This window comes from Xenopus laevis, chromosome 5L (genome assembly GCF_017654675.1).
Source record: "Xenopus laevis strain J_2021 chromosome 5L, Xenopus_laevis_v10.1, whole genome shotgun sequence".
NCBI classification, from domain to species: domain Eukaryota; kingdom Metazoa; phylum Chordata; class Amphibia; order Anura; family Pipidae; genus Xenopus; species Xenopus laevis.
The window spans coordinates 30,712,112-30,762,788 of NC_054379.1; the positions used below are offsets into that span (position 1 = coordinate 30,712,112).

The following is a 50,677-nucleotide window of genomic DNA, read 5'->3' on the forward strand; positions in this document are numbered from 1 at the left end:
GACATTTTTTTTCCGGCGAACATCGGTCGTTTGGACAGGTTAAAAGATTTCTGTCGGCTGCGGGTAATATCTCTGCATGTATCGCCGACCGTATGATTTTCAGACGGAGACTGTCACTAGCTTTTGTCAGACATAACTTTTGTACGATTGCTGTCAGGGGCAGAACATCGGCTGATCTGTTCTTTTACTACTTTATTTGATCGGAATGGTTAGTGGCAGGTCGGGAGATGGGGAAGTTACTTGCATCTATGGCCAGCTTTACACCCATGCAAATCATTAATCCCCAGTGCACATTGCATGCATAGACTAACAACACGGACAGTCATTTTCAGCCTGGAAATTGTTAAACCTTTAACTTTTTACGCATCTGTACCACTCATAAACCATTAACAATAGTAAATCAACTCCAGTAAATTTTCCTTGCAGGGCTGAAATATTAACCATAAAAATGATAAAGCAATATTACATTTTGGGGGTCTCTAGTAAAAACATATCAGTATTAATTTAAGCTTCCTGCCTTTGGTATTTGTCCACTATCCACTAAGGTAAAATGTACATTCCCAAAGCAATTCCTGCTTATACTTACTGCTTACTGATAGGATCAGTGCCAGCCAAAGGGTAGTCTGTTTTTAATCATCTGAATGGCAAGCAGTTTCAAGTAGTGAAGGGATTTGAACACTGTGTGTATAATCACTGAGCGGTGCCAAAATATTAGGTACCCCACAGTGAATCTTACCTTATACCCCAGACCAGGTCTGGACAGAGAATTAAAATAGGCCCTGGCATTTCGGGTGCACAGAGGCCCAATCAGCCCACACAGAGGCCCAAGCAGCCCCCACCAGCCCACTAAATACTGACTTTCTATGGGACCTTATAGCAACCCCTCTGAGTGACCGCCTTTGGCCTCGGGAGGAGCCCTCGGCTTACTCAGATGCCACCTGGACTTAACGAGAGGTGCAAGGCGTAAGTTCTGGCAGGCAATGGGGCACGACTGTTTACAAGGATGCTGGAAGATAGGAAGCCACCAGGAACAGACAGGCCGGGCCAGCACAAGCAGTAGGAATCGTCAGGCAGGCAAGGGTCTAAACCAGGTTATCAATCAGAAGGATTCAGCAAGAGAGTAGTAGAGATTCAGGCAAAGGTCAGGATTGGAGAGATCAGCGTAGCAAGCAAACAGGTATTGTTCAAACATGAAGGATCAGTCAGGGTTCACAACAATAAGCTCCCAGGAACAAGCTAATTGAACCTACAACGGTCAATGAGCTAATACTAAAAATCCCCTTTTATACATTTGAATTTCCGCGCCAATGCACGCTGGCGCAATTGCGCCTTTAAGAAACGCACACGCGCGCGTGCCCTAGAGGACCGGAACCAGCATGGAGCAGGGAGCAACGCGGCGGACGTCCACGCCGAGGACGCGGCGTGTACCCCGCTGCCGCTAGACCACCAGGGTAAGTTCCTTACAGTTTGTCTATAGAAGCTCACTGTCACCACCTTAGAGAAATATTATAGGCTGGTGCAAACAGGACCATCAGCTCAGGGTATAAGGTAAGCAATTATAATCACTGGGGTGTGCCTAACATTTTGGTGATTATACCTTTATAATACACAAGAGCCATGAATACCCTGTAAATTATATCCTTATAAACGGTGCTTAGTGATGTCATCGGTTATAATCTGAGTTTAGTGATTTCTGTCACATGACTCACTGAAACGTGTATTATAATAAATAACATACCCCCTGTTGCAATATATGAGGATATAACAAGTCACCCCGGAGTTCCATGACCTGTATAGAAACACTCAGCCTTCGGCCTTGTGTTTTTAAATGGTCATGGAACTCCTTGGTAACTTATAATATCCTTATATAATACACAAAAGCCTTGAATATCTTGTAAATTATATCCTTATAAACGGTGAGTTCTGATGTCATCAGTTATAAATGGTGAGTTCTGATGTAATTTCTGTCACATGACTCACTGAAACTTGTGTATTATAATAAATAAAGTACCCCCAGTTGCAAAATATGAGGATATTAGAAGTTACCTCGGAGTTCCATGACCTGTATAAAAACACTTGGCCTTCGGCCTCGTGTTTTTATATGGTCATGAAACTCCTCAGTAACTTATAATATCCTTATATTTTACAAGAGGGGGTACTTTATTCACTATATTATATGCTGGCTGCCAGCGGTCATACCTTTAAAATGGTTGTTCGCCTTCCAACTCTTATTCCAGATAGTTCACCATAAAGACTTTTTGATTTTACTTTATATTTTCTATTTGTGACATGTTTTCTAATACTGAAGCGTAAAATTTGATTTTTCATCTTCTTAATTCTTTCTGAAGCAGCTCTGGGAGGGGGGATCGCTGACTCTCTAAACTGTTTCAAATTGATACATTAGTTGATACATTTCTTATCTTTGTCCCTGCTGAGCAGAATCCCTGAGTTTCATTGAAGGCAGTTAGAATTGATACAATAGTTACTAATATTGCACTGATGCTGCTGAGAAATGTATCGACTAATGTAGCAAAATTGGAACAGTTCAGAATCTGCACCTGAATTACTGAGCTGTCAGTCTCAAAAAACAGAGACAGGGACATTCAACTTTAAACTTCAATTCTTAGAATGGTCACAAATAGAAAGTAATTGTAAACAAACATCTTTTTTTTTTCTGGTGAACAATCTGAACAACTGAAAAAGTGTTTGGAAGGTGAACACCCCCCTTAAACACAGAGAATCAGTCATAGTAAAACCTTCTGCTTTATTTAAAACACATTAAAACAGCAACACAGTAATACAGGTAACAACAGACAGGCTGATGCATTTAAAGGGGTTGTAAATTTCAAAATTGCATTTGGACAATTGAATCAAATAATAATTAATAATAGCAGGGAGGTCATTAATTGCTACATACATATTTAGCTACAATTAAATGTAGGGGTAGATGAGCAAATAATAAAGTGGAATTAAAGGGGGTGTATTCCAAAGTACATTAGAGATTTCCAAGTTATCTTTGCATGTAATTGCTATTGAAAGGAGTATCTGTCCTTAGCTTTCCCCTGCACTGCTGGTTTTGACTATTGAAACAATGTAGCAAACATCAACTGATTAAAACACCTGTGAAAGAGCATGGAAGGCATTGTGGGTGTGTGCTGATTTCTGTTACATTGTACAAAGAGTCAAGACCAGCAGTACAGATATATTTTTACAAATTACTTTGGAACCTAGTATTAAGAAATTATTCTAAGTGGGTTTCTCTGTTGTTATTATTATTATTGCTACAATATCTACCCCCAACAAAGGAGCTTATTTGATTAAATACCCCCATTTTAAAAGTGACGGGCAACAATGCATTATATTTAACCATATAGTGGGGAGTTATTGCTTTTACAAATGACCGAAGATTTCTCCTTTATATCAGGTGACTGAGGCATAAAGATATTAAATTGAAATTCACCACTTGGGGGCAGCACAGGACAACAGAAGATGCTTCCTGGGAAGGAGAGAAAATAAATACAATGTATACATTTGCAGCAAAGATTAACTGCCATGTGTTGAGACACTGGAGGAAGGCGGTCCTTTCCCTGTGAAGCTTACAATCTATGTGGGTGGAAAAGTTAAAGGTGCTGTTCACCTTTAGGTTCACTTTTAGATTGATGTAGAGAGTGATATTCTGAAACAATTTGCTATTGGATTTCATTTTTTATTATTTATGGTTTTTGAGTTATTTAGCTTTTTATTCAGCAGCTCTCTAGTTTGCATGTTCAGCAATCTGGTTGCTAGTGTCCAAATTACCCTCGCAACCAGGAATTTATTTGAATAAGAGACTGGAATATGAATAGATGAGGGCCTGAAAAGAAAGATGAGTAATAAAATGTATTCAATCTGGTAGTAAAACGATCTATTTACTGGTATATAGAGTAGATTGATTAAAAAAGGGATCTGACTATAGTCAGTGTGTTGAAAATTAATAATAAGAAAAATATATCCCTTCTTTATCAATTATAACAAATTCACAAAGGGCTACAGTAACTAAAAAAACGGCTTCTATATAAGGAATTCAATCTGGTAGGAAAACAATATATTTACTGGTATATAGAGTAGATTGATTAAAAAGGGATCTGACTATAGTCAGTGGGGCTGATTCACTATGGGTCGAATATCGAGGGTTAATTAACCCTCGATATTCGACTAGGAATTGAAATCCTTCGACTTCGAAATCGAAGTCAAAGGATTTAGCGCAAATGCTACGATCGTACGATCGAAGGATTATTCCTTCGATCGAACGATTAAATCCTTCGAAACGAACGATTCGAAGGATTTAAATCCAACGATCGAAGGAATATCCTTCGATCAAAAAAACTTAGGCAAGCCTATGGGGACCTTCCCCATAGGCTAACATTGACTTCGGTAGCTTTTAGCTGCCGAAGTAGGGGGTCGAAGTTTTTTTTAAAGAGACAGTACTTCGACTATCGAATGGTCGAATAGTCGAACGATTTTGACTTCAAATCCTTCGATTCGTAGTCGTAGTCGATGGTCGAAGTAGCCCAAAAAATACTTCGAAATTCGAAGTTTTTTTACTTTGAATCCTTCTCTCGAATTTAGTGAATCGGCCCCAGTGTGTTGAAAATTAATAATAAGAAAAAGATATCCCTTCTTTATCAATTATAACATATTCCCTTCTTTATGTATACAGAAGTCGTTTTTTAGTTACTGTAGCCCTTTGTGAATATGTTATAATTGATAAAGAAGGGATATCTTTTTCTTATTATTAATGAGTAATACAATGTAACAATAACAAAAAATATGTAGTCTTATAGAGGATTTGTTTATAGATGGGGTCAGTGACCCTCATTTAAAAGATGGGAAGAGTCAGTAGAAAAAGGCAAATTATTAAAAAAAAACTATAACAAATAAAGACCAACTGAAAAGTTGCTAAGAATTAGACAATATAAAATGGGCTAAAAGTTGACTCAAGGGTGAATCACTTAAGAAAGTAAAAGAGTTCACAGAATGGAACTTATGTATATGGAAGCACCTATATAGATACAGCACACAAAGGGGCCCATTCACTAAGCTCGAGTGAAGGAATAGAGGAAAAATAGTTTGATTTTCGAATGTTTTTTTTGGCTACTTCGACCATTGAATTGGCTACTTTGACCTTCGACTTCGAATCGAACGATTCGAACTAAAAATCGTTCGACTATTCGATAATCGAAGTACTGTCTCTTTAAGAGTTTCTAAAACCTACCGAGGCCAATGTTAGCCTATGGGGAAGGTCCCCGTAGGCTTTCCAAGTTTTTTCTGATCGAAGGATAATCCTTCGATCGATGGATTAAAATCCTTCGATCGTTCGATCGAACGAATTGCGCAAAATCCTTCGACTTCAATATTCGAAGTTGAAGGATTTTAATTCGCCAGTCGAATATCGAGGGTTAATTAACCCTCGATATTTGACCCGTGATACATCTGCCCCAAAGAGTGCAGTCCGTGGAAGGCAGATGTAAGAGTACCCTACACCAAAAGAGCAGCACCCGCTAAAACAGTTTTTGCTTTCTTGTTTTGTGACAAAAGTCACATGATTTTAAGGATTTGGATTTAGTTCGGCAGGCACAAGGATTCGGCCGGATTCCAAATCCTGCTGGAAAAGGCTGAATACCGTACCTAACCCTGGATGCGTGCATCCCTACTCTGAATTACTCCATTTTATCCAAATAATCCAAATTTTTAAAAATGATTTCCTTTTTCTCTGTAATAATAAAACAGTCCCTTGTACTTGATCCCAACTAAGATATAATTAATTCTTATTGGAAGCAAAACCAGCTTATTGGGTTTATTTAATGTTTGAATGATTTTCTATTAGACCATTAGGGTTGCCACCTTTTCTGGAAAAAAATATCGCCCTTCCTATATATTTATCTTTTTTCCCTATTAATAACATTGGAATCAACCATCATTTTTACCGGCCAGGCTCGTAAAATACCGGCTAGGTGGCAACCCTATAGACCATAGGTATAAAAATACAAATTATGGAAAGATCTGTTATCCGGGGGGGAAAAAACAGGTTCCATACCTGTAATGGCAAAGGGTATATTTATACTGGGTTTTTCACCTTTCTGTGTGTTTATGAATTGCTCCTCCTATGCCAAACCACAGAAATAGGCAGATTTTTTTTATTTTTTTTTATTAAGGAATCTTCTCACATTCCTGTCTCACAGACTTATACATGTATTTGGGTGTGTTTTAGTCTAGATAATGAATCATGTCAGTTGCCTTCAGCTACTGGATGATTCAAGGAGCAGCGGCAATGTTTCACTTTTCAGCTTTGGTTCTAATGAGGCTTCTGCCCCAGCCCTAGAGTTTGGAAACTGCTACTCCATGTTGTAGTCAAGAGATGTAGCACAGGGAATGGCCTGATATTTCTCTATTACTTAATCTTTCTACATCATTCATTTACTCTCCTCTGTAGTGAAGCCTCACACTTCCTTTCAGGAAGCAAATAAATGTCGGTTAGACATTTCCTGCCAGGAAATAAATGCGATGGCAAAATACGCCCCATTGTACTATCTGCAATGAGAATTGAAAAACATTGTAGTCATATATATTTGTCTTTAATGAAAAAGATTGCATTAGCCCTTTATATGAGAAATCATCTGATAGATTTTCAAACATAGTCAGATATATCATCTGAGAGAGAGAAAGAGAGACAAACAGTGTCTTCAATCACACCTTTTATCCACCAAACCGCCCGTATTTAGCAATAGATTTGTCTGACATCCTTATAATACCCAGATAAGTCTTTACCACCATCTGGTGCAGTTTCATCACTATTTAGACATTGTTCTATAAATCCTTGGCCACAACCTTTTTTATTTCATTTCTTAGCTCACCGGCAGTGTTGTCAGGGACAGATTTCACGTCAGGGCGCCCAGAGGTCTGCACAGACAAGATCAAATGAAGGTAGGGTTGCCATCTTTTCTGGAAAAAAATACCAGCCTTCCTATATATTTATCTTTTTTTCCTATTAATAACATTGGGATCAACCATCTTTTTTACTGGCCATGTGGCAACCCTACATGGAGGAGTCAGGAAGCTCATATATATGTGCGCTTAGACCCCAGAGTGCCCCGCTGGGGCTGGGCAGCATTCTGCCACTTTATTTGTGCCGCCTTGGGCCCTGGCCTTTGTGGCCTTGACCACAAATCCAGGCCTGAGTGTTGTAATTACCGTATGTATTGAGAAGGGCTCTTATTCAGTCTGTAGAGTGATTAAACTGACACGCACAAACATAAGAGATTTATTGATACTTAGCACAGTCGCTGAGGGACTCCTCCATAAAATGGCTCAGCAGTAATTCCAACATATAGACACTTCAGTGTGCGGGATCTCCGATTGGCTCTGGACGTCACGTGTCAGAAAATCCGGGTTCCTGGCCATGGAATCACTTCATACTCGATATTACGGATTTCTCAAACACGATTTCCAAAGTTTAAAATATTGTACTTTATTCATTCATTACATATTATCAGCTAAGGTACAGTGCATATGTATCAACACTGACGCGTTTCGTGCCCTTAAAGAGTTACTGACACCTGAAATTAAACTTTTTTTACATCTATTATAATATTGGCTTTGCAAGCTACTTCTAACTTTGCCATAAAGTATTTGCATGATGCTTTTACATTACCTGTTTGATCCCCCATGTTCCTGTATGAGGGGGCTGTCATATTTGTGCAGCAGGAGTCCGTTAGCATTAGAAACTGTAACTAACAGGCTGAGATGGGACAGTCAGGTTGGCAAAGTCAGAGTGTCAGAGAGTCAGGCTTAGGAACTTCAACTAAAAATTATATACAAAAACAAACCTCTCAGCAAAAAATGATCAACATGACCTATAGGTAACATTTAATGTACATTCATATGCTAAAATTCATTTTTTAGTGTCAGTATCACTTTAAGGCACTTCCTCAGAGTGTTGTCCACTCTGAGGAAGTGCCTTAAGGGCACGAAACGCGTCAGTGTTGATACATATGCACTGTACCTTAGCTGATAATATGTAATGAACGAATAAAGTACAATATTTAAACTTTGGAAATCGTGTTTGAGAAATCCATAATATCGATTAATTACAACATAACAGGCACTCTGAAGTCCAGGCAGAAGTCAAAGAGCCTCCCCCCAAATGAAGCTTTATATATGATTCCCCCACACTAGCAGCTAGCATACTATATATGGTAAAAATACATCATTACTGCATAATATGTTATCACTTAGCATACTATATATGGTTAATATACATCATTATTGAGTACATCTTATCAGTTAGCACACTATGGTGAAAATCAAGCATTAAACAGTGTCACATTCCTTGAATTGCTAAAAGCTCTAAATGCCATATTTAAAGGAGAAGGAAACTTTTTTGCAAAAAACTCGTACCCCCCACCCCAGGTAGACCCCCCTCCCTCCAGGCTATCTACCCCCCCCCTGGAAAATTCCCCATACTCCATATTTACCCCTCAGAGCAGATTCTTCCAGCGGAGTTCCATGCATCCATCTTCCACGGCCTCTGTAAACTGGGAGATCGGCAATTTCCGTGTAATTCGGTGCAGTTGTTGCAAACCGGTAAACTGCTCCAACTGCGCATGCGCAGAAATACCGATCCCACAGTCAGCTTACAGAGGACGCGGAAGATGGATGCGTCAAATGTGGGCCGAGGAGTAAGTATGGAGTATGGGGCATTTCCCCGGGGGGGGGGTAGTTAGCCTGGGGGGAGGAGGGAGGGGGGGTCTACCTGGGGTGGGGGGTACAGGGTTTTTTGCAAAAGGGTTTCCTTCTCCTTTAAGGTGTTGCTCTATTCTCTCTATCTTCTGCTCTGTAAATTACTCATTTTCCTTACACCGTACATGGGGTTTTGCCTTATCTAAGAAAAAGAGTCAGCGCCATAGGCACAGGAACAGACAAACAGATATATAAGGTAATATTTCTTTACAAATAGCATCACTTTTTGTGCTCAAAAAGATTGATTAACTCCCCTGCTCAAGTGTTAATCCCTTACTGCTCTCACCACCTCCACCACAGGCAATGTAAAGGAAGAAACTTTCTAACTTTCCTTATATGAACTTTTTAGGTGGGTACTCACAGAGTTTTTCAACATGCATGTATAAATCGCATTGCATATTGCAGCGCCCCTTCTGATATGAGCTTTGCAAAAGGTAATGCCTTTCAGATATGCCAAAGTGCTGATCCAAATGTTCTCCATTATGTCCTGCTCATTGGGCAAATTCCTTGGGTAAATGGAGGACCTGCAGCTAGAATGTGATAGGACAGAGGTGCAATGAAATAACGGTATATGCAGGAATTCCCAGCTCATTTAATGACAAGTAATAGAGAGTAATACGATTTCCCATTTTCTTTAATAATGGATAAAAATATCTAAAAAGCCAGAATGTCTGTGTATTGTTGGGAATGCAATAAGGTTGCCGGACACATACAAAATCACCTTGTGTGGACAGCATGGATAAGGATTGTGAAAACAATTGGATATTGGGACTCTATACATTTTGGGGTATGGCCTAGCAGTACACACTTATGAAGATAGGTGCATGATATCTCTAAGGTCCAGCCTGAGATTCATTGTAGGTCCTGGCATTTTAAATACACATAGGCTCGACCAGCCCAAAAAATAGTGAACGCCTTTGGCATCTTACAGCAGCCCCTATGACATTTGCATACCTCCCAACGGTCACTTTTTTCGAGGGACATTCCCAATTTTGACAGCATAGACCACAGTCCCGGTTTCGTTACAAAAAAAGTTATACATAGATACATACATAATGTCAGATTACACAGAATATCTACTTTTACTTTCCTTATTACACACCCTCACTATCATTTTCATAGTTACTCAGCTCCTTCTCTGACATGCACCGTTAAAGGAACAGTAATACCAAAAAAAAAGTGTTTTAAAGTAATGAAAATATTATGTACTGTTGCCCTGCACTGGTAAGACTGATCTGTTTGCTTCAGAAACACTACTATATAGTAGTTCATATTAACTGCTCAACAGGGACAAAGATAAGAAATGTATCAACTAAGGGGCAGATTTATCAAGAATTTTGAATTTGAAATTCGAATTTGCAAGTTTTTTATGGTCAAAACTGTCAAATTCGACTAGGGAGTAATTCGAATTTGATTCAAGTTTTTAAAAAAAATTCTAATTTTTTTGGCCCTTTAAGAACTCAAATTCTATTTGCCACCTAAAACCTGCCTGAATTGCTGTTTAAATCAGTGGGAGAGGTCCAGGAATCAATTTTGAGTTGCCTGCAGCCTTCCTAACATTCAAGTTTTTTTCGGAGATACAACTCGAATCGAGTTTTTAAAGGGAAACTGTCACCTTACGAAATAATGCCAAATTCATTGTGTTTGTCAGGCAAAATAAACTAAACAATATATAAATGATTTAAATCTTGATTCTTTCAGTCTTGTAATTACAAAATCAGGGCATCCGCCATTTTATGAACACAGGTATTAAGGCAAGTTGGCATCATGACAAAATCTTTTTTTTGCCAGAATAGGGGACTAAATGGATATTTCCATGCACTGGATACACAACTATTTGGTGAGGAGTGAGGGGGAATGTGGGGACAGCAGGGACATTCTAATGCAGAATGGAAAGTGAAAGTAATTACCTGCCCCGCCTTTATGCCATAAGGCAAGGTGGGACAGACAATATATGATTGACAGCTTAGATTGTTAATTACCTTTTATAACAGGTATGAATGTTTTAATTAAAAACGAGGTTTCATGTTTAATTTGAAAAGGGCTTTTATTATACAGCTTTTTATGTCTGGATGACAGGTCCACTTTAAAAGTTTTCAGGTTGATTGCATTCATCCGAGTTAGAAAAATGCAATTTTTTAAAATAGATTTCGAATTTATGGGAGTTTTTAAAAACTCACATGAATTTGAAATTCGACCTTTGATAAATGTGCCCCCCCCATGTATCAATTTAGAACAGTCGGGGGGGGGAGGGGGTCTCCCAGAGCTGCTTCAGAAAGATACAAGGTAAAAAATGAAACTTTAAGCTTCAATATTATAACAGCTAAAAAAAAAATAGAAAGTAATTGAAAAAGAAGTCTTTATTTTTGGTGAACAATTTGAAAACATCTGAACTGGAAAAAAGTGTTAGGAAGGTGAACAACCTCTTTAAGTAAGAATTGTAACCTGTGCTGTGCACTTGCAGATGTATAAAAGACTAATAGTAAGAGGATGGCGAGCCCAGGAGGAAAGCTTTAAAAACAAGAGCGGCTCTGTCTTGGTTTCCACTGTAAAACATGCCCTCACACCAACCAAATTCCTCAACAGCTCAGGAGCTTTATAGAAAAAGACAAGAGGATTTTTGTACTTACTGTTAAATCCTTTTTAATTCAGTCTCCTGGGGGGAGAGGGAAACCTTGGCGTCCGTTTACTGAAGATCTTTAAAATTGTCTATAACTCATTTCTTATTAACACTGCAAATTGTTTTAGCACCAAAATGAATGCAGCTGTCATGTTTTATGAAGTGCAATACACCCAATATGTCTAGCGATAGCTGGTGTTAGTTATGCAAGTGTAAATGTTTACTTGGACCAGCGGTGAGCTTTTTCGCGTAAATTTAGGTCAATTTAGGCCAGCGCTCCGTCGCTGGGTATGTCTGCATGTGCGTCAGTGTGCATGCGCGCGGTGCAACGCTAATGCGCACATGCAAGATTATGATTTTGCCGCGACCCCTGACAAAGAGGGGTCACGCGCCACTGAGAAGCGGACCTGGGCCAACCCAGTCTGACACTGATACAAAGCATTCTGTTGAACAGGTTACCGGATAACGGATCCCATACCTGTACTGCAACAATTAAAGCGGCAATATATCCCCTTTTTCATCATGAGTTCAGTGAATAGAGCTTGTGCTTAAAATAATTTTTGCCTGATAACTCCGGATATGAAATGCAATAAAGGTTTGCATGCATTCATGCAGGTATTTCCTGAAAACTACAATGTTCCTGTCCAGCCTGCTCTAAACCCTGGAAGTGATGCCGAAAAACGACCTCCAGCTGATACTAGCCTTGCCTGTCCCTACCCAAACCCAACCTGGCCTGCCATGCAAGATGAATTATGAACCCGTGCACGTAATGTATGAATTAGAGCACAATGTGAGTTGGACAGTCAATAGAGGGGCTAGGATCAGACCCGGACTGGCAATCTGTGTGTTCTGGCAAATGCCAGAGGGGCTGCAATGAATTACCATAGACAGTCATTATTTATTGGGCTGGTGGAGGGCTGTTTTTGTTTGGGCCTTTGTGTGAACCTATTTGTACCTCAAACTCTAGGCCCTATTTTGATCCTTAGTCCAGACCTGGCTGGAATGGATGAGGCATTGTTGGTGGGGGCTGGGCCAAAGGGAGAACACAGTTTACCACCAAAGACCTAATGGCAGGGGCGGAACTATGGGTAGGCAGAAGAGGCAGCTGCCTAGGGCGCAACAATTGAGGGGCACTGGGCAGCTACATCTTTTGTTTACTCCTAGACCAGCCATCTAGCTTGCGCGCTCCCCAGCTACCTCTTTTGCTTATTCCTAGACTGGCCATCCCCCTTGTGCGATCCCTACCAAGCACTTACGCACACAACTTTGATGCGCACGCGCGTGCATGAAGTCATGACGTGTGTGCGTCGCCATCTCGTGTGCGCACAAGCGACAGGTGAAAGAGGGGGGCGAGCTGGCCTGCTGGGTTGCCTAGGGCGCCCGCCTCTGCCTAATGGAGTCACACTTTACCATCCTGAACCTGCCCAACGCATGGGTTGTGGGTAGGGTTGCCACCTGGCTGGTATTTTACCGGCCTGGGTGGTAAAAATGATGGTTGATCCCAATGTTATTAATAGGGATAAAAGATAAATATATAGGGAGGCCGGTATTTTTTTTACAGAAAAGGTGGCAACCCTTGTTGTGGGGTGGGCAGTGACACTGAAATTACTACTACCCTTGCTGGTGGGGGATAGGCCAAAGGGAAAACAGGGTCCACCACCCACCAAAGACCCAATCGAGGCACAAATTATTGCCCTGAACCTGCCCGACACATGGTTTCGGGTTGGGCAGTGCAACACTGAAATTACTACTACTCTGGCTGTGATTCCAGGGTTTGCATTGTAGGTTGAGATAATCTCTGATTCAAAATTGTGGCCAAAATCGTGAACCTAAGCTTCAGTCTGTCGTTCATTTACCTAAAAATCACACTTCTGCACATCTGACCAGTGATACCCAGACATTTCATAGAGTTGGAGATCTACAACATAACTCGGGGGTTGATGACTTTGGTTATACTGTCTGTTCAGGGTCGGGCTGCCGTCCAGGGCCCCCCTATTGTCTATGCTATTATATTGTCTATGTTACTCACAAAATGTTTTAATCTTGTTTTTTTTCCTTAAGGGCTCTTTCTCATGAGCGTTTTTACCTGCGCTCCCCTGCATTCCATTTTTCGTCGTTCAGCCGCAGGGGAGCGCAGGAATAGACGCATTTAATTTTTTCAAATGGGGCTGTACTCACACAGGCGCATGTAGGCGCCGAACGCAGGTTGAGACGCAACATGCTGCATTTTTCCTGCGTTCGTCGCCTACATGCGCCTGTGTGAGTACAGCCCCATTTGAAAAAATGAAATGCGTCTATTCCTGCGCTCCCCTGCGGCTGAACGCCGAAAAACGGAACGCAGGGCAGCGCAGGTAAAAATGCTCATGAGTAAGAGCCCTTAAGGTTATTAACTGATCTACAATGAATACTGAGTGCTGGTTGCGTAATGTGCACAAAGGTATGAGTCTCAGGATTGGACTGGGTACCCAGTTCAATATAAATCATGACAGCGTCTCAGGTAATATAAGATCAGTATTTATTACTGTTATATTCACTTTTTCTATCACTAGGGGTTAATTGATGGACAAATTTGATTAACCAATGGAATTACTGAAGGGAGGAGAATGGTGTTACTTTCTCTTGAGACTATATATGTCTCAAGAGAAAGTAATCACATTAGGCTTGATAAAGGGTCCGGTCGGGCCCGAAACGTTGCCCTTTGTGTGTTTATATATGGGCTAATAAATCACTGAAGATTTTTGCAACACTACCAGAGTGCTACTGGATTTTTTTCACTGGATGCAAAAAATTGACCCAGCTAGCAGGCAAGGGTCTTTCAGTCTAGCACCTGGACCTGCATAGGTGGATACAAGAGGGTAGAGCACTCCTAACTATTGCTATCCAGGGCCCCCCCCTCCAGTGATGCCCATGAGGGTCGGGGTCCACCAAGTTATACCTGGTGTCCCACCGGGCCAGTCCGACACTGTGGGGCTGATTCACTAAGGGTCGAATATCGAGGGTTAATTAACCCTCGATATTCGACTGGGAATTGAAATCCTTCGACTTCGAATATCGAAGTCGAAGGATTTAGCGCAGATAGTTAGATCGAAGGATCGAAGGATAATTCCTTCGATCGAACGATTAAATCCTTCGAATCGAACGATTCGAAGGATTTAAATCCAACGATCGAAGGAATATCCTTCGATCAAAAAAAGTTAGGCAAGCCTATGGGGACCTTCCCCATAGGCTAACATTTACTTCGGTAGCTTTTAGATGGCGAACTAGGGGGTCAAAGTTTTTTTTAAAGAGACAGTACTTCGACTATCGAATTGTCGAATAGTCGAACGATTTTTACTTCGAATCTTTCGATTCAAAGTCGTAGTTGAAGGTCGTAGTAGCCCATTCTATGGTCGAAGTAGCCCAAAAAAACCTTCGAAATTCGAAGTTTTTTCACTTCGAATCCTTCACTCGAAGTTAGTGGATCGGCCCCTGTGTCTGTTTGCATGGAAATGCTGGGCATAGGCCTGCCTACCTATCTGACCAATAACATTGCAGCATTCCATAGTATCGGAGAGCTACTCAGCAGCACATTTAGGGAAAAAACAAAACATGCACCACAGCTTTGGTGTGTATAGGAAAACATAGCACAGCTTCAGTATCAACAGAATTCTATAGAATTCACTAATAAAAACCTTGTTCTCCATGTTATTGAAGAAACAGGTTCTTTACAGGTTCTGCCACAAATATATTATTGCTCCCATAAGAAACCACTGGGAACATTGTTAAGGCTTACCCTGTTACAGGGCAACCCTTTTGAAATAAAAAAAAATAACAAAAGTGGTATTAAGGCTTCCCCATAAATTCACAGAACATAATGTTTTCTTTCAACTGGACAATTAATCACAGATGCTGGAAATCAAAATCTGATTGTCAAAAGTAAAAGAGCGAAAGCTTCCCAGTGAGAGAAACTTACATCCCAAATATTAGGTACTCAAAGGCAATTCAATTAGGTCTGGCACTCCATTATGGAAAGAAACTCACCATATAATTAACTTATACAACTAGAACTGACCGTGAAAAAATGGACTGCTGCTGTTGTAGCTCTGTAGAATACAATGGCTGTAGTTCTTACACTGGTATTATAACATAAACCTGTCTCATAAAACAGGGCAGTTTTTGCCAAGACTTCGATCAGATACAAACTTAAAGGGGCCAATTTACTAACAGTCGGATTTCATTTCATTAATCTCTAAAAATTCGAGGTTTTTCTGTATTTTAAATTCAAGATTTATTAAGTGTGAAAACCATAAAAACCTCTAATACAAAAATTTGCCAGGTGCAAGCTGTCAAGGTCCTATAGAAGTCAATGGGAGCTTTCGATCAATTAGGGATTTTTCGAAATTTTTTCAATAGTAATTGTGTGAAGAACTAAAACATTTTTAGAGGTTTACGAGGTTTTTGTATTTTTTTTGTCTTGTTCATAATGATGGTTCATAAATTGCCCCATTGCAAAAATACAAAGGTCAATTTCAAAGAAAGTGGAGTGGCCCTATGAAAAATTATTAGATATTTTTATATTAAGGTGGCCATAGACACACAGATCCTATCGTACGAATCGAGGATTCATACGATTTTCGGATCGTGTGTGGCGCGTGCCAACATCTTTCATCCGGCGGAGATCAGTCGTTTGGTCGATTGGTCAGGTTTGATTTTGACCCGACCGATCCGTTGCCAAACGAGCGGATCTTTGCGACTATGGCCACCTTTAGATAAAGTATATTTATTTTTTATATGATTTTATTGTTTCAATATATATGTGGAAAGAATTACCAGCATTTTCCGTGTAGTCTTTCCTTGGATTTCATGCATTTATCCTTGAGTACATGTACACCTGTTGCACGGCCCTAGGGCTCATTCTCATTTGCACTTTATTTTGAAGCTTTGGCTAACATTTTGTCACTGAGCAGGATCTTAGCAGATACCACAGACCCTCAAGCCAGGGTGTAGCTCTGAAAAAAACTCCTAACTAGATGCTTTAATGTTATTCCAATTACACATCAATACCAACCTGTCTAGGGGCTATTTACCTAGATTCTTCCATATAAAAAACCCCTTACCCACCCAGTTTGTACCTTCATTGTATTCATTTCAGTTAATAACCCATATAACTTTATTAAAGGGAAAATAAACTCTGAGTATGTGACTGGGAAGTCTATTTATTAATATGCCTGGGGCCATTGTACTGCTTGCTCAGATGAGATAAAACAAAGTATCCTCCTTGTTTAATCATGGAACAATACAACCCAGAGCTAAATGGGCGCCACTAATTTTGAACATAGGACTGTCCTTGTTTAGTTCAAAATAAAAATATAAAAGCCAGTGGTTTTACAGCTCAATAGGACAAGTGTAATGCTCCTTTCAAGACTGGATGCATGCAATAATTTCATGTATAAATGAAATGTTGTATATAATAACCTCCCTATTCCATGATAAATGATACAGTAGTTATGCAAAGAGGCATTTAGCAACAGCACAGACATGCGACAAAGCACCAATAAAGAATTTCTGGTAATTCTGCGTCACAGTTAGGTGTCCTTCATTTTCTATATTAATACCGAAGCATGCTTAATTTGGAAAAAAAGTTTGTAGTGTGTTTCAATGGTACCTTCATTTTTTTTATTTTTTTTTATAGTTTTTGAATTATTTGCTTTCTTCTGACTCTTTCCAGCTTTCAAATGGGGGTCACTGACCCCATCTAACAAACAAATTTTCTGTAAGGCTACACATATATTGTTATTGTTGCTTTTTATTCAGGCCTCTCCTATTCATATTCCAGTCTCTTATACAAAGCAATGCATGGTTGCTAGGGGAATTTAGACCCTAGCAACCAGACTGCTGAAATTGCAAATCGGAGAGTTGCAGAATAAAAAGCTAAATGACTCAAAAAACACAAATAAAAAAAATGAAAACCAACTGCAAATTGTCTCGGAATATCACTCTCTACATAATACTAAAAGTTCATCTAAATGTGAACAACCCCTTTAATGTGGATTAAAGGCTAACAAAGAATTAGGTCCACATATCATAGGGCAGATTTCCCATGGGCCAAAAAAAAAATCACATAAAAATTATAAAGTCGCTTGAAAACTTTAGAGACGATTCCCATTGGCTTGGCAGACAATTTTTTTTCATAAGAATTTTTTTAGGAAATATACTTCCAAGCAATTTCCCAGTATACATTTATTAAAAAATTGTCACTGGTTTTAATTGTATTTAACGGAATTGCTATTGAAAGTAGAGTCTGTGAGTGCTTTGCTATCTTCTGTTGAAACAATGTAGCAGCAGCCATATAATTAACAGAATGGTGCAAGACATTTTGGGGACGGAGGGGGTGGGGGGAGAGCTGACTTGCAACATTGTTTCAGTTATGACAAGGAGAGTTGAAAGATAAATACTGACTTGTCCAAGTGGCTTCTTCCGTTCAGCCCAGTTGAACGGAAGAAGCCACTTGGCTGGGTGGTGAAACTTTTTCAAGAAAAACTCCTGTTTTTAGAATTATTTCTAATAGATACTGTGTATATCATGACCTGGATGAATAAAAATCTTCATAGGCCTTCAATTTCACATTTTTTACAGTTAATATTTTTAAAATATGAAGAAACCACTGAGAGTTTGTAATGAATCTATCCTAGCAAGATGATTAGAATTACATTTATTTCATTGGGGTAAAATTTTATTTTTCGGGGTTTACCTCCCCTTTAAATGTTTTTATGATTCCATAGCAATCGTAAGACATACAGACGGAGGAAATCTGGGCTTTTATTGAATCAATGATCCCTTCAAGCTAATGGCCAAAGTCACCAATGATTTATTCACTGAGCTGTCGGGTGGGTCTTCCAGGTCCTATAGTTATTAAACTGGGAAAATGAAGTGGTTATTTATCAAAGGTTAAATGTTAGAGTTTTTTTTTATAACTCAAATGAACTCAATACTCTTATTTAAGAAAAAACTCAAATGGAAAAAAACTTGATTCTACGAGTTTGAGTATGCGAAACGGCGAAAAAAAACTTGAATTGCTCAAATCATTCAGGTTTTTGGGCACAATCCTCAAAAATAAAATTCGAACATCATAGACGCTATTAAGATCTTCAAATGGTTCAAGGGACCTCTGTCATTGACTCCTACATGACCTCGACAGGTTTTAGATGGTGCATTTTGGATTCTAGTTATTTCCAGGGTCGGGGTATAATAAATCTCGAAAAAATTCTAGTTTTTTTTTAATCTGAAAATTTGTTTGACCAAAAAAATCAACTCAAAAACTCAAATTTTCATGGAAAATAAGTAGCATCCCCCCACACCTGCCTCATAGCCAACATCCCCCCACCTGTATCATAACTAACACCCCCCACACCTGTATCATAACTAACATCCCCCACACCTGTATCATAACTAACATCCCCCACACCTGTATCATAACTAACATCCCCCACACCTGTATCATAACTAACACCCCCCCACACCTGTATCATAACTAACACCCCCCACACCTGTATCATAACTAACACCCCCCACACCTGTATCATAACTAACATCCCCCACACCTGTATCATAACTAACATCCCCCACACCTGTATCATAACTAACACCCCCCACACCTGTATCATAACTAACATCCCCCACACCTGTATCATAACTAACACCCCCCCACACCTGTATCATAACTAACACCCCCCACACCTGTATCATAACTAACACCCCCCACACCTGTATCATAACTAACATCCCCCACACCTGTATCATAACTAACATCCCCCACACCTGTATCATAACTAACATCCCCCACACCTGTATCATAACTAACATCCCCCACACCTGTATCATAACTAACATCCCCCACACCTGTATCATAACTAACATCCCCCACACCTGTATCATAACTAACACCCCCCACACCTGTATCATAACTAACACCCCCCACACCTGTATCATAACTAACACCCCCCACACCTGTATCATAACTAACATCCCCCCACACCTGCCTCATTCATGATCACACTGACACAAGTGGATGAAGAGTATAAACATTGCCAGCAGTGCATTCGCTTTCCTCGTTGTATAAATGGACAGATACCACCACTACCCCCCGGCGTCTCCTCCCCTTTCCCCGTGACTGGCCCGACTCATCCCGGGACCAGCCCGGCAGCTGCCACGTTTCAGTGGTGACGTCAACGCAACCTCCCAGATCCGCTAGAGGGAGACAGACTCCCCCCAGGACCAAGGAGCGGGGAGAGGCGGGCGGAGTCCAGTGGCAAAGGCGAGGGGCTGGCCTACGGAAATGCGCAAGCGCATCTTTTAATGGGAACCTGGGAGTTGTAGTTTGTGTAACGCTTCCCATTGCTAGTAAGTCTGCGGTTGACGCGGGCGCCGGCGGACTTCATTTCCCAGAACGCACCTGTCGGCCGGCCTCCTGTCGGCAGTACGAAGCCTTCCTGAGTTGGAGGATTCACTATTTCCTGGTTTCGGCCGGCAGCCATTTTGGAGGTTACAGAGAGCTGGGCTTGTGTTGGCTTTGCTGGATACAGGGGTTTAAACCCGGGATATTTGGGGGGAATTAGTACTTATTAATATTTTTTACTTTATTTGTAGATACAATTTGTTTATTTTTTTAAAAAAAGTTGTTTCCCCGGCTCTTGCTCCGGCCCGTTCTTGCTCGTGAAGAGGTGCTGTGTTATTTTTCCCCTGTGTGTGTGTCTTTTCTGCAGAAGCGGCGGGGAGCTCAGTGACATGTCCAGCATGAATCCCGAGTAGTAAGTATCAAGCACCTTCTGTCACTACGGACGGACTGACATATCGGGGGTCGGACTGACACATCGGGGGTCGGGGGGGGATGACAGATCGGGGCCAGGGAAGGTGACATATTGGGCTGCAGTACAGTCAGGTAAGCATCAGAGTAATGTAGGCCCCTGACAGTGTAGAAAGAGCCCATCTGAGGGGTGTCCAACGTGCAGCTCCAGCTGTAGTTCAACTACATATTACAGCATCACAATGGCAGGGTGCTGGGAGTTTCAGTGTAACAACAGCTGGTGGGAGTTACAATTTGGGCATCCCTGATATACCTACTAAATGGCATAATATAATAATATAATTGTGCTTGTTGCTCTGACCCCACTTTTACCCCCTGCGATGCTGGGGCCCAGGGCAAGTGCCCTGCTTGTTAACCCTCTCCCCCCTGGTAGTTCTTACATTAATAAAACTCCTATCAGACCGTGGCCATTTCGAAAATTTAGCCTGACATCATTCCGGTGCCATCGTTATTTTTAATATAGGCATGTTAAAATGATTGCACTGTTGTTGAACTACGTCGCTCAGAGATCTAGCTTACTGCAGGAGATTTGAAGGTGGTCGCCTACCCCAGGGGTCCCCAACCCACTATTGGGCCACGGACATAGTTGAACTGGGCCGCCAAATCCGAATTTGACGCGACCAAATTTGAAGCAGCTGCATGAAATTTGACACTGGCGTACCCGAATTTCACGCGCCGCACACAGTTGTCCCCGCCCCCCAACTCCTTGCAAAAAATGAGGCCTTTAAACCGGTCCCTGGGGCAAAAAAGATTGGGGACCGCTGCCTTACCCCATCTTAAAACTTTCGACTCCACTGTGAATGGCGAGTTACGTTGTCCCAAACTAAAACCCATTTATTATGACTTCATTTCTAAAAATGTATAAAAGAGTAGCAGTCACTTGGCTACTGGGGATATAGGATGTAGGATCCCAAGGGTCAGCCCTTCAAATCCAATATTTTTTATAAAACACTGTATCTTGGGAACCCCCCAAATCTTATACTTAACAGTGCTAGAGTGAAAAGTGGGTTGATGGAGGTGGTTCTGTCCATAGAAAGCTTTGAGATGGCTCTTTAACTCCGCAGGGACAAATTGGAATGGTAGAGTCCTTATCCTAAGAGTTTACACTTATTTTTACAGAATATTCTTTTCTCTTTCCGCTTATTTGTAGTTATGTAATCAGCCCACCTCTTCCTTTAAGGAATATGAATTGCTGTTAAGTCTTGTGTTTCAGCAATAGTTTGAAATCCCCTGACTTGTGTGTTCTCTCTTTCTCTGTCATGTGAAAGAGAAATGGATGAAACCTTTTCCTTTATCCAATATTACACCTCTTAATTGGCCTAGGTGCTAACTCTCGTTGGCAAAGTCTCATCCCCTTCTCCTGCTTCCGTGAGGGTTGTACATTGTCGGATGTGACACTGAACTAAGCAGTAGTTGTACCCCCTAAATCTCACCGTGTATTGTGTAATGATGTCCTGGGCCCTGGTTAGGATGACACAGCTGTTAATGTGCAACGTGGTGGAAGTAGCTGTGTGGGTAAACCTGTTCCTCGCTGGAGCTGCATGTGGCACATTTCTGTAACCCATTGGTTGCTGACAGCATTTAGCCTCAGAAAATAGACCTGAGTCTTGTTGATACGTGGGTTGGAAAAGTCACACAGCTGTAGGACTGTTGAGAGATACAGAGAATTGACATTTTTGTGACCGTGGTTACTTGTCACTGCTTAGGGAAACGTAAGAGGTTTGTAGAGTGACACAGGTGTAGGTGTTGGTGAGTTCATGTTGCGTGTGGGTTTAAGGCAGTCAAATATACATACTTTGCATCCGGTAACGTTCTTGGGTTCTCTGTGTTGTAGCTGTTTAATTAAAGGGGAACTATCGCGAAAATGAAAATTTAATATAACCTAATACCTCATGCTGAAGTAAGAAACTTTCTAAATACAGGTATGGCATTGGTTATCCAGAAAGCTCTGAATTACAGAAAGGCTGCCTCCCATAGACTCCCTTTTATCCAAATAATCCAAATTTTTCAATATGATTTCCTTCAAAACAGTATCTTGTTCTTGAACCCAACGAAGATATAATTTATCCTTATTGTAAGCAAAACACGCCTTTTGGGTTTATTTAATGTTTACATGTTTTTCTAGTAGACTAGGTATGAAGATCCAAATTATTGAAAGATCCCTTATACGGGGGGAAAACCCCAGGTCCTGAGCATTCTTGATAACAGGTCCCATACCTGTACAATCCATTAAAAATTTTCTGAAATAATCAAGTTTATCTTCACTATTCCTCTCTCAGCAACTGTTTCTCTTCCTTCTGTCTTCATGCAGCAGTTGGGTGTCAGATGAATGATCCGATATATTTTATAGGGGGGCTTCATTTTCTTAGCAGATGTATTCGAGCTCACTCAGTTTCTAAAATTCTAACAAAATATCTGCCTTTTGCACAAATCCTGTATGTAGAGAGACATGTAGTGAGCTCATGTACATCTTATAGGTAATAGGAGCCCCTTATAAGATATATTGGATCATTCATCTGACACCCAACTCCTGAATGAAATCCGCTGCTTAGCGAGGAATAGTGAAGGTAAACTTGATTATTTCAGAAACAGAACCGAATTTTTAATTGATTGTATTTAACAAGTTTCTTATTTCAGTATGCTGAATATTACATTTTTATTTTTGCAATAGTTCCCCTTTAACTTGTTTGCATTGATTGGCCAGCTCATTTAGCTCCTGCTACCCACTCTTTGTATATTTCTGCAATGCAGCTGCTGATCTATCCGAGTGCTGTGTTACCCATTTGCAATTATCCTGGTATCGGGGTATAGGCACCTAGAGATAATTGTATCAGGGTATAGTCATATAGAGATAGTCATATAGAGATAATTGTATCAGGGTATAGTCATATAGAGATAATTGTATCAGGGTATAGTCACCTAGAGATAATTGTATCAGGGTATAGTCATATAGAGATAATTGTATCAGGGTATAGTCACCTAGAGATAATTGTATCAGGGTATAGTCATATAGAGATAATTGTATCAGGGTATAGTCATATAGAGATAATTGTATCAGGGTATAGTCATATAGAGATAATTGTATCAGGGTATAGTCATATAGAGATAATTGTATCAGGGTATAGTCATATAGAGATAATTGTATCAGGGTATAGTCATATAGAGATAATTGTATCAGGGTATAGTCATATAGAGATAATTGTATCAGGGTATAGTCACATAGAGATAATTACAGCTAATGAGCTGTCACAGTGGACTCTGCCCCTGCCAACTAGAACTTTTCTGCCAAAAAGGAAGCGACAAAGGAAGCGAGGAAAGGAAACACAGGGCAGATAGTAAAAAAGCCGTTAGGACTGGTATCAGGCGTCGGCTTATTGTTCTGCTGTATATATATTCTTTATTTCACTGAATACCCCAGGTCTTTACTCATTTATAAACCATAGGGCCACAGCTGTGACACAGAAAAGCCGGTCTTTCCCATGAATCTTATTGTGGAATAATAACCTGTGTACTCGCTTGAGTTTCCGGAGAAATCCTGAGCTAGCCTTCATTTTAGCAGCCAGTCATGTGCGAGTCACATGGTTCTTACAAAACTGATATTACGGCAGATTTTGCAATCCTCTGGCCGGGTTTGTTGTTAACTCTTCCACTGCTCATCACGAGTGTCCCCTTCAGCCATGACGGAGGAGCCTCATAGAAATATCCTGCAGTTTAGTATTCTCTCCATTTGTATTTATTAATGTGCTTTTGTAATGGAGCCTTCTTTCACTTTCTGCTTCAGTTTGTCTCCATTTTTTCAGTGCACGTGGGTATAAGGCTTTCTGTATGGTGTTCCTAAGTCTTAAAGGTACAATAGGTAGGATCACACACACGTTAGATGTTCATGCTGTCTGCTGAAATCATTCTGTTGTTCCTGCTTGACACATGATTATAAAAAGCCCTTCATTCCTGTGACTTATATACTGTGATTTTTAGCTTGATTAGATGGAGACTGTTGGTCCAAACTACAATTCAGTCTGACAGTCCAAGTCTAATCACATCATGTGATTCTCAGAAAACAAAGGGTCCTGCTGGACCACAATCTGACCAAGTTATATTAAAGGAAAAGCCCTACATTAAAATGTATGTGTGTGTGTGTTGTAGATGGATGTAATCTTAGTGACTTTACTGTTAGTCTTCATTTTTATGTGATTTTCCTAATCTCCCCCCCCCCCCCAAAGTAACAATTGAAAATGCTGTCTGACCACTGTTATTGAAATGTTATTTTTATGGTGTCATAAAAAAATCAATAGAGCCCATGAATACAGCAGTCGTTATTATATCATTTTGGTTCAAGCACCCCTTTTTGGCCTGGGCAACCCCTTTTCTCATAACAAGGTTGCAGGTACATCACCATTGGTGTGTTAGCCATTCAGCTTTAAAGGAACAGTAACCTCAAACAAAAAAAGTGTTTTAAAGTAGTGATGTGGGGGTTGGGTTTTACCCGCCCTCCCTCCATCCGTGCCCACTCTTTATCTGCATCCACCTTCCCGCTTCCTTTTTTAGACCCACGACAACCCACCCAGCCGATGACGTCACAAAAGGGTCGGGGCGAGCAGGCGCGCGTCTATAAAAGAAGTCGGAAGCTGGCGGTGTAACGTGCCTACCACTCTCAAATAGGGGTGCGAGGTTAGCCCGACTCGCCGATCCGCGGGTAAACTTGTAAAAATTGGGCCGGCCCGCACATCACTATTTTAAAGCAATAAAAATGTCATGCGTTGTTGCACTGCACTGGTAAAACTGGTGTTTGCTTCAGAAGCACTACTATTGTTTATATAAGCTGCTGTGTAGCAATGGGGGCAGCCATTCAAAGGAGAAACGGCTCATCTTACATAGCAGATAAGCTCTGTAGAACATAATGGTGTTATCTGTTATCCACTATTAACCTGTGCCATATAGACTTTTTTCCATTTCTGCCATTGCTACACAGCAGCTTGTTTATATGAACTATAGTAGTGTTTCTGAAGCAAACAGATTAGTTTTACCAGTGCAGGGTAACAATACATGATATTTTCATTACTTTAAAATACTTTTATTTTTTTGGTGTTATTGTACCATTAAAGGGCATGTAAAGGCAAAAATATAAAATCCCATTTTTACTTTCTTTAATGAAAAAGAAATCTATCTCCAATATACTTTAATTAAAAGATGTCTACAGTTTTTATCATAAACCTGACTGTATGCAGTGAAATTCCCCTTCTTTTACTGCTGTTGATAGGAATTGTCAGATGGTCCCCAACTGCTGTGCAGGTAAACGATCATACTTTCAAATGGCAGGGGGAGCCCCCCCACCTTACTTCCCAGAACTCGAGCAGCATTGTTGGATTCCCTGTAGAGATTTGTATCCAGAGACGCAGTGCAGTCTCTATATTATGATTATTAATCAGCCTTGCTGTATTGGCTTCTATGGCAGATATTATTTGACTTGTGCTGTTTTGATAATTTATGACGATCCCTAAACTTAACCTCCCAACTGAAGCCCAGACCACACTGAGCATGTGCGAGTCTTGATATTGCAGAAATGTCTAACAAAGTTACAAGATGACAGCCCCCTGCGCCAACTTTGAAAGCATAAATCATTTGTCTTATTAGGCTGCTGGTGCAGTAATTTCATGTTTATATTTAGTATACATAATACAGCATTTCTAACATTATTCTATTTTAGACTTTAGTTGCCCTTTAAGGTGGCCATACACGTGCAGATTTAAGCTTCTGATTTGGCATGTCTGGGGCCCGCTGATGGGCCTGCCTGACTGATATCTTTCCGACAATCCTAGTTCGGCATGTTGATGTGGCTCCTTTGTAGGCTTCAAAACAACTTATATATGAATTAAACCTGAAATATAGCTGTAGAATAGCTGTTAAATACAATCCAAAATTAACTAAAGTGTTGTTCTTAGAAACAGCATTGCTTCTGCCATATCCTCCTTCACAGAAGCTCTTAAATCGGATTTGATTATTTTCAGTGCTTATATTTAAGGTTATTAGGAGTCAGTAAATTTTTGATGACTCCGACTCCAGGTGCCCAAAATTGCTTCTGACTCCGCAGCTCTCCTTCTAGCTGGCCCTTTAAGGATATCTGTGAAAGCAAATACTCATTATCCTCAAGTCAAATGCTAACAGACTCTCAGACTAGGCCCTTCTAACCAATGTTTGTACCGCACATACAGTTTGTACAAATTGGAGCCATGGGCATTTAAAGAAAATAAAGTGCCAGTCCCAGTATATTGGCTCCTGGACGTGGCAGTGCAGATATGTCCGCTATATCTCAGTATCACTTTAAATGTGAACAGTTCACTGAATAGTATTGCATACTGACTTAGTAGCTCTTAAAGGGGTTGTTCACCTTTGAGAGAACTTTTAGTATGATGTAGAGATTGATATTCTGAGATAATTTACAATTTGTTTTAATTTTTTATTATTAGGGTTATTTAGCTATTTATTCAGCAGTTCTTCAATGTGCATTTTAAGCAATCTGGAAACTAGGGCACAAATTACCCTAGCAACCATGCATTGATTTGAAAAAGAGACTGGAATATCAATAGGAGAGGCCTGAGTAGTAGGATCAGTAATAAAACGTAACTATAACAATACATTTGTAGCCTTACAGAGCATTTGTTTTTTTAGAAGGGGACAGCGACACCCATTTGAAAGCTGCAAAGAATCGGAAGAAAAAGACAAATAACTATAAAACTATAAAAAATAAATAATGAAAACGAATTGAAAAGTTGCTTAGAATTGGTCATAAAGCGGTGTGTTCACCTTTGAGTTGACTATACATATGATGTAGAGAGTGATATTCTGAGACTATTTGCAATTGGTTTCCATTTTTATTATTTGTGGTTTGAGTTATTTAGCTTTTTATTCCTCAGCTCTTTAGCTTGCAGTTTTAGCAATCTGGTTGCTAAGGTCCAAATTACTCTAGCAACCATGCACCTATTTGAATAAGGGACTGGAATATGAATTGGATCGAGCACTTGGTTGACCAAATGGCAAAGATCAGCTTATTTTGGTCTCCGTCCCCAATGAGTAGATCTACAAATGTCTGGACAGTTTAACCCTTCACTAGAGAATACTGTTTGCTTTAGCAGTTCTCATATAAAAGCATTCAATGGTTTCAGCACTTGCATACCTAAACTGGGAAGTATTCATAAAATGTTTTATATTCTCTTGCTATTATGACACAATAAGAAGTCTTTTAGGTTTGGAGTGATTCATTAGCGGAACCCCCGCCCTTTGGGGTTTTTATTTATTTTGAGTGGGGTGTCTGACATGATGATTTGGAACCAATGGCTATTGTGCTTATCCAATCTAGGTGTACCCATGTGAATGCCTGTTGACCCCCCCCCCTTTTTTTGGTTCTTTTTTGGATATATAAGGGTAGGACTACACAGACGTTTTCGGGGGGGTATGCGATAACGCAGGCGACAAATCGCATGCAATGGAAATAAGGTAAGAGATTCACAAAGGATTCGGGGGTTCGGCCGAATCCAAAATAGTGGATTCAGTGCATCCCTTAGATGCCACAATATTTAGTTTAGTTTAATTTACTGAACCATCGAGAATTAGGCACCCACGTGGTTTGTCAAATTGCTGTTTCTAAAACATGAATGAGCAATGGGCTTGCTTAATAACTGCACTGTGCATGTGACCCATTTAGGAAATCACATGATTCAATCTCTGTGTCTTCCTATAGACTACACTAATTGCACAATGGCTGCATTTCCTGAGTGCTTTTTGTCAGTTACCCATTCAGTTTCAACTACTCCTTGTAGAGGATTCTTGCTGTGAAATTGTTGCATAATGGTATGGAGCTTCAGCTGTGCTTCCAGATGTAGGAAAGGTAGTACAGGTAAAGGTATCCAGAATGCTCGGAACCTTGGGTTTTCCGGATAATGGTTCTTTCCATAATTTGGATCTTCATACCTTAAAGGGGTGGTTCACCTTTAAGTTAACCTTTAGTATGTTATAGAATGGTCAGTTCTAAAAAACTTTTCAGTTCAAGTATTTTAGGGATGCACCGAATCTAGGATTCGGTTCAGGATTTGGCCTTTTTCAGCAGGATTTGGATTCGTCAGAATCCTAATTTGCATATGCAAATTAGGAGCGGGGAGGGAAATTGCATCACAAAACAAGGACGTAAAAAAATGTTTTCCCCTTCCCACACCTAATTTGCATACACAAATTCAGATTCGGCCGAATCTTTTGCGAACGATTCTGGGGTTCGGTCGAATCCAAAATAGTGGATTAGGTGCATCCCTAGTCTTTATTATTTATTTTTTAAACTTTTTCAAGCTTTCAAATGGGGCTCACTGACCCCATCTAAAAACAAATGCTCTCTAAGGCTACACATTTATTGCAACTTTTTATGTCTCCTATTTCTATGCATGCTTCTCATATTCATATTTCAGTCTCTTATTCAAATCAATGCATGGTTGCTAGGGGAATTTAGACCTTAGCAACCAAGTGGCTGAAATTGCAAACTGTAGAGCTGCTGAATAAAAAGCTAAATAACACAAAAACCACCAACAATAAATAATGAAAACCAATTGCAAATTGTCTCAGAATATCACTCTCTACAAGTTAATTTAAAGGTGATGTAAACCCCTTTAAGTCTACTAGAAATCATATTAACCCAATAGGCAGGCTTTGCTTCTGATAAGGATTCATGATCACTTAGTTAGGATTAAGTACAAGGTACTGTTTTTATTACGGAGAAAAAGGAAATCATTTTGAGTCTATGGGAGATGGCCATTCTGTAATTAAGGGCTTTCTAGATAATGGGTTTCCTAATAACAGGCCCATAGCTTTATAGAGTCTGCCAATCTACCTGCGGGTTCTGGCCTGACCCGCCCATCACTATTGGACAGGTAAACTTGCCAAAACAGCTAAACTGCTCATGTACTGGCCTGGGTCACAGGGTGAAGGAGCTTCTGTCCTTTTTATTGTTAAGAATCCTGCAGTGATTTGCAAAAGCAATTTTTTTCCTGCATTTTGGCAACAAACGTGTTTGTGTGTTTAATAACAATAGTGTCCATGCTTATGTCACCTCGGGGTTATAGCTTATCTGTTCACTTTATAAAATTTATTGCTTGAATCCTTGCAAATGCTTGCAGCATTTGCATCCGACCGTCACGTCGAATCACCGTTGCAACACCATCCGACTTTATATTACTTACCTTGTTCCTGTCGCATATGACTTGACGCATTTTGTCGCCCAGCGTCAGATCCGACGGAAACGCATTGAAGTCTGCCGTGTAGTCCTACCCTTATAAACAGCAGCCACATTTGCACCTGGGCAGTAACCCATAGCAACCTATCACTGATTAGCTTTTATCAGCCAGCTGCAGGTTGAACAGTGAAAGCAATCATCTGGTTGCCATGGGTTACTGCCCAGGTGCAAATGTGCACACTGTTTATAAATGAGCCCCTGTGAGAATGTTGTTTGAGACTTTTAGGACACTTACACGCAGGCTTTTTTTTGCTGCGTCCCCTGCATTGTGCTTTCTTCCGTTCAGACGCAGAGGAGAGCAGGAGTAGACGCACTCTATTATTGTGAAGGGGGCTGTACTCACACAGACGCTTGTATGCACCAAACGCAGGTGAAACGCAACATGCTGCGTCCCAACCTGCGTTTGGCGCCTACATGCGTCTGTGTGAGTACAGCCCCCTTCACAATAATTGTGCACTTTTAGCCAGAATATGTATGATTGAGTGTTTTCTAGTATAAATCTGCTCGCGTGTGCAGACACAGGGTGGCGTTTAGAGCATCTGCATTTTCTTGCTGTGCTCTTAGTGTGATATTAGCCTAATGCTATTTCTCTTGTGTTAACAGGGATGGGCTTGTATAAGGTGTAGCCTAGCAGCTTGCTCTCTGACTGCACCTGCCATGTAATTCCTCGGGTTACCTTTAGATAAGGGATATATGATATAAGGTACTGTAGCTTATCAGCAAGGGTAAGCTGCTCAGTCAACTAGTTTCCGTGGTGAGTGGGTGACTGGGTGTAGTTCAACCAGGACTTTATGATTGTAGTTGACTGAGCAGTTGCTAGGGGTCTGTCTTTAGAGATGTAACTGACTCCTCAGGGCAGAGACACAAGTTCAGATTCGGGGAGATTAGTCGCCTGGAGACAAATCTCCTTCTTCGGGGCGACTAATCTCCCCAAATTGCCTTCCTGCCAGCTAGAATGTAAATCGACAGCGGGATGGCACTCTGAGCCCTTCGTTTTCCGAAGTTGCCTCACAAGGAAACTTTGGGTGACTTTGGCAATCGAAGCGTTCCGAGTGCCATCCCGCTGGTTGGATGTCGCCCACGAAGAAGAGGAAATTTGTCGCCGGGTGACTAATCTTCCTGAATCTGACTGTGTGTCTCTGCCCTTAGACCTCCGCTAATGATCATCTGCCATCAACTGTGCAACAGCTTTCCCACATTATGTTATTTGGATAATGGTGTTAGATATGATCTCTATGCTACGTTCTCTCTGTGTTTATCCACAGGCCACGTTCCTCTTGGCTTTCTGATGTGCCTGCCCTGCACTCGAAGCCACTGTGTTGGCCCAGGTAAAGCACATGGAACAGATTTTGATGTCAAAGTGCATACTTGAGCATTTCTGCACCAAAATCCCCTCTGTGTGCCTGCACCCGGGCCAATGCAGTGGTTTCATGTGCAGGTACATCAGTAAACTGATAGGAAAGTAGCGGCTGATACTCAGCCTGCAGATAAACACAGACAGACAGTAGCCTATAGATCCTATTCAACATCATCTTCCAAATAACATCAAATTGTATGTGAGTTGTTCGTTTTGGGAAATGATCAGCAGCTGACGTCTAAGGGCTCTGATGTATCACTGACCCCATGCTTAAATCTTAAGGGCTCTTACTGACCAACGGTTGAAGCTGCGATCCCCTGCGTTCCGTTTCTCTGCATTCAGTCGCAGGAATAGACGCATTAAGCTTTTTTCAATGGGGCTGTACTCACACAGGAATGTGTAGGCGCCGAACGCAGGAAAAATGCAGCATGTTGCGTCTCAACCTGCATTTGGTACCTACATGCGTCTGTGTAAGTACAGCCCTTAGAAAAAAGAGTCTATTCCTGCGCTCCCCTGCGGCTGAACGCAGAAAAACGCAACGCAGTGGAGCGCAGCTTCAACCGCTTGTCAGTAAGAGCCCTAAGAGTTAAACATGGGGTCAGTGATACATCTCTAATCCACCTGGTGTGGCAGTGAGCTCAGTCACAAATTAAACATAACATTAAATTAGAAACTCGCCAAACCAGACTTCCAGATATGATGAAAAGCATTCTCTACATTTCTATCACTTCTCATTAATGAACAGGTGAACAATAAAGCATTAAAAACGTCAGTCTTTCTTGTGTAATTAGGTAAATTTCCCAGGATCTGTTGAATAATCGTCAGGTACTAATTATCAGCTGAATGACTCCCGTTGTTTCCCTGTGTAATGCTTCTTCAGGTGCCTGACCCCCGACATGACCCTCTGTGTGAGTGCGTAAGATTCTGCAGTGGGCAACTTCAGGCGACCATGGAAAACGCATTGCCACGTGTGCTTTAGCGCAGGCGACTTTTCATTATAGTCTATGGGAAAACACGCTGAGGCAGTTCGTGGAGATTGTCGCTCAGAACACCAAGCGATTAGTCGCCAGGCGACAAAATCTACCCAATCTCCTGGTGTGAATTTACCCTTAGAATATTCTGATATTTGGACTCGTGATTCCACGGCTTCTTTGTTTCAGCTGTAGCCACATTTACATGGCCCTGAGCGAGAGAAGTTCTGATAGTCGCAAGGTGTGACCTTTATTGTAACAGAAGTGGCAAATAGTGTTCTACATCTCTAGTCACTTATTTCACTTATACTGGCCAAACAGGTTGTATTCTTTAATGAGAACCAGTTGGATTGAGCGACTTTTCCAGTTACACTTGTTTTTTTGTTTTTTTAAACTGTTTATCTCCAACGAATACTAAAGCCTCCCAACAAGAAGCTTTGCAGAAAGTGATGGATACATTGATATGGTAAGGGGGCGGCATATACCTGTAGTAGCTATTCACTGAGATCCTGCCAGTCAGTAGCAAAGGGCACATTCTACTTTCATTAGCAGTTACATTTAGGGTAAGGCCACACGAGGAGATTCGGGGAGATTTTGTCGCCTGGCGACTAATCGCCTCGTCTTCTGAGCGACAATCTCCCTGAACTGCCTCGGCGTGTTTTCCCATAGTCTACAATGAAAAGTCGCCTGCGCTAAAGCACACGCGGCGAATCTCCTCGTGTGGACTAACCCTTACAAAGATCATTGATAATGTGGGATAAGTGTGTACAGGGATGGGATCCGTTATCCAGAAACCTCTGAATTATGAAAAAGGCCATCTCTCATAGACTCCATTTTATCCAAATAAAGTGAAACCTCGATTTTAAGTACCCTGATTTTAAATGTCCTGCATTTTACATTTTTTATTCGAGGTCCCACCAATTTATAATACATTTGAATGGGTGCATTTCTCTGATTTTAAGTAACGTTTTCCCGGATTTTACATCAAAATTTTGTCCTGATTATGCCAAAAATTTCTTTTTTTTCCCCCTATATGAATGTAATGTGAAATAAAGAGGTTTCAAATACTAGCCAGATGTATATTTTGCCATGTCTCTGCCTGTAAATAGTCAATTCCAATTAGTCTGCCCCTTATGCAGTCCTGCACAAAATGTTGACGTTACTGGTCCTTTAAAGGAAAACTATACCCCCCAAACAATGTAGGTCTCTATTAAAAGATACTGAGTAAAACAGCTCATGTGTAAAACTCTGCTTCATGTAAATGAACCATTATCATAATAATATACTTTTTTAGTAGTATGTGCCATTGGGTAATCATAAATAGAAAATTGCCATTTTAAAAAATAAGGGCCGCCCCCAGAGATCGTATGATTCACTGTGCTCACATACAAACCACATGTAAGGTCACATGAGCCAATTAACAGACAGAATTCTGCCTTTTGCTTCCTTACAGTTAGTGTTGTAGTATTTCTGGTCAGGTGATCTCTGAGGCAGCACAGATAGAGTCACGAAATGGTGGTTCAAGGCAAGAGATGTAAAAGGGCAATATTTATGTAAATATATATTCCAGTTTGGTAAGATTCTTTAATATGTCATTCAATTTGATATAAACTATCTGTTGCTTAAGTATTTATTTTGGGGGTATAGTTTTCCTTTAAGGTATGAAGATCCAAATTACAGAAAGATCCATTATCTGGAAAACTCCAGGTCCTGAGCATTCTGGATAGCCAGTCCCATACCTGTACTGGAGAGTTTTAGACAAAATGCTCATTTGGGGTTACATGCCTTTTACTCCTATATTTTGTATTAAAAATGCTAAAAAAAAAAAAGCAATATGTTGGCTTCTAAATGCTTTAGAAACTCAATGTGGCTAATTTATAAACACAGGGCAAATCTGCACCTGGGCAGTAACCTATGGCAACCAATCAAATGTTTGCTTTCGTTGTTCAACCTGCAGCTGCCTGTAAAAAGCCAGTCACTGGTGCTCATTTATCAACACTGGGCAAATTTGCCCATGGGCAGTTACCCATAGCAACCAATCAGTGAATAGCTTTTTAAAGCCAGCTGCAAGCTGAACATTGAATGCAGAAATTTGATTGGTTGCCATGGGTTACTGCCCATGGGCAAATTTGCCCAGTGTTAATAAATGAGCCCCAGTGAGTGGTTGCTATTGGTTACTGCTCAGATGAAATTTTGCCCAGTGTTTATAAATGAGCCACAATATGATTAATTAGGAATGGCTTGAGGGCCACTTATCACTGCATAAGAGGTTGGCAAATTCTTCTGTTTTAGGGATAGACGGATGTTGAACTACAGCTCCCAAATTCAGTTACTGGCCTGTGCACCTTGGTTGGCTTCTTCCTAAACCGGGAAGTGTTTGAAGTGGTGCCAACTAAATTATTAATTGGGGAGAAGGCAGAGCAGGTAGAAAGAGAAGATGCTAATCACCTGCTGATGTCGGCTGCCCTTGTGTTTGATATCTTTTCATCTTACATAGTATGGCTGCTTTCCATCTGTTGTAACGTATCCATCCTCCTCCTCCTCCTCCTCATCATCATCATCATCATCATCATCATCATACAACAGTCTGTTGTTCAGTGGAAGTTTCTAGCAGCTTTGCTTGTGAATGTAGTCTGCTTCTTGTACTCTTCCCCATATAATAATCATATCCATAGAGCACCGTCTATAAGAATTCTCATAGATGCCTAATGCATAATGTGTATATGGTTTACACTTGTCATTGTGTTTTTTGTTCCCCTTTCAGCTGCTAATTGTCATTTGTATATTTGGGGATGTATCAGCGTTAGAAGTCTAAAAGGCATGCAAAATCTGTTATGAAATATTAATACTTTATAACGGGTAAGCTCTGTGCCCAAAATATATATAGTTGGTGAAAATTCATATGGAAAAACTCCGGATCCATTATCCAGAAAGCTCTAAATTATGGGAAGACCATCTCCCTTTCTAATCAAATAATTCTAATTTTTAAAAATGATTTCCTTTTTCTCTGTAATAATAAAACAGTACAGGTAGGGGACCTGTTATCCAGAATGGTCGGGACCTGGGTTTTTCTACATAACAAATCCTTCCGTAATTTGGATCTTCATACCTTATGTCTACTAGAAATCGTGTGTAAACATTAAATAAACCCAAAAGGCTGGTTTTGCTTCCAATAAGAATTAACTATATCTTAGTTAGGATTAAGTAGAAGGTACTGTTTTATTATTACAGTTATGGGATCTGATATCCGGAAACCCATTATCCAGAAAGCTCCGAATTACAGAAAGGCAGACTTTTATATCCAAATTTTTAAAAATGATTTCTTGTTCCTTTGTAATAATAAAACAGTACCTTGAACTTGATCCCAACTAAGATATAATTATTGGAAGGAAAACCAGCCTATTGGGTATCATAGGGAATCACATTTTTAAAAATGTAGAGAAAATGGAGTCTATGGGAGCTAATTCTGAGCTTTCTGGATAACGGGTTTCTGGATAACAGATCCCATACCTGTACCTTGTATTTGATCTGAACTAAGATATAATTAATTCCTATTGGAGGCAGAACAATGCTAATGGATTTATTTAATGTTTAAATGATTTTGTACTAGCCTTAAAGTATGTAAATCCAAATTATGGAAAGACCCCCTTATCCAGAAAGCCCAAGAGCAGATAACAGGTTCTCTATGGGCCTCCTTCATTATCCCCACTCTCCTGTACAGCCGGCTGAATCCTCTTAACAAACCTGCTTTGATTGATATCAATTCACCGTCTATAATGCCGCATTCTTAAAATTCCAGCTTTCTTACGCACACAGATGGTATAAAGCAGTAGCGCTATGCAGAAATATACCTTGTACAAAGGGATTCCCAAGACGCTCAGCAGCTACTGGGGCTCATTTATCAACACTGGGCAAATTTGCCCATGGGCAGTTACCTATAGCAACCAATCAGTGATTAGCTTTTTGAAGCCAGCTGCAAGTAGAACAATGAATGCAGCAATTTGGTTGCCATGGGTTACTGCCCATGGGCAAATTTGCCCACTGTTGATAAATTACCCCCACTGACTTGGCTATTACTTTGTTCAATGACTTTGTCCTTTCTGCCCTAGTACTTTGTATCTGCTGTAGGGATGCACCGAATCCGCTATTTTGGATTCGGACAAACCCCTGAATCCTTTGTGAATGATTCGGCCGAATACCGAACTGAATCCGAATCCTAACTTGCATATGCAAATTAGGGGTGGGAAGGGGAAAACATTTTTTACTTGTTTTCTGACAAAAAGTCACTTGATTTCCCTCCCGCCCCTAATTTGCATATGCAAATTAGGATTCGGATCGGCCGGGCAGAAGGATTCGGCCGAATACAAATCCTGCTGAAAAAGGCCGAATCCTGAACCGAATCGTGGATTGGGTGCATCCCTAATCTGCTCAGGCTGAGAAGTGACTGGTAAAACATTTGCTGAGCAAGAACCATTCCCTTCATTCCCTCTTAATGCCCCTCTGCAGTTTAAGCTCAATGGTGAGTTATTTAGCTTTTTATTCAGCAGCTCTTCAATTTGCATTATAAACAATCTGGTAGCTAGGGTCCCAATTCCCCTAGCAACCATGCACTGATTTGAATAAGAGACTGGAATATGAATAGGAGAGGCCCTTACTAGAAAGATGAGCAATAAAAAGTAGCAGTAGTAATAAGTGTGTTGCCTTACAGAGCATTTGCTTTTTAGATGGGGTCAGCGATGGCCATCTGAAAGCTGGAAAGAGTCAGAAGAAAAAGGCAAATAATTATAAAACTATCAAAATTAAATAATGAAGACCAATGGAAAAGTTGCTTATAATTGGCCATTCTATGACATACTAAAAGTTTACTTAAAGGTGAATGTTTAGAAATGAGCTCTACAATTGTTTATAGCATGGCCTATTATCTAAGGGTATTTTGAGAAGCAACAAGGAATAGAAATCTGTGCCTGAAGTCATTTTTAGTTGGTTTAGGCAAAACTATGCAAAATAAGCAGAGAAAGCTGGTATGCAGAACATGTCAGCACCTCATATACAAACGGCAATTCCCAGAAATGCTGGGGACAGAATTGCAACAAAACACAGAGGTTTTGCGTTTTATGTACAGTATGGGATCTGTTATCCAGAAACCTGTTATCCAGAGAACTCCAAATTATGCGAAGGCCGTCTTCCCATAGATTACATTTATTGAAATCATTAAAAAAATTTTAAAAAAGTATTTCCTTTTTCTCTGTAATAATAAACCGGTACCTTGTACAGGTATGGGACCTGTTATCCAGAATGCTCGGGACCTGGGGTTTTCCGGACCAGGAATCTTTCTGTAATTTGATCTTCATACCTTAAAGCAGTGATCCCCAACCAGTATCTTGTGAGCAACATGTTGCTCTCCAACCCATTGGATGTTGCTCCCAGTGGCCTCAAAGCAGGTGATTATTTTTGAATTCCAGGCTTGGAGGCAACTTTTGGTTGCATAAAAACCAGGTACACTGCCCAACAGAGTCTCAATGTAGGTTGGCAATCCACATAGGGGCTACCAAATGGCCAATCACAGCACTTCTTTGGCACCCCAAGAATATTTTTCATGCTTGTGTTGCTCCCCAACTACTTTTACTTCTGAATGTTGCTCACGGGTTTAAAAGGTTGGGGATCCCTGCCTTAAAGTCTACTTTAAAATCATGTAAACCTTAAATAAACCCAATAGGCTGCTTCCAATAAGGATTCATTATATCTTAGTTGGGATCAAGTACAAGCTGCTGTTTTATTATTACAGAGAAAAAGGAAATCATTCTAAAAAATTTGGAGCCTATGGGAGACGGCCTTTCTGTAATTTGGAGTAGGGATGCACCGAATCCACTATTTTGGATTCAGCCAAACCCCGGAATCCTTCACAGAAGGTTTGGCCAAATACCGAACCGAGTCCTAATTTGCATATGCAAATTAGGGGTGGGGAGGGGAAACCATTTTTTACTTTCTTGTTTTGTGTACAAAAAGTCACGAAATTTCCCTCCCGCCTGTAATTTGCATATACAAACTAGGATTTGGATTCGGTTCGGCCGGGCAGAAGGATTAATCCAAATCCTGCTGAAAAAGGCCGAATCCTGGATTTTGTGCATCCCTAATTTGGAGCTTTCTGGATAATGGGTTTCCGGATAACTGATCCCATACCTGTACTTTATCCAAATTAGGATATGATTAATTCTTATTCAAGGCAAAAACAGCCTATTGGGTCTGTATAAATTATTTCTTTTAGTAGACCTAAGATGAAGATCCAAATTACAGAAAACCCCAGGTCCCAAGCATTCTAGATAACCGGTCTTATACCTGTAACTGCTAAACACCTTGTAGTTCCTGCTGCTAAATTTAGTTGAGGGGTAGCGCTGGGACGAAAACAAGGGACCAAATTGGTCCCCCCTCCACTATTTTGAGGCTCTTTAGCCTCAGTACACTGTCCATAGAAAACAATGCAGTGAAAACTAGGGATGCACCGGATCCACTAATTTGGATTCAGCGGAATCCTTTGCGAAAGATTCGGCCAAAAGCAGCATGTCTGCCCCACCCCTTGGCTGAAAAATACAGATAATCAGAGACAACAGGTTCAGTATTGGGGCAGATTTATTTACCCAGCTGGAGGTTGCCAAGGCTCACATTTTGGGCAATGATATATCCAAAGCTTACTTAGCCTTTTATTTCTTTGTCCCTCTCTGAACTGCTGCTTCTGAATCTTGAGTGGTCTCTGCTGCATTGTTTCCAAAGTCACAACTACCAGGGCAGAGAAAAGCGGGAAAAACAGGGTATCACTTTCAATACCGGTTATATTTATAAATGACTTGAAAACCATGAAAAAGAAGTGTATATTGGAAAGTTGCTTAGCAGTACAGTTAATTGTATATTTTGAGTTCCAGTAAGGATTCTAAGGCAACGCAATGTGAGTAGCATTCTTTCTTTCTTCCATGTGACACATCCCATTGGCTGTGTAGCTGTTCTGGCTCGCGTACGATTGGTTCATCATTCTAGTAGAGGTCAGGATTTCAAGAGCATTTGTGAATTAAATTAAATTTTCCTTTGTTCCTGACTGGTGCCTCATGTGCTCTTGTGCTTCTCTGTATAGATGGTGTCCGTTTCTTATGTATTGGCTTTAAAGGAGAAGGAAAGGCTAAAATTAAGTAAGCTTTATCAGAAACACACCAGTAAACCCTCAAAGTAATGCTGCTCTGAGTCAAAAGAAACACCACATTTCTTTATTGTGAACACTTGGGCTTCTGTATCAATCTTACTGTTTTCAGTATAAACCTCTAGGGCTTGAGCATGCTCAGTTTGCTCCTCCCATCTATGCTGTAATCTGAGCCCAGTGCTGTAAGTGAGCAGGGAGAGACTCAGGCAGGAAGTGATGTCACACCAAGCTAATATGGCAGCTGCTATCCTAAACAAACAGAGTGCTTCTAGAGCTGTTTACTCAGCTATGGTAAAGCATTCTGCAGAGTAAATATAGTGTTATAGCTTGCGCTGTTGTGGCTAATCTATTGCAATAAACTGCTTTGGTGCTTTCCTTCTCCTTTAAGGCAAATATTTGGTTTGAGGTCTATGGAGACCAATAGACATGTGATAATCTGTTTTAAATATATTTAATTTGACTTGATTTCATTTAAATTTAGATTTTATTATTGCTCACTATCAAGCTTGACCCCAGCAAATCAGAGTTTTTTCCCCCCAGCAGAGACGACTTCTCGTCTGACAAAGCCCTAAAAGTCATGTCTCAAGCTTTTCCCTTTCTTACCATTAATTGAATAGGAAGAATATACAGTAAGAATGCTGATGGCAGATATCTAATGGGGTCGGTGTAAATGTCCTTGGCCTATATTTACTTCACCATTGCTGTGATTTATTCCGTGATGTTTTTATTGGCTTCCTTTAGTTTTACTGGGATTCTACCATTAACCCCGTAGAAATGTATCACTCCCTTACATTTAAACATGACGCCACAGCATTGGTATTCTCCATATTGTGTTAAAGCTTTAGCAATGTCACCAAAAGCACAATTTTAAATAGGCTTTGTCTGTTAACTTTAATGCCATGGGGGCAGCCATTCAAGCACAGGATATACAGTAGATAACCGATACATTCTGAAGATTCCCATTGTATACTACAGAGCTTATCTGTTATCTGCTGTGTATCCTGTGCCTTTTCTCCTTTTTCAGGTTTGCCTGGCTGCCCCCATGACTACACAGCAGCTTCTTTATATAAACTATAGTAGAGTTTCTGAAGCAAATGCACCAGTTGTGCCAGTGCAGGGCAGTAGTACATTATATTTTCATTAATTTAGTACACTTTAATGTGTTGGTGTTACTGTTTCTTTAAGTTGATCCTGACACTTGCAAATAAAATGCAACTTTCCTCAAAGTTTTTGCCCTGTGGGGGTAAAAGACGTCCTAACCTGAGCTGACCTATTTTGTATTACGGTGTAATTCAGCTCCTTCCTGCTCTCTGATTGGATACTGGGATTGCCAGCTTAGCACATAGGGACAATAACTGGCACTTGCCTGACATATATATATATAGGCACCTTTCTTTTATAGGAGGGAATTTTTATCCCAGGTTTTTTTGCACTTAACCAGTTTATTTGTACTGACTGCGTATACTGTACTGAAATATAACCTAGTGAATGGCCTAATTAATCAGCAGATCATTTATTTTGAGTATCATCCGTGTCTCTAGGGACTGAGAGGGGCCATGGTTGAAGGGGGAGTCAGTTGTGCTTTACTGCAATGTTGTACTTCTAACTCCTGTTTATTTGTTCATTTTTTCTTTCTTTCAGTGACTATTTATTCAAATTACTTTTGATTGGAGACTCTGGTGTGGGAAAGTCTTGTCTTCTGCTTAGGTTTGCAGTAAGTACTTTTTCTGCATTATTTTACACTTTTAAAATCTTACCAGACCATGCCATCGCAACTGTCATTTTCTATCAATGCTCAAATTACGGACCCTAGTAGAACGTGGTCTTAGTATACAGATGCTACAACATTTATGTGCAAAGGGGAACCTTAAAGGAGTTATTCACCTTTAAATTAACTTTAAGTATGACATAGAGAGGGATATTCTGAGACAATTTGCAAGCCACAAGCTTCTTTGCAGCATTCTTTATATATTAACCTATATTTTCTATATATTAACCTGCACACTGCAAACTACAGTAGTCAAGGTTCCTAAGCACATCCTGGAAGCTAAACTCACTGAAAGATTAACCCTTTCTCTGCACACACACACACCCAGTTCTGAACCAACCACTGCCCCAGATATGGACTGTCTACATTAACCTTTTTTTCTGCATGCATGCATTTTCTACTGCAACACTCTTACACTATGGGGCAGATTTTGACTAGGGAATTATCCAATCCGATTCGAGGTTTTTTTTAAAAAAAAAATTTGATTTTCGAGATTTATCATACTGTGGTCCTTTAAGAATTTAAATTAGACTATTCACCACCTAAAACCTGCCGAATTACTGTAAAGTCAATGGGAGAGGTCCATGGATCAATTTGGAGACGGCTGCAGCCTTCCTGACATTCACATTTTTTTAGGAGAAAAAAAACTTAATTGCGTTTGATCAAATTAGAGTTTTTGGGTTGTTTAAATTCATCAGAGTTTTAATAATTCGGTTTTGCCAGGTTGAATTTCGAATTCATTCGAATTTAAGGGAGTTAAAAAAAAGAAAAAAAACTCAAATGTATTTGACCCTTGATAAATGTGCCTCCCAGTGTATATACATAGTAGATGCGTTTGCAGAAAGACACATCTATGAAGACCAAGCGTTTGTCCAATTGAATCCTGCTTAAAGGAACCGTGAAACTAAAAAAATTTTGTTTCAAAGTAGTGAAACTATCATGTAGTGTTGCCCTGCACTGGTAAAACTGATATGTTTGCTTCAGAAACACTACTATAGTTCATATAAACAAGCTGCAGTGTAGCAATGGCGGAAATTGTAAAAAGTCTATATGGCACAGGTTAAATAGTAGATAACAGATAAGCTCTGTAGAACATAATCGTGTTATCTGCCATCTGCTGTGTAACCTTAGGCTTTTCTCATTTGAATGGCTGCCCCCATTGCTACACAGCAGCTTATTTATATAAACAATAGTAGTGTTTCTGAAGCAAACACAGCAGTCTTATCAGTGCAGAGCAACACTACATTATATTTTTATTACTTTAAAACACTTTAATTTTTTGATGTTACAGTTCCTTTAAGTTGATTCAGAAGAAGCAAAATATCTCATCTGAAGCCATTTGTAATTTGCTTTAGAGGGGTAAAAAATTAAAACATTTTAACCCATCCATCAGGATATTACTGTAGGACGGCAGTACTGTTAACACACACACGTTTATTTATTTTTTTTATTTAACATGGGAGCAGCCAGTACTAGTGTTGTGCAGAATGTTGATTGTGTCATAATGGCTAATCCTCTTAGGACACTGCAGGTAAACTGAGCACAGTCATGAAGTGGCATTAGCCTGAGAAAGGAAGATTAGTCGCATTAATCAGTAATCTCTAGTTGGTTTTGATACAGGACTAAACATCACAAAGCGCTGACAAGAAAATAGCTGGTTAAATGGTTAGGGCAGAGACCGCGATTCGGGGAGATTAGTCCCCTGCGACAAACACCTCTTCTTCGGGCGACTTATCTCCCCAAACTGCCTCCCCGCCAGCTAGAATCTAATCTCCGGCGGGATGGCACTCGGATCGCTTTGTTTTCCGAAGTTTCCTCGTGAGGCAACTTCAGAAAAGAAACACTCAACCTTTGATAAAAAACCCCCCTAATGTTACTGCTTTTATTTTTTTTAATTACTCCTCTTTCTATTCAGGCCCTCTCCTATTTACAGTCCAGTCTCTTATTCATATCAATACATGGTTGCTAGGGTAATTTGGACCTTAGCAACCAGATTGCTGACATTGCAAACAGAGCTGCTGCATAAAAAAACTAAATAACTCAAAAAAAAAACAAAAAACCCCCACAAATATTAAAAAATGAAAACCAATTGCAAATTGTCTCAAAATATCACTCTCTACATCATACTGAAAGTTAATTTACAGATGAGCAACCCCTTTAATAAACATCTAAATGGGTTTTTTCATAAAAGCAGCGGTTCCCCTTTAAAGGTAATGAACCCAACATGGGTGGCATGGAAATGAAAGTGTGAATCACATGTACAGAATGCTATTCCTCACATTGTGTATTTGTATTTTCCTTTCTCTGCAGGATGACACATACACAGAAAGTTACATCAGTACAATTGGTGTTGATTTTAAAATCAGGACTATAGAGTTAGATGGAAAAACAATCAAACTGCAAATTGTAAGTAACTCTCAAGATAAGGACAAATAATGTATGTTTTTTTGTGTGCGTGCTCAATCTCTGCCCAAGGGCTGTTTATCCCAAGCTTTTGGATTCACTAACAACGTTGCACTTAAGGGTAAGGGCACACCTGGAGATTCGGGGAGATTTAGTCGCCTGGCGACTAATCGCTTCTTCTTTGGGGCGACTAATCTCCCCGAACTGTTTCCCCGTGTCTTCTGCCGGCTTCAATGAAAAACCGCCTACGCCAATGCACTCGCGGCGCTTCCTCAAAAGTAAACTTTGGGCGACTTCGGAAATCAAAGTGCCACGGGTGCATTGGCGCAGGCGTTTTTTCATTAAAGCTGGCGGAAGACTCTTTTTAAAGGAATTGTTGAGTATAAAAATAAAAACTAGGTAAATAGGCTATGCAAAATAAAAAAAATTCTAATATAATTAGGCAAACGTGTAGGGGGTTATTTATCAAAGTCAGGATTTATCTCTACATTTTCTGCTACAAACACCGATAATATCTGATCAGGTTTTTTTCTTACGCTTATTTATTATTACATTTTCCCGAAAATTTGCTTTTTCGGAATTTTCACCCGAAAACTTCGGGGTATTGCACGAAACCCAGCGCACATCAAAAAATAATTGGGAATTCTTATGCAACCTCGGCAGGTCTGAGATGTTGGATTTTCTGATTCGGGCTTTTCCATCCTCAGGGTTTAATAAGTTCAGAAAAATTTGTGATTTTTTTTAAAAAGTCTTATTTTATAAAAAAAAAGAAAATCACTAATTATTCATGATTTTTGCATTCGGAGTTTAGTAAATAACCCCTGTAATGTATTAAGGCTGGAGTGACTGGATGTGTAACATAATAGCCAGAACACTACTTCCTGCTCTCTTGGTTTCCACTGATTGGTTACCAGGCAGTAACCAATCAGTGACTTGAGGGGAAGGCACATGGATCTTAACGGTTTCTTTTGAATCTGAGCTGAATGCTAAGGATCAATTGCAAACTCACTGAACAGATATGTACCATGTGGCCCCCCTTAAAGTCGCTGACTAAAGGTGGCCATACACGGGCCGATAAAAGCTGCCGACAGATCGAGTCGGCAGCTTATTGGCCCGTGTATGGGGCACCCCCGACCGGGCTTCCCCGATCGAGATCTGGCCAAAAGTCGGCCAGATCTCGATCGGATGGGACAAAAAATCCCGTTGGATCGCGGCCGCATCTGTTGGTTGATGCGGTCCCGCGATCCAACCGCCCGCTCACATTAGCTTAGGATCCGATCGTTGGGCCCACAATCGGATCAGCCCGATATTGCCCACCTCTGAGAGAGATCCGCTCCGAGGTCTCTCCGTGTATGGCCACCTTAAAGGGATACTGTCATGGGGAAAAATTTTTTTTTCAAAATGAATCAGTTAATAGTGTTGCTCCAGCAGAATTCTGCACTGAAATCCAAACAGATTTTTTTTATATTCAATTTTGAAATCTGACATGGGGCTAGACATTTTGTCAATTTCCCAGCTGCCCCATGTCATGTGACTTGTGCCTGCACTTCAGGAGAGAAATGCTTTCTGGCAGGCTGCTGTTTTTCCTTCTCAATGTAACTGAATGTGTCTCAGTGGGACATGGGTTTTTACTATTGAGTGTTGTTCTTAGATCTACCAGGCAGCTGTTATCTTGTGTTAGGGAGCTGCTATCTGGTTACCTTCCCATTGTTCTTTTATTTGGCTGCTGGGGGGGGGAAAGGGAGGGGGTGATAATCAGTCCAACTTGCAGTACAGCAGTAAAGAGTGATTGAAGTTTATCAGAGCACAAGTCACATGACATTGGGCAGCTGGGAAATTGACAATATGTCTAGCCCCATGTCAGATTTCAAAATTGAATATAAAACAATCTGTTTGCTCTTTTGAGAAATGGATTTCAGTGCAGAATTCTGCTGGAGCAGCACTATTAACTGATTCATTTTGAAAATTTTTTTTTTTCCATGACAGTATCCCATTAACTCGGAGTTAGAGAGCTGAAAAGCAGGAAGTAGTGTTCTGGCTATTGTGTTACATATCCAGTCACTCCAGCATTTATACATTACATTTTTGCCTAACTAACTATATATGAAATTTTGATTTTTTATTTTGCACAGCCTATTTATTTACCCAGTTTTTATTTTTACACTGAACTATTCCTTTAAGATCACTGTAATGCCATACAGCCAAGTGTGAGTGAATGTGTATTTTATGTGAATGTGTACAAATCCCAAATGAGCCAAAAGCAATCCACTCGGGTTAACATGTATTTCTCCTCTCTCTCAGTGGGACACTGCCGGCCAGGAAAGATTTCGAACCATTACATCAAGTTACTACAGGGGAGCCCACGGCATCATTGTTGTGTATGACGTAACAGACCAGGTAATGGCTTTTTTCTTGTCGTTTGCAATTCACGTGGAATGCAATTTATATTCTAAAGTCCAGCGATAGACATGGTGATTATATCAAGATCATAACATTATTTATAAAATCATCTCCCGAGCAGTCAGATCTTTTTCAGAGGTCACATGCCCACAAGTCATAAACAAACCACTGCCATTAAGTGGAATATTTGCTTTTGTTTGTAGGTGCCCTTCATTATTTTTATCCTACGCAGAGTCTATAGTAAGAGATTAGATCATTGTGTTTACCTTCATTCTGACATTCCAGATAGAGCTCCAGTTTAGTTGCCTTTACAGACATTTCCCATAAACCATACTGGTGTATGCACAATACAGTAGAACCCCCATTTTACGGTTTTCAGGGGACCAGAAAGAAATGGTGTAAAATCCAGGAAAATGTAAAACCAGGGAAATTATGTATAATACATAGGTGGGGACCACCATGTAAAATGAGAGAAAACTTAAAATCAGGGGATGTAAAATTAAAGTTCCACTGTATATGTTCCTGTGTTGGGTCTCAGGTGAAGAAGCCCAATTGTGGCAGTTTCTACTAACAGCCATGAATAACATTTTAGCTCTTATGTTACAGTCAATAAGTAGAAGTATTTGCTTCATGCACAACAGGCCTCAAGCTGGCCATAGACGTGCAGACTATTAGGTTATATCAGACGAGCAAACGTCCGTTCCAATCTTCCGACCTGCAACTAACCATTCAGATTAAAGGAGAACTCGCGCGAAAATGAACATTTAATATAAGCTTCATCATAATAAAGCAAGAAACTTGCAATACAATCATCTGCTAGGAAAGGGAGCCCCCCTATAATATATATTGGATCTAACTGTCAATGAATATCTGACACCCAACTGCTGAATGAAGACGGATGCTTAGAAGATGTATTGGAGCTCACTCTATTAAAATGACCAGACGTCATGTCTCTCTACATGCAGAATTTGTGCAAAAGACCGTTATTTTGTTTGTACTGGAATCGGTTATTTGAAAGAGCTCTAATACATCTGCTAGGAAAGGATCCCCCTTATAAGATATATTGGATCTAACTGTCAATGAATATCTGACACCCAACTCCTGCATCAAGACAGAATGAAGAGAAACCGATGCTGAGAGATAAACTTGATTATTTCAGAAACGGTACAGAATTTTGAATTGATTATATTTAGAAAACTTCTTATTTCAGTATGCTGAAGCTTATATTACATTTTCATTGATGCAATAGTTCCCCTTTAATTTGTCACTACTGGGTGTGGATAGGGGAGGGGCTACGTTCAGGGCTGGGGAAGCTGTCTGGGTCGCTGGGGCCCACCATGTTTATTAACCAGCTTTCTCCTTGTATGGAGTTACTAGGATAACTGAGCAAGTGGATTAAGGAAATCTGCTCCAACATCCGCTCGCCAGTTTGAAACCGTCTTTATTATGTTTACACCATTGCCTAAATTGGAATCTTATTTTTCCAGGAATCCTTCAACAATGTCAAGCAGTGGCTTCAGGAAATAGATCGTTATGCCAGTGAGAACGTTAACAAGTTATTGGTAGGCAACAAATGTGATCTCACAACAAAGAAAGTTGTGGACTACACAACAGCAAAGGTAACGTGATTTCAGCTCTTCGCTCTGTTTTTGTGCTTAGAAAAGTCTAAAGGTTTGGTGCAAGTGAGGGGGGAGGGCAAGAAGTTGTTAATTATCCACAAATGAGCTGTCTCTAATTATCCACAAATGAGCTGTCTCTAATTATCCACAAATGAGCTGTCTCTAATTATCCACAAATGAGCTGTCTCTAATTATCCACACATGAGCTGTCTCTAATTATCCACACATGAGCTGTCTCTAATTATCCACACATGAGCTGTCTCTAATTATCCACACATGAGCTGTCTCTAATTATCCACAAATGAGCTGTCTCTAATTATCCACAAATGAGCTGTCTCTAATTATCCACAAATGAGCTGTCTCTAATTATCCACAAATGAGCTGTCTCTAATTATCCACAAATGAGCTGTCTCTAATTATCCACAAATGAGCTGTCTCTAATTATCCACAAATGAGCTGTCTCTAATTATCCACAAATGAGCTGTCTCTAATTATCCACAAATGAGCTGTCTCTAATTATCCACAAATGAGCTGTCTCTAATTATCCACAAATGAGCTGTCTCTTATTAATTATCCACAAATGAGCTGTCTCTAATTATCCACAAATGAGCTGTCTCTAATTATCCACAAATGAGTTGTCTCTAATTATCCACAAATTTGCTGTCTCTAATTATCCACAAATGAGCTGTCTAATTATTCACAAATGTGCTGTCTCTTATTAATTATCCACAAATGAGCTGTCTCTAATTATCCACAAATGAGTTGTCTCTAATTATCCACAAATGAGTTGTCTCTAATTATCCACAAATGAGCTGTCTCTAATTATCCACAAATGAGCTGTCTCTATCCACAAATGAGCTGTCTCTATCCACAAATGAGCTGTCTCTATCCACAAATGAGCTGTCTCTATCCACAAATGAGCTGTCTCTATCCACAAATGAGCTGTCTCTATCCACAAATGAGCTGTCTCTATCCACAAATGAGCTGTCTCTATCCACAAATGAGCTGTCTCTAATTAATTATCCACAAATGAGCTGTCTCTAATTAATTATCCACAAATGAGCTGTCTCTAATTCAGCCACACTGAGCACAATCATTTTTGTTCTGAAAGATGGTACTGGTATGGGATCCATTATATGGAAACTCCAGAAAGCAGTCTCCCATAGACTCCATTTTTTGCAAATAATTCCATTTTTTCAAAACATGTTCCTTTTTCTCTGTAATAATAAAACAGTAGCTTGTACTTGATCCCAACTAAGATATAATTAATCCTTATTGGAAGCAATTTATTGGATTTATTTAATGTTTACATGATTTTCTAGTAGGTTTAAGGTATAAAGATTCAAATTATGGACAACTCCTTATATGGAAAACTCCAAGTACCGAGCATTCTGGATAACAGGTCCCATACCTGTACTGTGTATTTTAATATAGGATCAACATTGTATTTGCAATTGGCCTTCATTTTATAGCCTTGTTATGTATCTTTAAGTTAGACAATGAACGCTATTTGGTTGCTAGAGTTGAATTATAATAGCAACCAGGCAGCAGTCAAGGCTGAATTGTAAGAGGAACAGGAACACAAAGCTGAACAATAAAGAAAATAAAAGAAACATCTAAAAAGCCTCAGAGTCCTGTTAAAGGGATTCTGTCATGATTTTTATGACGTAGTTTTTATTCCTAAATGACACTGTTTACACGGCAAATAATTCACTCTACAATATAAAATTATCGTTCCTGAACCAGCAAGTGTGTTTTTTTTAGTTGTAATATTGGTGTGTAGGTGCATCTCAGGTCATTTTGTCTGTCATGTGCTTTCAGAAAGAGCCAGTACAGGTATGGGATCCGTTATCCAGAAAACTTAATATCACTTAAATTTGCAGGACAGCAGTAGTGTGACTAAAGTTTATCAGAGCACGAATCACATGACTGGGGGCACCTGGGAAACAGACAATATTTCTAGCTCCATGTCAGATTTAAAAAAAAAAATCCATATCCGTTGTTGAAAAAAGGATTTCAGTGCAGAATTCTGCTGGAACAACACTATTAACTGATGCGTTTGGAAATAAACATGTTTTCCCATGACCGTATCCCTTTAACGTGTTCATAAACTGCCTGTCCCTATTCTGATCTGTCCTTTGCTCTCCACATCCGTAGGAGTTTGCAGACTCTCTGGGAATTCCATTTTTGGAAACAAGCGCAAAGAACGCGACAAACGTAGAGCAGGCCTTCATGACAATGGCAGCGGAGATCAAAAAGCGAATGGGCCCTGGCGCCACAGCAGGCGGTCAAGAGAAGAACGTCAAAATCCAGAGCACTCCAGTCAAGCAGTCTAGTGGAGGATGCTGCTAAAATTGCCCCCCACCCACCAACAGCCCCTTCTCCCTCCTCAGCAGTGAAATCTCAATCTGAACCCAAGTGACAAAAAACGAAAATCGCCTGAATTGTACTGTATGTAGCCGCACTACAGCAGAATCTTACCGTCTCTCCCCAAAGTCAGCAAAACTCAGTACTGACTTTTTTTTTTGTTTTTTGTTTTTTTTTAATTTTATTTTATTTTATGCCCTTGACTCAAGACAGCTCAACTTCATTTTCAGAACTGTTTTAAACCTTCTATCCCATCCCCCACCTCTACTATGTGTGCTGGTTTATCAATAATGTGTGTAACCCTTGCTTTACTAATACCATATTGTATCCCTGTGGTTTGTTAGAATACCCCCTCCCCCACCCATGTCCCAGTTTGGTGTTGCTCTTGGCATGTTTAGGTGTCAGGTTTAGTCTTCTGAAGATGAAGTTCAGCCATTTTGTATCAAACAGCACAGCAAACGGCGTCTGTAAGTTTCCATTCATGAATAAAGTTAAGTGATATGTTCTATGTAAGATCTGATTTTGCTAGTTCTTTTTCTGTAAAGTGATAGGAGGATTAAATTGATTGGCTAGTTTGCTGCCAGAGGCCCCTCCCCCCCAACCCATAGGGGGTGAATAGTTTATTAATACTCTGCATATAATCTGTGGCCGCAGGACGTAGTTATTTGTTTCATAATGTAAAAAAAACAATTGAAATCATTTAATAAATATTGTACTTATTGGACGTAATATCAAACTGTATGGTGGTAAGTATTGTCTTAATTTTGTCTACTGATGGGTCAATGAAGTTCTATTTGGGCCGAGCATGGACCTGAACGTTTACAGCTGGTTTCTTCTGTACACAACTAACAAGTGCTTAAAGGACCAGTAACAGCAATTTAAAAAAAAAAGTATAGAACGAAAAAAAACACACAGACAAATGTAACTTAAATTGCTTACCGAAATAACTTACCGAAACTCCGCTTGTGCTCCTCTTCATTAAAGCCGATCCATTGTGCGGCCCTCGATTTCTCCTCCCTGCTTTTCATTATGGGAGATAGCCAGGGAGGAGAAATCAAGCGCCGCACGATGGATCGTAGCCTTTTCTGAAGAGGA

The 50,677-nt window shown here is 40.1% G+C and overlaps 1 protein-coding gene across 1 annotated transcript; it reads left to right on the top strand.

The window, feature by feature from the left end:
- Positions 1–19,930: 19,930 nt before the first annotated feature.
- Positions 19,931–50,311, top strand: rab1a.L (RAB1A, member RAS oncogene family L homeolog; the record flags this gene model as incomplete). The annotated part of the gene is given in 6 exon segments (NM_001086669.1): positions 19,931–20,184; positions 40,667–40,739; positions 43,104–43,199; positions 45,498–45,593; positions 47,084–47,215; positions 49,373–50,311. Coding segments are annotated over 6 exon segments (615 nt in total). The 3' UTR covers positions 49,568–50,311.
- Positions 50,312–50,677: the final 366 nt, after the last annotated feature.